The 72,089-nt window shown below is 39.3% G+C and overlaps 1 protein-coding gene across 1 annotated transcript; it reads right to left on the reverse strand.

Moving 5' to 3' along the window:
• Positions 1-385: 385 nt before the first annotated feature.
• CLVS2 (clavesin 2) lies at positions 386-55,181 on the reverse strand. The gene is made up of 5 exons (XM_014055285.2): positions 53,436-55,181; positions 42,726-42,900; positions 11,103-11,213; positions 9,089-9,309; positions 386-6,054 (listed from the first exon to the last, which is right to left on the reverse strand). The coding sequence occupies exons 1-5, from the start codon at positions 53,822-53,824 to the stop codon at positions 5,967-5,969; spliced, it is 984 nt and encodes a 327-aa protein (XP_013910760.1). The 5' UTR covers positions 53,825-55,181; the 3' UTR covers positions 386-5,966.
• Positions 55,182-72,089: the final 16,908 nt, after the last annotated feature.

Below are 72,089 nucleotides of genomic sequence, written 5' to 3' on the forward strand. Positions count from 1 at the left end.
GGATTTCAGCTCTCCTCTTGTCTGCCCGCCATGATGAAAATGTAAAAAATTAAATAAAAGGCAACTTAGGCAAGAGTTGCTGCTGCCAGATCAGGAGGCAGAGAACCACGTGCCTCCTTTGCATAAGGAATTTTTTGCCTTTTAACCCTTGCTTAACTCTGAGCAAGGGTTAAAAGGCAAAAAATTCCTTATGCAAAGGAGGCCCGTAGTTCTCTCACCTCCCCCTGCAGTTAGCACTAAGCAGTCTCAGAGTCATCCACTGTGACTTTGGAGTCTGGCAGCAACTACCTTAGCCTTTTTCCTTTTAATTATTCTTTTCTTTTCCTCATGACACTGGTGAGGCCCCGCCTCCCCTGCCTCCCCTGACTGCACGTCCCTGCCGGTTCGTCTGAACTCGTAGCATTTTTTACTACCAGTTCTGGCGAACCAGTCCAAACCGGTAACATTTCACCCCTGCTTACGACCATTTCTTCACAGTTCAAAGTTACGACAGCCTCAGAAAAAAATGACTTACAACCCATCCTCAAAGTTATAATCATTGTATCACTGCCTTAGTCACATGATTGCAATTCAGGCACTTGGCAACCCAACACATAGTTTTGATCGTTGCAGTGTCTAGTCATGTGATTGGAATTTGTGATCTTCCCTGCTGGCTTCAGACAAGCAAAGTCATTCGAGGAAGCCAGGTTTATTTAATGACCATGTGATTCACTTTACAAGGTGTGGTTTGCTTAATGGTCACAGTAAAAATGGTCATAAAATCGGTTCTGGTCTTAATGATTCACTTTATAAATGCACTGGCTTCTGACAAAAATTCCAATCACAATTGTGGTTATACACTAAGGGCTACCCGTATATCTGGGAGAAAGAATCATGAAAAAAACCCTTGAAATACAAAATATTTACCAGCAATTAGAATACTGGCAATTTTTTCCCCATGAAAATCTTGTTTCTAGCAAGTAGAAGTTGAATTCTTTTTAAGAGAAAAGAGAAGATGAATTAATACAGTCTTATAGACAGAGAGCATATCTTTCTACAATGCTTCTTGGAGGTCCTCCCTCATGGCTTATAACCAAGGAAGGCAAGCAGAGAGAAACTCTACTGAATTATTGTAATTATCATCATCTTTTAATGACCTCATAATCCTTTACAGGGTGGTGTCTTGGGAACTGAATGGAGCTGAGTGATTACTGGCCAGATGCCCTTCCTATCACCAAGGCAGAGTTGTATTCAGCAGATATATTCTCATCATGCCCAGAAATGGAGCTCAACATTTCCCCCTAGAATCAGGGACAAGTGGACAGGGGAAACCTTTAGCTTTACCTATTAATGATCAGTTAGTGGTACAGCGGGGATTGACTTGTTCTCAGTATTTGAAGAACATGGTTCAAGTGAAGATTATAGAGTATTCCTTTTCAAATCATTTGAGAGAGACTTGGATCGAATCCCTCTATCCCAAACCATCTTTGGAATTAAAAGGCAATTTAATCACATTTTCACTTCAGCCCAATGATCCACAGAAGCATCATTCATTGCACTCCTTTCTGGATTAATCTTCACAACTGGCTTTTGAGTGGCATTATTCCCAAAAATTGGGCAGAGCCAGAATACTAAATTTGATTTAATTAATCTAGATGAAATGGATAAATTAAGGTGTAATTAAAATTAAATAGAGTTAATGAACTACATCAAATATAACTCTCTACATATTAAACATTTTCTGCCTTCTGTTACATGAACATTATGATGTAATTTGTAAAGGTATTTTGATGGCTGCCTTCAAAATCTTGCAAAGTCACAGGTAGTACATTGACAAGCTGAGCAGTTTTGTTCTGTTCTTATATTACAGGAGGGAAATGCATTTGTATAATTATCACTTGTCTTGCTGAGCATTATATCCCAAAAGAAATTTTTTCCACCATCCTAATTCTACCAGGTTATAGGACAGGTAGCCCTTGTTTTAGCGACTGTTCAAAATTACAATAGCACAAAATTTGTATTTGTATTTGTATTTCCCTTTATTTGTATGCCGCCCTTTTCCCTGGGGGGACTCAGGGCGGCTCACAGTTCAAAAAAAGGGGGGGGGAGGACAAACAATTTCTAACATACAGACAATACATCATTATTAAAAACACAACAGTCACACAATTCGAGTGGGGTTAGAATCTTAACCCCAGGCCAGCCGGGACAGCCAGATCTTTAGAGCGGCGCGGAAGGACTGGAGGGTGGTGAGGGTCCGAATCTCCATGGGGAGTTCGTTCCAGAGGGTCAGAGCAGCCACCGAGAAGGCTCTCCTCCGGGTAGTTGCCAGTCTACACTGGCTAGATGATGGAATTCGGAGGAGGCCTAATCTATGCGATCGTATCGGTCTAGTGGAGGTAATTGGCAGTAGGCGGTCTCTCAAGTACCCAGGTCCAATACCATGAAGGGCTTTATAGGTGATAAGTAGCACCTTGAATCGCACCCGGAGATCAACAGGCAGCCAGTGCAGCTCGCGGAGGATAGGTGTTACGTGGGTGAAGCGAGGTGCACCCACGATCGCTTGCGCGGCCGCATTCTGGACTAGCTGAAGTCGCCGAATGCTCTTCAAGGGCAGCCCCATGTAGAGCACATTGCAGTATTCCAGCCTAGAGGTCACAAGGGCACGAGTGACTGTTGTGAGGGCCTCCCGGTTCAGGTAGGGACGCAACTGGTGCACCAGGCGAACCTGGGCAAATGCCCCCCTGGTCACAGCTGACGAGTGATGTTCAAAGGTCAGCTGTGGGTCCAGGAGGACTCCCAAGTTGCGAACCCTGTCTGGGGGGCGTACAGTTTGACCCCACCAGCCTGAGAGATGGAACACTTGGCCAATTCGAGGGAGGGAAACACAACAGCCACTCGGTCTTTTCTGGATTGAGCACAAGTTTGTTGACCCCCATCCAGTCTTTAACAGCCTCAAGACCCTGGCTCATCACATCCATCGCTTCGTTGAGTTGGCATGACTTATGACCATTTTTTTACACGTACAACTATTGCAGTATCCTCATGTCATGTGATTAAAATTCAGATGCTCGGCAACTGACGGTTGTAGTGTCCCAGGGTCAAACGATCACTTTCTGACAAGCAAAGTCAATGGAGAAGCCAGATTCACTTAACAACTGGCCTACTAACTTAGCAACTGTCGTGACTCACTTAATAACTGTGCCAAGAAAAGTCATTAAGTGGGGCAAAATTCAATAAATGGCTTCCTTTGCAGCAGAAATTTTGGGCTCAATTGCAGTCATAAGTACAGGACTACCTGTACCAAGGTCTAATCATCCATTTTTTAACTCCTATAAAGCCTTATATAGTTGGTGCTCAGAAGATTTTTAAGTTCAAGAATCTTCAAAGGACAAATATAAACTGACCTATTGGCATGAAATTACACTGGGAAAGAACAGGCATGTGAAGTTTTTCCTTCTGATGGTAAAGATACAAAAAGATAGGTTAAAGCCAAAACTAGATGCCAAGAAACTGGCCATTTTCTTTTTCTCTAAAACAGTAAAGTATGAATGTGACAAATATGCTTCAAAACATGATTTATATAAGTACCTGACTAAAGAAAGTAGACTGGTTGCTATTGCCAGTTCAATCTCTTCTTAGCAGTAATTCTGAATGCATTGACACGTTCTCTAATGCCTCAGCAAGCGACCACACATAGCAATACATGGCTGACCACAGAAATGAAGTAAGAGTAAATCTGGTTAATATTTGGATGAGAGACCCTCAAAATATCTAAACTAGGAAACAAAAATAAAGAAATGAAAAAGAAGGCAGTAGCAGTGATTTTTCAGGAAAAAGTCATGGATAATCACCATGAGTCAAGCTCAATGTGAAGGAGACATAACTTTTTGCTTACTTTATGTAATCCTTCCAAGGACGCTGAAGCAGATCCTAAGAGAGGCAAGTGCTGTTTGGGAAACATGCCTTGAACTCTGATGTGATCAGCATCAGTCTTGCTAAATCATTTTTACAGTAGCGATCATTTCTGATCCACTGATTCCAACATTCTTCCACTGAGAATTTTCTGCTTAATACAGTATATAGGACATTTTGGATGTAGAAGGTATACATTCCTAGTGCAACTTTCCCACTGTAGCCTTATGCTCACCCCTACAAGGATCCTCCTGGTCACAAGAGAGATGGAAGTTTATACTGCAACTTTGTATGTAGCCCTATACCACCAAAATGTTATTAAATCATATCACAATTAAATTAATGTCTGTGAATATGAAGAACACAAATATCAAAATGTACCCAGGGTAAAGAGAAATTAAGGCAAATGTGCCTTTCGTATCTTAGCATTCAACTGCACACAAAATGGTCTAGTGTGTACTACAGCCTCACATTATATTAACAGTAATTTGTAATGGGAAATGGCCAGAAAACATGTTTCTATTGAAAAGACTAAGCATCTGAATCAAACAACAATGGTAGAGCCAACATGAGATGTAATAGTCCATCCATCAACTATTACCTGCAGAGGTAATCTCTAAATGGAGCAGAGTGCTTACAATATACTCATGCTTTTTTTTCCCAATCAAAGATCTTTAAAACTAGGATTACAATGAATCCCAACATGGTCAAGGATCTCAAGTATTTGAAACTGATTAATAAGTCCTTGAAAGCTTATTCATAACATTTTTTTTGCAAACAAGAGATCTTGTCATTCCTGTTCAACTGTACTGTAATATTAAATCTTTCTGAAGGAAAGATAGTTGAAGGGTGCAATTCTTGTTTTGATGTACAGCAGAAATACACATGCATATCAGCACAATCAAAGATGAAGATACACTCCTAAACTACAGTCCACTTCAGGTACTGTTTGATCTTCTGAGGTAAAAATGTTATTTCAGTCTAATATGGCACATATCTCATCTACACAATTACATCACAAACAAAAGATGGCCTTAGCATGGCATTGCAGCACACCATTCTTCTAACAATTAGGTTTTGCTCCAAGTAGGATGATGTACTTAATATTTTACTAAGTTAACAATGACATTGCCTTAATATACAATATATAATAAACTCTAAACACACCAAATAGGTATGATTTTGTTTTTATAAATCCTTGATTAAATATACTTATCTACCAATGACACTTTATATGTATAGAGACTGGTAAAAATATATCGATATGTATCCAGACTTTTGTTTCGAACAGTTTAGAAATCATCCATCCATCTGCGAAGTCGAAGGAGCAGAGGATAAAGTTCTCAGCACGGAACCAAATGAGGCTTCTTTCATGTTCAGGAACCAAACAGCTCTCAAAATCCAGACTGTGAAAATCAGACATCTCCAAAAATATACCAGCGAATGGTATTTAGCTCCTTGTCTCTATAACTATTTCTTTTCTTTCTTTCTTCTTTTTCTCCTTCCCCACAGTGAATTATTTTATAATCCCTGTGATCAGCTCTGGCAAGGTTTGTGGCAATCTTTTAAACCAGCAAATCTGAGTTACAATGCCTACGGATCTTATCTTGCTAAATGGAATCTGTGAGAAATGAATGAAGCCGTGTGGCAGCTGAAATATGGCTTTGTATAAAAAGGATGACATCTATGTAGGGTCTGATTTTCTGTTTTTTGTCTGAGTTCATTCTGTTCTTTTACAGTGCCTTCATCTGACACATTAATGGCCACTTTATTTATTTTTCCTGTACTATATAATTCCTATCATTACTTACAAATGCACAGAGAAGGAAATGACTATTTACAAACAGGTTGGCACTTAAGAGAATATATTATTGATATTTTCTCCTGTTTATTTTCCCCCCCACCCTGTTTTCCAGCTCAGTGGTAGCTAGGATGCCTGGCAAAACCTGCTGCCTCATTAGAATATGTTACGTTAACATGAAAAATAGGATTCTGACTTGTACATTCTTTCTCAATGGATGGCTCTGAAAAGCAATACCTTCCACCCTAATTCATATTTGATGCTCAGACGGCTAGTCAAGCGAAAGCAAGGGCTGCATGTTTTCTTCTTCGTTTTTATCCATGCGCTTGAGCACTCCGGGGTCTACCACAGATTGAGACCTAGAAAAACATTAAGCAGAGACCTATTGTGATTCATTTTAGCAACAACAAAAAGGCAAGCTCCTTCGCATTATTTTAAAAAAAAAGCAAGACTGCAACCAGAAAATATGCTTGGGGAATATATGGATGATGCAAGATCCTCCTGAAAAGAAATCCAGCCATGTTTCGTAAAACAGCGATGAAAAAAAAAGTGATTTAAAGGTCAGATTTGGCCAGCAGGCCTCTCCTTTCAGTCTATTGTGGCTTTTGCTGACATACATTCCCCACCTAAATGCCAACCTTCTTTAAAAAAAAAAAAAAAAAAGCTGCCACTTCCAGATGGGTGGGAGTGATTTTCTTCCTAATTACCTCCCTCCTACCTTGCCTTTGCCATTAGAGGAGGCAAAGGCTGAATGAAGTTTGATTCCATGTTGCCAAGGAGCACTTTTCTGCCTCTCATTTTGTATGGCTCCTGCTCTTCATTCCCAGGAGCCCTTCGCTCAAAAGTCTTCATTATAGCTGGGAAGACAAGCTGATGAACTAGAAAAAAGTGTATCTGAAAGTTTACAGCTGAAAGTCTTCAGAGGAATGGGCAAAGGTTGGTTAGGGGGCAGCCTTTTACATATACCATCCATCTGAAAGAGGGTTCTGGGGAGGATAGGGAGGGGTTCCGTCAAAAGGTGACAGGCAATTGACAGCTTGCGCAGAATGACGTTCTTATGAGCGACAGTCCACAGCTTACTGTGCATGAAATTGCACATGAATACTGTACGTGAAAAGGGCGGCAAGGGCTCTGTTACAAAATAAGATCTAAAAGAGGGCATTGCAGCACTTGCCCGAAGGGGTGTGGGCAGTTCAAATAGGATTAGGCATGGATGCTATCCTTCAGCAAAGTTCAGCTCTGCAAACTTGGAATCTTTCACAGTTTAGCAGCTCAGCAACAAACTGCAATCGTTGTGGACCCATAATATATATGCAGATCTCAACATAGAAGTGCATAGGGAAAGGGAAAGGTTCCCTTCGCACATATGTGCTAGTTGTTCCCTACTCTAGGGGGTGGTGCTCATCTCCTTTCAAAGCCGAAGAGCCAGGGCTATATGAAGACGTCTCCGTGGTCATGTGGCCGGCATGACTAAATGGCAAAGGCACACGGAATACTGTTACCTTCCCACCAAAGGTGGTTCCTATTTTTCTATTTGCATTTTTACGTGCTTTCGAATTGCTAGATTGGCAGAAACTGGAACAAGTAATGGGAGCTCACTCTGTTACACAGTGCTAGGATTTGAACTGCCGAACTGCTGACCTTTCTGATCAACAAGCTCAGCATCTTAGCCACTGAGCTACCACGTTCCTATAGAAGTGCATATCAATGTGCAATTCCTTCCCCAGTAATCCTACCTAACTTGGTATTGAAAGAATTGTACGGCATCTGTATAAATGGTGCGGGAGATGCCAGTTGGTATGATGAATGCATGCTAACTATACCCTTGTGCATGCTAAGCACAGGATTTCCTTGCTTTGTGCTAAGGTCATGTTCCTGCCTAAAGTAAATTCACCTAGTGAAAAGCGAGGAAAATCTGTGTATGCATGAGAAAACTTGTCTGTTTGTTTACGTGGGTTTCAAGCTAACACTCAGCTTCAAAGCTGACCTTTAAAATCAACTGGTTTTCCCACTCCCCCTCATCCTTAAATGGTCTCCTTTGTCCATTTTATTTTCATTGTTTAAATGTTTCTCAACCTCGGCCCCTTTAAGACATGTGGACGTCAACTCCTAGAATTCCCCAGCCAGCTTTGCTGGTCTAACTCTGGTCTAAATGGATGATAGTGGTATTCTAACAATTGGAAACCAATTGGTGGGTGTTTTGGCCTCCACATTCAGAAGCTAGAGATTATGAAGTGAGAAATGAATGACAGCTGTCAGCAAATGCAGAGGGATTACTAATCCACAATGAGGGGGTGGGGAAAGGGAAAGGATAAGCAACAAGGACAATTGAGAGGGCTCAGTCCAAGGCCCTGGAGAGCATATGATTCACTAAAGTTTTTAGTTTCTTTAGTTTCTAGGGAAGACAAGCAGTGTGGTTTGTATAGGTATAGCAAATTTCCCAGGTCTGATAAATTTGCAAAAATAGTTTTTTGCCCTCTTTCCTTTTTTTGGTGAAACTGTCTGAAGAATGAAAAGTTGGTCTTCTCTCTGATTATCCACAAGTATAATGGTGCATAGATGCCTTGTAAATGTATCTCTGGAATAGTATAAAGGTAAAAGTAAAGGTTCCCCCGCACAGACGTGCTAGTCATTTCCAGCTCTAGGGGATGGTGCTCATCTCTGTTTCTAAGCCAAAGAGCCAGTGCTGACCGAAGCTGTCTCTTTGGTCATATGGCCAGCATGACTAAACACCGAAGGCGCACAGAGCGCTGTTACCTTCCCACCAAACGTGGTCCTTATTTTTCTACTTGCATTTTTTTACATGCTTTCGAACTGCTAGGTTGGCAGAAGCTGGGACAAGTAACGGGAGCTCACTCCATTATACAGTGCTAGGGATTTGAACCGCCAAACTGCCAACTTTCTGATCAATAAGCTCAGCGTGTTAGCCCCTGAGTCACCTCGTCCCTTGAGCCCTTGAGAGTAGTATACAGTATCCCTATATCCAGAGAATGAGCATCTTCAACCATAATACTGTTTTATTTCCTCCGCTATGCCCTCTTTCTCCTCCTATATAGAGAAAGGGAGTTTTATGCTTACAAATGGGAGCTGAAAGCAACTGTTCTGATCTGAGCAAGACTGGAAGCCATTCTTTAGTCCTCCATTAGAGAAGGACTGGAAGGAGAGTTGAGTTGCCTTCCAAGCAAATGAAAGAATACCAGAGGATTCAAGGAGGAGAGAAGGAGTTCCAGACTGCCATGTGAGCAATTTAATTCAAAGGCTTACTTAGTTCCCCATCTCTAATTATTTGGAATGGCCCCATAATGTAAGAGAGAGGCATCAGTATTTAAGAACTGGTAAATGGAAGATCACCTAGTCATTTCCTGTTTCAGAAGAAAGACATCATTAACTTACCTCTTCATGGATTTGGGCGAGAGTTCCTTTTCAACTTCTTTTGCAGACGTGTTATAGGAGTCCACACTATATTCACTGTCATCATCATACTCATGGTCGAGCAGCGTTCTTGCCCATGTGCCCATGTCATAAGGTGGAAGCATTCCTCCGAATTCAGAAGGGAGAATTTCAGGATGAATCAATTGGTGCAGACTGTTTAGGTTGTTTCCATGGAGAAATATCTAGGGGAAAGAGGAATATAATACATTGTAAAATTATCAGAATCTATAATAATAAATGTAGCTATCTGAATAAGCTGGGCAGCTCAAAGATGTGGTTTTTAACCACAGAAGAGTTGCCAAATGTTTCAGAATTTTTTAAAAAATTCTATTGGTTACCTAAAGATGAGAGATTACTCCTGTGTCTACTTCCAAATAGCATCTGGAATCCATTGAAAATGAATCTGGTTCTATCATCCAAATAGCTTTAAGCACACTCCTTCTCAAATGTACAAGGCAAATTATGGGGAACATTCAAGCGGTTTTGGGCGATGAGGTGTCAGGGTGCCTGATGCTCAAAGGGGAAAATAGTACGTACCTAACTTGTCATTGCTATGTAGGAAGTTTTTAAATGGATTCTTAAGGCTTTCAGCCCCCTTCAAGGATTACTAACATATTTGTAAAGAGGCTTATGCACCCAATGATTTAGAAGAGTTAGGATCACCCAAGTTCACAATACAGTGAAAAGGGCAGAATGATAAAAATATATTACATTGGCACAATACAAGATCCACCCCACTGGCAGTGCACCATGAAGTTACACACATATCCAACAGGGACAGAGTTTGAGACCCAAGGGTGCAATGCATCTCTCCCCATTTTGATCTGAAACCTTCAGATGCCCATGATCCGCTGAATAACAAAAAGATTACTAACTATGCTTTATTAATTATCCAAAAGGTTTTGTCCAGGTAGACCACAACAAATTTTGGTTAGCCCTTAAAAGCATGAGTATACCCAGGCCTTTCCTTCTGCTTTATTGAAGAATGTGTACGGGGATCAGGAAGTAACAATTGGAATGGAAGACTAAGCAACAATTTTAAAAAAAGAGATCAGTGGAAGACAAGGTGATTGGATAACATCACTGATGATAGAAGCAACAGCGTACAAGAATTCAAAGAGGTTCCTGACAGACAATCCTGTTAGTAGAAGGGTACCCATTAGGTCACAAATAGAAGCAACTGGAAACCGAAGAACATAACTGCCTTCAGCTTCTATAGAATTTGGTATTATGCTTCCAAAGAGCAAGCTTATTAAATTATCCATTTCAAGATGCTTTTGAAACTGAGCCACAGCTAAAAGAAAGAGACCTTGGGATTTTAGTAAGAGGCATGGTTTTTGGGTGAATGTATGCAGGTCACTCTGTCTATGGGTTTCCTGGTGTTTTCACCTTCTGCTTAGGATCTAATTCAAAATGGAATAATGTTTTTTAAAGCTATTTTTACATGTTGCATTGATAATCATCAGACAACAAATACAGAAACAAAGTGAATCTCTAGAGTGCAACCATCGCTTATCTTTAAGCTGCTGAATGAGATTCCAATGAACACATCTGTCATGGACTGAGTAAATATATAGCAATAATACTTTTTACCAAGATTACATAGCTTAATTCTCCCATTTCAGAACAGTGTTTTTAAGATCAACCAAGTCTGCTTAGGCAGCTGTGTAAATAACTATTCAGCTTTTAATAAATGGGTCGTTCACAGAAAATCCATTTTTATCCTTTGCTGTGTTCTAAAATGTGTTAGTATTTGTATGTACATGGGGAGCTTATGCATCAGAGACAAATTCCTTGTGTCTCCAATCATGCTTGACAATAAAGAATATTCTAATACTATTAATGCTTTATTTAATGTTATAATTAAGTCACAAAACAAGACACTAGAAACATCTATTTGTTCTTTAGTTTTCAAGGCCGTCAGTCCTTTGATAAAGTTATGAAATAAGATGGAAACAAAGATAAATAAAATTACCCTCTTCCTTGTCTTCTCCTTTAAAAATGGGCGTATGACAGTATAAAGGGCATGGATGTACCATGGCTGATTGACAAAATGAATTCCTCCAAATCGTGCTGGGAAACTGTCCTAGAAGAGAACATAAAACAAACATAAATATTTTATCTTATTTGTCACTTTCTCTATATCTTTAGCACTGCTGTGAAAACAGGTAGTGCTCCACTTACGACCGCAATTGAGTCCAACATTTCTGTTGCTAAGCAAGACAGTTGTTAAGTGAGTTTTGGCCCATTTTATGATCTTTCTTGCCATAGTTGTTAAGTGAATTACTTAAGTTGTTAAGTCAGTAAAGCGACTGTAAAGTGAATCTGTCTTTTCCATTGAAGTTGCTTCTCAAAAGATCAGAAAAGGGGATTCCATCATCCCGGGAAACTGCAACTGCTATAAATATGAGACAGTTGCCAAACATCAGAATTTTGATCACATGGCCATGGAGATGCTGCAATGTTTGCATGAAAAATGGTTATAAGTCACTTTTTTAGTGCTGTTGTAACTTTGGTAAGTAAATGAACTATTGTAAGTTGAGGACTACCTGTATAGGATCATATAAATTCATCCTCACAATAAACTTGTAGCCAGGTTTCACTATAACAATTAGGATACAAACCATTACAGATAAGCTTTTTGCTTAAGATCATGTCTTCAGACTTTTGCAAGCTCATCAAACAAAAGTTGTTTTCCACTCCAGGACAGTAATTCTGTATCCACCTCAGATGTGGGTTCCTGCCAGTTCCTGCCAGTTCGGTGCATGCAAAAAATTTGCGTACATGCACTCACTTACATACACGCCAGATGCACGCATGTACATTTGCAAATAAAAAGGTCTGCGCATGAGCAAAACCTTAAAAAATGGGGGAGGGGGGAATTGCAATGAAAATTGTTCTGCACATGTGCAGAACTGAAAAACAAGATGGTACCACCATAGGAGAACCGGTTCGGGGGCATAGCAGGCCTGGGTTGCTACCAGTTCCAGTGATCCAGGCTACCAAGTTACTACCTATTCGGCCGAACAGGTCTGAACCAGTAGGAACCCACCTCTGATCAAGCTAGTAATTTGGGGAAAGAATTCTAATAAAGAGAGAGGAGGTTTTCTACCAAGCAATAATGCACTTATTTTCAGTCTATATTACTTGCCGCCATATAAACTTTCTATTTTATATGCACAAATCTACATGCATTTATTTTTATTTGAAATAACGACAATGTTTTTACATACAGTATGTTCTTAACCATCTTAGGAATCATTTATTAAAAATTGGAGGATAGAAGAGGATTTAAATGCTCCAATAAATTAAAACAGCAATTTGATTATTCCATGTTAAATTATGTATGCATATAACTGTTGGGTTTCAGTTGACTAACCGAAGTGTAAATGCACTGCATGCTTATTTGTCATTATCTTTCTTAGTTCTTAGCTGAACACCTCCAGTTTTTCATAGTGTGTTCTGTTGTTCAATGGCTCCTGGTGTCAAGAAATTAATCTAAATATTTGTCCTAAACGTCCTTCATTTTCATTTCAGTCCTCCTCCTTCAATCATTTCAATCCTCTAGTCTTCTTTCACTCCGAATTTAAGAATAGAGCTGTCCTTTATTGTAAGTAGAACCTTTTAGTTTGTTGAAAATTGTGACCACATCTTACCTCTGTCATCTGTTTTATAAATTAAAAATTAAAGCTTTTCAAAACCCACAATAATCAGCTTGATAGTTAGCCTCCTTATCTTGACATACCTCTTCCATTCCACTTCAACTTCTTCATCTCTCTTTTAAACAAATATCCTACCAAGAACTGGGCACAGTACTCCAAATGCAGATTAATCAGTAGAGTAAAGATGGCACAGTCAGGAGTGGTATTCACTTACTTTTTCTATCGGTTTGCAAATATGAGTGCTCACTTTGCTTGCACACGCCCCATCGATGCATGCGCATGACTATCCACACATGCACTTTGTTCACATGCGTGGCTTGCACACATGCGCGGGCTTTAAAATCTGCCTACATAGGACAGTGTAGAGCCATTTCGGGTGGGCGGACCCACCCACTACTGGTTCGGGTGAACCAGTCCGAACCGGCTGAATACTATCTCTGGGCAATCCTAGAATCAATAGGCCCCAAGATCAGAGGTGCAATTCAGGCAGTTCCATCCAGTTCGGGCGGACCACTAGCGATGGTGACGGGAGGCTCCACCCAGCCACCGGACATAATCACATTCCGTTTTTGATGCTCTGCCCATGTGTGGAAGATCCTGTGCATGCGTGCGCTCACATTTGTGAACCGGTAGCGAAGGCAAGTTGATTTCACTCCTGCCCAAGATCAGAGCCACTCAGTTTTTCCAGGATTCAGTTGATACCTGTTGTTTCGCATCCAGATTCTTACAGTCCCCATATACCAAATAAGATGTTCATGGTATTGTTTAATTCACCAAAGGCTGAGATAGAGAGTTGGGTATCATCAACATATTGACGATGAACTAACAAGCCGGTCTCATGTAAATGTTGAAAAGAAGAGAGAGCACTGAACTCTGTGGCCTACCTCTCCTTCCTAATATATAATCATGTCTAATATTAGATTATCAGTTTGCATCACAGGAAATTCTCCCCAGTTTAGTGAGTTCCATCAGTATTCTTGATTCAGCTATGTTGATAAGTTGTCTTTCTTCAAAACTCTTAAAAGTGCTAACCTAAACTCTCAGAATATCTCGCAGCATATATAGCTATTCTGAAGTTCAAAGAAACTACACTTAACATTCACTAAATTTTACAATCAATTCTTTTGCCCTGGAGATCTTTAGTTGTCTTTACATTTTCAATCTAAAATTGTTGAATAGAAATTATAGAAAAAGTCTTTTCCAATTCTCTCAATTCCACTGGTATTTTCCATTCCATGAATATTTTGGACCGGTTCTGTGGGCGTTGCTTGGTGGGCGTGGCATTGCTTGGTGGGCGTGACTTGGTGGGCATGGCAAGGGAAGGATACTGTAAAATCCCCATTTCCTCACAATCAGCTGGGACTCGGGAGGCAGAGAATAAATGGTCAGAACCTCCTGAATACCACTTCTGGTATGTATGTATGTATGTATGTATGTATGTATGTATGTATGTATGTATGTATGTATGTATGTATGTGGCTATTATAAGGCAGGAGCGACTTGGATGATCTCCAAATTTCTTCCAATCCTTACATTCCATGAAATTGTTATATGCGACATTTCGCAACATTCCAGGGAACGTCTACCCTTTTCATTTTGACAGAAGTTAGGATATATCAAGAATGACCTTTCTGATGTTTCTGAATTAACTATTCATAAAAAAGCTATGGAATAGCTGTAGGATATAAGCTCAGCAAAAACAGAAAAAGCCAACCAATAAGGATATAAAAGAACAAGTTTAGCAAGAAAGTAATCTAGCAACATCTATTGAATTTCATCTCTATATTTTTCTCCATGATCCTAGATGAAATCTGGACCCCTTAGGCCTTTTTATACCAGGCTAATGGCTAGCTCATTTATTTCTATTCCATGCTACCATTTGAAAATGATGCTCGATGGGGCTGCAGGTAGTCCTCAGCTTACAACCATTTGCTTAACAATCTTTCAAAGTTACAATGGTACTGAAAAAAAGTGACTTGGGACTGGTTCTTCACGCTTAATGACCATTGTAGCATCCTCAGTTGCATGATCAAAATTTAATAGATTTCAGAAATCTACTAAAGGTATTATGGATACAACAAGAACAAAGGTAGCTGGCAAGTATTATTATTTTGAAGCTTTTAAAAGTATCAGCTTCACAGAGGTATCAGTTGATAGCACAATGATATCAAGCATTGATATTGTGACATCATTTTGAAAATATGATGAATTACATCATTTAGTTGCCCCCAAAAACTATGCAACACCATTATTTTCACATGCAATATTACTTATGCTATAACAAATTGTGTGTTGTTATCAGCCTATTTTACAATTTATATTTAATATATAGTGATTGACATAATACTGATCAAACCAAATTAATAAATGCCACACCCTTAAAAGAAATCTAGGAAGATATAATCTAGAAGGGTTGGATGAAACCCAACATAATGTGAACAATCCTATTTTCCATAGCTTCTGTCCCACCATCTGTTCCAAAGAGCCCTTCAATCTTGGCAGCTGATTGTGATATCCCACCAGTCCTCCCATTTAAATGAGGACAGGGATTCCCTTAGCAGGAGGACTTAATTGGATATCATCTATATCTAAGGTCATTAGGTCTGCTACCAGTTCAAAATTGCCTCCAGCAAACAGCTGTTGTTGTACATTTTATTAGCTTTTGAACAAATGAAATGTATAATACATTTAATTACCTATGAAACAGAAGCTTGGAAAGATGAGTTAAATGAGATTGTGACAGTGACAAGCCTGTAAGAAATAGGTATTTTTGAGACTTTCATTCATTTCCTAAAACTGTGGGGTGTGTGGGTATTACAACAGTAAAATCTAATACAAAGAAAAGAACAAAAGAACAGAAAGAGTAAAAAATGGAAAAAAGAAAGAAAAAGAAAAATATAATAAAAAGGAATGTATGACTTCCAGCATCCAGTTATCACAAGTATAAAAAATTTAGTAACTCTTCAACTGTCTAGTTACAAATATGTATCCCTTCATCCCATATCCCATCTCTTATAAATAAATTCATAAATCATAATCTTTTCAGTCCTCGTTACAGCAAAAAGAATTACTAGAAGGAACAACATATCTTATTTTAACCTTTAACCCATTTGGTTTATTGGAAAATCAAGCTTTCCAAATAAACGAATTCCCTGATTTTTCTATGGGTATGCCTATATATTTTGTTAAATTTCTGTTATTTGGGGAGTTTGGCCTTCTGAGAATAATTTTGAATGAAAAAGAACAGACAGTACAAGAAGTATGATTGCAGTTAAGGAGTCCATTAAGGACTGGCCAGTGAGAAAAATCCCCTCAAAGGAAGCTAAAAGAAAACCTCCTTGGTAATTTTCCCAAATCATAGCAACCTGTTCCCTATGAAAGAAATAATTATTGATTGGCAAGGGGCCAGACTAACACTTACTGTAGCAAAATATAAGAATAAAAATGGAGGGGAAAAACATTCTTCCTTAGGGAGAGTAAGATAAGGATGGAAGATTTTCTTATCATAAATGAAACACTATTTCAGGTAATCTTCAACTTACAAGCATTCATTTACTGACTATTCGAAGTTAAAATGGAACTGAAAATGTGATCTACAACCATTGCAGGATCCCCATGGTCACCTGATCAAAATTTGGACTCTTGGCAACTGGCACTTACAACAGTTGCAGCATCCCAGGGTCATGTGATCACCATTTGAAACCTTCCTAGACACCTTCTGACAAGCAAAATCAAATGGCAGAAGCTGGATTCGCTTAACAATTTGCACAATTCACTTAACATCTGTAGTCATTTCCTTAACAACCATGGCAAAAAGGTCATAAAATCAGAGGCAACTCACTTAACAACTGCCTTCCATACCAAATCAGTTATGGTACCAGTTTTGGATATAAGTTGAGGACTACCTGTATGGAAGCAGTATAGTATAGAACAGTGTTGGCGAACCTTTTGGCACCGAGTTTAGAGGAGCGTTGGAAACCGGAAAAGCAGCTCCTTGGCGCTCATGCGCAGGAGCACCAGAAACTAGAAGAGCAGCTCCCCGGTGCGCATGCATATGCTGGGAAGCTGAGCTTCTAATTTCTGGAATGCACATGCACGCCATTCAGCTGTCTTCCGGTTTCCGACGCATGCAAATACCAGCTAGCCGGTACGCATGTGCACATTGGAACCCAGAAGAGCAACGGGCAAAGCTGGCATACCTGGAGAGATCGCTCTGTGTGCTACTTCTGGCACGTGTGCCATAGGTTCGCCATCACAGGTATAGAAGTATAGAAGAAATAAAAAAAAAATCTCCCTACCAAACCACAGAACAGGTTGCTTGGAAAGAGAACGAACAGATGAGAGAGGTAAGCAGGAAAGGTCAAATGACAAAAAGAATAGTATCATGAGCTGACAACAAGTGATGTATACATATTAAAGAGAGAAAGAGACAGCAAATGTGAAGGAATTTTATGAGATTTGTGAAATGAGGGAGACATTTTTCACTCGTTCAGCAAGTTTTAGTTCAGGATTTGCTACAGGCTTTTTATTACAGTATGGAAGGAAAGTCAGATAAGGGTTAATTTCTATCACTAAGAAAACAGGTGGAAATAATGAAGAAAATGAAGGCAGAAAGGGCACCTGATGGAAAGTTTATAGCAATGAAATATTAGATTTCAAAGAGAATAAACATGGATATAGCAAAAGTAGAGAACAAGATAGAGTAACTTTCTTTCAGAAGCAGTAACGCAAGATAAGAACAAATGCTACAGAGTCTGTGTGTTGGCAACTCACTGAACAATCAGAAACCAATGTCTCAAAGGTGCTTTTTCAGGAGGCAACTGGACTTTTTTGTTTTTTCTTTGAAGACGTTTCGCTTCTCATCCAAGGAGCTTCTTCAGCTCTGACAGGATAGTGGGGAATGGAAGGATTTACATTCCTTGCAGAAGAGCTGAAGAAGCTTCTTGGATGAGAAGCGAAACGTCTTCAAAGAAAAAACAAGAAAGTCCAGTTGCCTCCGGAAAAAGCACTTTTGGGACAACCATGACCTGGATGACTGAGAATCTCTATAGACTTTGGAAACCAATGGGTTTCTTTAGGATTCAAAGACAATAAGGTTAGATCAGAGTAAAATGCCAAAGAGGATTTTACTGAATAAATGTTCAGAGAGTTAACAGAGAAAAATATACCAATTTTCATACCTTTAGCATGGCAGAAACCCCCAAAACAGCAACAGAACACCCTGAAGTTCATATTTGTGCAGGAGTCTCCCCAGACTTTGGATCTATCTACATGGCGATAGTCAACATTGAACAACTCTTTTCTTAATAGACAGAGTACATGCAAGGCTTCCAGTGAGGCAAGGCAAACTAATGCCTGCATTTTTCTCCAATCTGGATTGTCAAAGTGTTAAGGCTGACAAGACAGCTGGATGCAAGAGCCAGACTGCCAAAATTCTCTCTAGTACAGAGAGAGATCTGGAGATTGTTGATATGTACTCCGAACAGCTGATTTTTGTGAGTATAAATCAGGACAGCACCACAATCCCCCTTGCTTTTGAATTCATAATGTATCATGGAAGGTACAGTGAGCCATCTTAACACCTGGGCAAAACCACATGAAGATAAGCTATTTGGCCTTTAATTTAATGGGGTAAAGAAAGGAGAGCTGGGAGATTGAATGGTGAGCTCTGGAAAGGAAATCCTATCCACTGCATAGGAAATTTTCCATTTACCAGTTGTGGAATCATGCTGGAAATCCTGTGCAACCTTACTGAGAAGTAACTACCATCAAGTAGTGGATTTAAGTAGTGGAGTAAATCATGCTGAACATCCATCAACTGCAATCTGGCCTATCCATAATGTGACTATATTTGCATCTGGTGAATCTGACTATCATTTTCAATTATTTTCACCTTATTGTTTTGTAGCCACTATGACAGGAGATTACTATAAACCCTTTCTTATGACCTGTGCTCAAATCTAGGAAGGGATATCAATGTGTGAAAAGATGGCCTCTGGCATACAAATAGAAACATATTCTGTTATCCATCTGTCACTGCTCTTCAGAAATATATAACAATGTACATGTATCTTCTCTCAGAGTTACCATCTGTTTATATGCCTCATTTAATAAAACTGTGTGTGTGTGTGATGGTCTACTGTTCCTGGGTGTGCATTTAATTGTTTTTTTCTCCATTCTTGTCTGATGCTTCTTCCATGGGAGCATCACTTCTACAGCCTGACATGTTTGCTCTCTCAGTTGCTTTCTCAACATTTGCAGTTTTATTTGAATATTTTTTTTAATCAAGGTCTGTTTTTAGTGCATTTGGCAAAAAAAAAATCTGGAATGTTTTAACGATAAAGTACTTCCTGCCTTTCATTACAAAGCACGAGTAGGCTTTAATTTATTCTTGTAATAATAAATAAATTTGTGGAATGGGAGGGGGGAGAATAGGTTTGGGAAATGGGAGAAAATGCTTCCTGAAAAAAAGTCAGATAAGAGTGGCCATAGCTCAAAACTGCATAATGGGTAGAGGAAGAAGCTCAGAAGGGACTCATCCCCAGGTTCTCAGAGTATAAAGGAAATGGTAGGAGATTTGTACTTTCAGACTTTGAAGATTATTAAATATTAATTAATTAATTAAATTTATATAGCCAGCCATCCCATGAGAAATGATTCTAGGCAGCGTACAACAGCCATCTGGGGATGACTAATATGGCTTTACAATAAAGTAGAATTCATTCCCCTAGTTGTGTTTCCTGTCTGGTCTATCAGGGAAGGCTGACAGAGGCATACATAATGCTCCCTCCTATTTTCCCCATGACACCCAAGTTGGTAAGTTGGGCTAAGAGAGTGTGACTACAGGGCGGGGCATAACCTTTTCCTAGGGGGTCACAGCAACACTTGTAATAACAACACAAATAATTCATACACCATTCGAAAGCCCATCAAAAACTGAGTTTATTGACACGATTTAATAGTCAGTATGACCACCATTAGCCCTTCGAACAGCATTCAAACGAGGTGGATAAGAATACAACAAATCTTCAAACAGTTCCGTTCGATTTTCCAGATTTTTCAGCACAGTTTCCAAATTCATTCTCAAAGTTTCAACCGAATATCGATTTTGACCTTGCTCCTGAATCATCAGAGCTTCCACTTCATCCTTAATCCTTAATTATGGCCCCAATGTTCTCTGCCGGATTGAGATCTGGCGAATTTCCCGGCCAGACGTCATTGCCCCAAAATTCGACATTGTTTTCCTTTAACAATTGCTGAGTCGCATTTGCATTTCCGAATCGAATTTTCCAGCCATTCTTAAAGCAAATTTAACATTTAATAGCTCATTCAATTCAGTTTTTTATGGGCTTTAAAATGAGGTGTCGCGGAAGTTGTAAACTGCTGTTGATCTTGCTGTGACCCCCTAGGAAAAGATTATGCCCCACCCTGTAGTTCAAGGTTACCTACTGAAATTTTATGTCTGAGAATGGACAGGAGTCGGGGTCTCCTCACTCTTAGCCTAACACCTTAGTCCAAGGGTGTCAGATTTGATTTAATTGAGGGCCACATCAGCGTTGTGTTTGACCTTTGGGGCTGGGGTAGGCGTGGCCAGATTGACATCACTTGTGTCAGGGTGCCTATGGTGACCCGAGTGCTCTGCCAGTGAAAACAGGCTGCCGAGCTCTGTTTTCAGCTCTAATGGCCTCCTGCAACCCTCTGCCAGCGAAAATGGAGTTTGGGAGTGCTGCCCATGACCCTTGTGAGCTCCATTTTTGGCTGCTATAGCTTCCTGCAACCCTCTGCCAGTGAAGACAGAGCTCAGGAGGGCTGCATACAGCCCTCCCAAGCTCCATTTTCACTGGCGGAGGCACTGTGGGCCAGTCCTTCACTGTTTTCCAGGGCAGCCCCACAGGCCAAATCTAAGTACCTTGTGGGCCGGATCTGGCCCCTGGCCTTGAGTTTGACACTCTTTAGTCAGTACACCACACAGGCCTCATGATAAGCACATTGGCAAGTGAGTGAGATGTAATAGCAACGTTAGTTCTCAGCCATGGAAGCTCAGTGGATGCCTTTGGACCAGACATTATTTCTCAGCCTATCCTTCCTCACAAAGTGGTTATGGTGAAAAAATAAAAATGAAATGAAATGAAAAGAGGGAATGTATGTATTCTCCCTTGAGCACTAGCACAGAAATTAGAATAACATCTAAAAAAATAAAGGCAAGACCTTAAAATGTTCCTTAAAGTCTCAGGAAAACCTATGGCACTTAACGTTGGTATAATATATTTTGGGGAAATTATTTACTTACAAAACTGTGGGGAGCAGTCTTGTTACATTCTAATCTAATAGATTTCTTTTAACCTTAGTTATGCTATTGCTGTCCAGAGGCCTCTGAGTGCTGAAACACAATAACATGTAGTTCATGTTATTTGTCCCTTTTGACAAAATAGGGCTCTCAAAATTCCAAGAAAATTGCTTTAAAGTTAACTAAATAAATCCAAGCTGAAACCAAACCAAAACTCCATTTTGGGGGTATTTTATGAGAAGTCAAAGTTTAATTCCTGTGCATAGGAAATCTGCTTAGAATTGTAGCCTACATCAAGAGTCAGTGGCATTTCAAGCAATGACATGAATGATCAATGAGAGCCACATATCAACAGAAAAGCAAATGTTCTGCTTGCTGAATATTCAGATGAGTCTCATCTGAAACTCTAAAAAGTGAATGCTGATCAGCATACATAATATGGAGTTGGTAGGACTAAAAACATCTAACTCAGTAAAAGCCGGATTTCTACTATTCATCTGGGTTGTAACTGCTGTGGCACACAAAGCTCAGTTACACAATAAGAGCTGTCTAATCTTTATATTATGCATTCATTGAGGAAATCTGTAGAATATGTGATTTATACAAAGAAAGTCCTAGGCTTAATTCTTGATATTGAGGATCCAATTTAAATGATTTTAGGTATCAAGGCTGGGAAATGATTCTGCCTGAGACTATGAAGAGCCAGTGCATGCTAGATATGACAAACCAGAACCAGATTAAACAAATGTTTACATTGTGTTCCTACTTAAAAAGAAATGTGGACTTCTGTCAATTTTTTTTAGAACCTCTTCTATAGGTGTGGCCTGCTTTGTGGGAGTGGCTTGCCAGTCATGTGACTGAGTGGGAGTGGCTTGGCAGTCATGTGACTGGGTGGGCATGGCCAACTTGTAAAATGTGGTGAAACTCACTTAGCAACACTCTTGCTTAGCAACCAAAATGTTGGCTCAGAAACTATGGCATTTGAAGCACGCAAGTCTTAAAGCTGTCAAGTTACAAGACCCTTGCACCCCTAACCCTTTAGAAAAAAAACCCCAGGTGTGTTCAAACTTGAAAGCTTTAAGACTTGTGGACTTCAACTCCCAGAATTCCTCCTCCAGTCATATTGGCTCAGGATCTCTGGCATTGAAGTGTGCAACTCTTAAAGCTGTCAAGTTACAAGACCCTTGCACCCCTAACCCTTTAGAAAAAAAACCCAGGGATGTTCAAACCTGACAGCTTTAAGAATTTAAGGTTTAGATAGGACTCTTAGAGGTGGGCGGGGCAATTAGTGAGCCAGCCAATCAGTGAGTGTCTGGTGGGGCAATCGTGATATGGCTGGGCGGGGGGAGGGAGCTGGAACCGGTTCTAAATGACATGGTAGATTTGTGGAATCTCTTCTACAGAAGAGGTTAGAACTGGCAGGAACCCACCCCTGACTTCCGTCCATGTGTTATCATGATCAGAATATATTCCTTTGCAAATATCCAATAGATGACTGAAAGAGGCTGTTCTAATGTACAATAGTAGTCTGTGTTTTACAGAGGAGGTCACAGAATATTTGGGAAATCACATCAGAAGGAAAGCCCTTGCATAAATTCCTCTATCTTGATGTGTTGCAGGGAAAGATTGAGCTAAAATCTCAATATAAAATATGGTGGGCATACAAAGGTACACTTAAGTTAATGAATCGTGCTTCACTGACTCTGTTTGTGATGGTGGCTTCTGACCCAAATATTTATCTGTATCATTCTACTACTGGTCTCTTTCTTCCTGCAAAAATATTAGGTGACAGTGTATTATTCTAATCTAGAAGTCCTCAACTAATTTTTGAATAACTTAGGTTCACTCAAAACTGGGCTTCCCAGTTGATGGAAGACTTTAATTTATATACAACTGCATTAAAATGCTCTGAAGATTATCCTTGCTATCATAAATGTTTGGATTTACAATATGAGCTTTATTTCAGTAAATGTTTCAAAGCTTACACAATATTGATTAGACAGCCTTTAATGGCTGTTTTGGAATTATTTTAGCCTGCTGTTTTACATTTGTAATTTTATAGTGTTTGATTGATGTTCTAGTCTACCATGAAAATTCTGATAAATAATAAAAACACATTACATAACAGTATTCAAGATGATTTGTTATCTACTATAAAATATGTATTGAGATTTGCATGACAAGACCTTTGCCTTTTGGAAATCTATGCAGTAGTGCTTTATGTCAACTTCACCAGTGAAATTGTAATGTTTACAATCGGAGCAAATTACTTACCATGGATAGTGTAAGTGTGAATTTAAACTTGATGGTGAACATTCATAATCCTATTTGTCTCTCTGGCACCATTCATGTACAAAATATGCATAATATGCCACTGTGTCATATAAAATGCTTAATTTTGGAAATGTCAAACATAAAACAGCCATGATAAATAAATCTAGGTACATTAATCTAGCACTGTAATGTAATATAAGCAAATTTATCAAGCAATAAACCTATTCATTGAACATAACTGCACAAATAGTAATGCTGAAGACATTCCAGCAGTCAATCAATAAAAAGGATACCCAGCTTTTTAATTAGTTGTTGTCACCCTTTCATTAAGTATGATGAAGTCAAAATATCAGTGGCATATAAGAATTTTATGCTAATATTACACCCTGAATTTTACATATAGTATATTCTCATAACAAGACTGAACTCCATTGTTATAACCTGGGTCTTGAAGAATTTGGATACATATTGTGAAAAGCTATAACCAATGAAGCTTTTCACCTTTGCATACTCCCTATAATTAAGGCATATAATTTCTTACACATATACATGACAGAAGCCCCATTTTAATATAATGCTCATATGCTTGCTGTGTGAAAAAGCTTTGAGGGCAAAGGAGTGGAAATAATTCACTGATGGCCAACTGTTTTAGCATACTCTGTGTCGTGTCTTCTCCTCAGACCTCTCCTCTTAAAGAAAAATTACGAGATTCCTGAATTATAAAATTACGAAGCAACAGTTACTCCCAGAGACTCTGAAGTGGAATGGAAAGACCCTTAGAGGATAGAGGTGTCAAGTCTTGAGAAAGGTCTTCCAGATGAGACAATTCTTGGGAGTATCAGATACGAAGAAATTCCTTCTGGATTACCAATACAACTCATTCATGGCCCACTGTAATAATCTTACATAGAACTGATTTGATTAAGTCTCTGAAGGTCAAAGTTCAAAAGTCCTCATTTCAGAACAATTGTTGGAGCAATGTTTATGTCCACTTTGTTTGTGGGCAATGCCTTACTAGCTACCTTTTCCTTTGGGGACTTTTAAAACTTGTTTCAAATGTGTTACTAGTGACCAGGTGCAGTTTTATCCTAACCAAGACATCTTGATTAGATTGTTGTAAATATGTTCTACCTAATCTTTGAAAATGTTCAGAAGTTATAGATACTCCTGAATGTTACGGCTTTTAACTACTCTAAGTTCTTAAGAGAACATTGATAAATACTCTGTTTTCTGTGTGAGAATTTCCAATTGCTTCTAGGCTTAACTAAAATTTACCCTGTTTTCCCCAAAATAAGATCTCCCTTGATAATAAGCCCAATTGGGCTTTTGTGTGCATGCGCTAAAATAAGCCCTCCCCCCAAAATATTGCAACACAGCAGCAGTCATAAGGTGACCATGTTTGCTGCCTCCTGTACCTCCAAAATAATAAGACCTCCCCGAAAATAAGGCCGATTATGTCGGACCCCCAAAAGAAAATAAGACTGTATCTTATTTTCAAGGAAACATGATATGTTCGTGTTTTTTAAAGCTTTCCCTGACTTAAGACATCCTAAACAGCATATGATCCGTTTTCCTTTTGCATCTCATAAACCTCAGGATGCATTTGATGAGTGTGTGAGGGGTTTTTGCATGGCTATATCTCAATTTAAAATTCCCTTTTGAGAAATAATGTTCTAACAGCCTCTTCAGTGGCATGAATATCTTTTTTTTCACAGTCTATAACTGTTAGGACTGATTGCTTAGTCTTGCTTCTCTCTGGAGCTTAGTTTCATTGGCAGATTTTTAAAACATATTTTAAATATACTTTGGAGACACTTATTTAAATTACTTTGGAATGTGGTTAGATTCCTTTTCCTTACTGTTAGCTGCATTGGTGCTTTGTATGTATATTTCCGTATGCATAAGATACCTCATTTGATTTGGCTAATTTTAAGTTTTGTACTGCATCCCTATCTATTTGGGATGCAGATTATCATGACTGTAGCAGGTATTCCCATACTTTTGTGTCCATCTCTGATACAGAAAAACTAGGATATGTCGAGTGTGAGGTGCCCAAAATATGTGCTGGATAATGCAGGATACTGTAATGGTAATGTTGAGACACACAATAAGATTAACAGAAAGTATCAATTAAAATTACTGATAAATACTCATTATAAAATCTCTAGTAGCAACAAGGTGGTCTTGTCATAGCAGTCTGACTTATGGCAAAAATGTTCCTTGCTAAAAGAGATTGTTGAGCAGAGACTCTATATCACAAAACTGTGAGGTTTGTGTGTGTAAGAGAGAGAGAGAGGGAGAGAGGGAGGGAGAGGGAGATGGAGGGACGGAGGGAGGGAGAGGAAGAGGGAGAGGGAGAGGGAGGGGGGGAGGGAGGGAGGGAGAGAGAGAGAGAGAGAGAGAGAGAGAGATCACTGACAACATTACCTAGCTGGGTAATAAAACATCTGCAAGAAAACCACCGAGCTTAGAGAGCACCAAGGACCCCACAATTCAACTCTGAGTTACAAATATTCTCTTTTATCAGTGCACAGATGGAAGCCACTGACCAAAAGAAGTATTCTACTTCTCTTTATACTTAATGAAAACCTGGTCTGCTAAATCAATCACTCAATGGCTGGAACAATCAGGCTTTGCAGGTGGTTCCATTTTTATTTTCATGCTTTTTATTACATTTTAAAATTCATACCTACTGCTCTTCAAAATCATTACAGGTTAGAAGAAATCTTCGTGGCACAGTCTAAGTTTGCCTCACACATAAATATCTAAGATCTGTCTGTCTTTATACAGTTTAATGCATGCTTGAATATTAACTGAACCAGGTTTGCCAGGGTAATTGTCAAATTACTAGGGAGCTGGTTTGCATTCAAGTACATAGAAAATTACATTGATAACTCATCATTTTCCAGGGATGTCTCCGATGTAATTTTTATCTCTGCCTCTCTAGTATCTAAAAGTAGCATTATTAAATGTTCTGCCTTGAATTGCAGATGTGAATGCCTTTAGCATGGTCCCTCATGCTGTGAGTGAAGAACAAGCACCAACAGTGAATTCTTCACAAACAAGAGCAGTGATTATTTATTTTTCCATCTGGTAGACATGCAATATGTGTGAAACCTGAGGAGGTATATGTTTGATGACAGCTTGTCATTTGGACAAAAGTGAAGAGGCAGCAAGGCTTTTCAAAATTATGTATTTTAGAGATTTTTAAAAAAAAAAATCTAGCAAGTAAAAATCAAACATGAATATAAAGTACAAAATATATCTCCCCATTGATTTATTCTTTCCAACACATTGTCTTTGCTGTCTTTTCTAATAAGCTACTGTATTTTCAGCCTGACTAGCAGTTTAATGACCAAGAGCAGGGAGAGTTGTGTTGCATTGGCAGCACTTTTCTCAATATGAAAAACTCCAACTCCACCTGTCAATTTATATGTCACATACGTCATATTAACAGTATCAATGTTTTCTCCAAAACAAGCTACGTAGCCAGAGTATATTGGCCTCACCTATTTGTATACTCCAGGTGAAAGGACTGTGACTCCTTTCTTCCCCAGCCAAGAGTAAAGATTTAGTAATCCATCCAAGAGAGAGTATGTTTGGTGTAGTGGTTAAGCACCAGACTAGAAACTGGGAGATTGGAGTTCTAGTCCTGCCTTAGCCAGGAAAGCAGCTGGGTGACCCTGGACCAATCTCTTTCTCTCGATCCTAGGAAGCAAACAAGGCAGTGGTGGCATTAATTTTTTTTTACTACCAGTTCTGTGGGCGTGGTTTGATGGGCATGGCAGGGGAAGGATACTGTAAAATCTCCATTCTCTCCCGATCAGCTGGGACGCGGGAGCCAGAGAATAGATTGGGGTGGGGCCAGTGAGAGGGGGTGTTCACCAGTTCTCTGAACTATGCAAAATTTCCACTATCGGTTCTCTAGAACTGGTCAGAACCTGCTAAATACCACCTCTGAAACAAGGCAAACCATTTCTGAAAAAGCTAGCTGAGAAAATTACAGGGACTAAGTCAGGCAATCACCATGAATCATGGCTGACTTGAAAGCATCCCCCTCCCCTCCAAAAAAAAAATCTCCAAAATAATGAGTACCAAAACTGTAATAGATGAACATCATTTTCTCCCATCTGTTTAGTCTTTTGGTATGTGATATTAAATTTATCCTTTGCTGAAAACATTGATGCTTTACTTTGATAGATGTGTTGATTTTGCTGTCACTAGCTCAGTGTATTCAAATCATGTTTCATCCAACCAAACAAAATAAATAAAATTATGTTCCCTCAGAAGAAACAGATCATTTTTTTACAAGTGGTTGTTCCGCACAGTTCATCTCTCTATCCTTCAATGGGTTTACATGGAGCAAAAACTGACGGCACATTAAGGAGTACTGTATTGTACATGTAGTTATTAGAAAAGGCAGCTGTTTTTATCTGAGGAATTAAGCTCTCAAAAGTTGTTATTGATTTGCTATAATGCATTGTTGACAGCAGGCTAAGTGGAACTTTGTATTAGTGGAACTCAGCCTACCAAACTAGCATAGAAAGCAAGCTTGAGGGCCTCTATTTCCCCCCCCCTTTAAGTTAAAAATCTGAAAACCAATTTTATCATGTACCTTCTAAGTTACATGTGTTCCTGGGGAGGAAAGCTATGGCAAATCTAGACAGCATACTAAAAAGCAGAGACATCACCCTGGCAACAAAAGTGCAGATAGTCAAGGCTATGGTTTTCCCAGTTGCAATGTATGGCTGTGAAAGCATAAGAAAGGCTGAGCGCCGAGGAAGAAAGCGGGGCTTAGCAGTGAGAAGACGGAGTTTCAGGCTATTCCTGAAATTCCCCTATTCCGAAGGAAATTGGATGGTTTGTTTCGGACCCAAGCTGTCCCGGAGAGACAGTGAAAGGTTGGAGGAGATCCAGTGACCTCAGAGACGTTCGCAAAGTCTCTGGGGGGCTTGGAATTTAACCTCCTTTGCCAGTTCCTTCTGGATTAGCTGTAAGCTAACCGAAACTGCAGGTTGCCCCTAAGAATGGTGTGAGTGTTTTCAACTGGTAAGCTGATTTTATTACTCAAAGAGACACGGTCCGCATAAAAATTTAAGCTAATTGAAACCAAAGAACAGAAGAATCTAGCGGCGAATTGGTTTTTTTAAAATGGGTTTATGGCCGGTGGTGACCCTATTTCTTAAATGTTTTAAATGCTACTTACATGGATAAAGGAAAGATTACTTCAACATCTCCTCTGATTCTCCTTAAGTGGGCTGTAAACCAATTTACTATAATTTGGCTCCTTACAATTTGACACTTTTATTGCTTGGCTGTGTTGGTCTAAGATCAGATAAGATTGCACAGCTCCCAGCGTGTTCTTACTTGCAAATTTTAGATTTTTTAGATTTTATTTAGCATTTATAGGCCACCCTTTTCCCTGAGGGGACTCAGGGCGGCTTACAATAGTAAGGGAAGGGGGGTGAAAGACAAAATACAAAAGAAAATGTGAAATAACTAAAAAATACTAAAACACAACATTCACTCAGCATTCGGGAGGGGCAAGAAAATTTATCCCCAGGCCTGACGGGCTAGCCAGATCTTGAGGGCTGTACGGAAGGCCTGGACTGTGGTCAGGGTACGAATCTCCAATTGTTAAGATTGAGGGCAAAAGAAGAAGGGAATGAGAGAATGAGGTGGCTGGATGGAGTCACCGAAGCAGTAGGCGTGAGCTTAAATGGACTCCAGAGGATGGTGGATGACAGGAAGGCCTGGAGGAACGTTGTCCATGGGGTTGCGATGGGTCAGACATGATTTCACAACTAACAACAACTACCAATAATATTCTAAACGTGCTATGGATGAATTTTGAGCTCTTTGGAACTTAGTTTGGTCAAAGGTGTAACCCTTTTGAATGGCTTCTCCCAAGCATGACGTTCTCTGCCAGAGGTAACAAAAATTTTCTTATATAAATTTTCCAGCAGCGGCATTTTAAAATAGGCAGCCCTTTGGTATATAAGCTGGTTTGTTGCTGAGTTTGATGTATGCTATGACTTTCATGGATGAATTTTAACTTTTTTTTTAAAAAACTGTACTCATTTCTCAACCCTGGCAAAAGACATATAAATAGCAGTAGACTTCCCAAAGCACTATTTGAGACAGGGAAGTCTTTGAAATTACTGATGAAGGGGATATGTCAAGTTAAAGATCTACTGTCAAAGATTAGTTTGGAAGGAGAAGCAAAGATTCTGCCTCTCCACCCCATTAAATATTTCATTCAACATTCCATCCATTGAACAGTTACAGAAAGTTCAAAGGCCATATGTAGAGATTCTTCTCCTTCTATCAAAAATAAACAGCACTGACAGTTTGGAGGTAGGATGAGTGGAAGTATGCAAGACAGAAGAGAGTGCAGGAGGAAGACAATAAGTTAGACACTTTTCAGAAGTTTCAGCATGGGTGGAGTCTTTTAAAATTTTTATCTTGCCGTGTCTAACCTTGGTTGCTAATATTTAGCTTCAAAAAATTCAGCATGACTGAAAGAGATCTATAAGGTATTGAAATAATTTGGGGAAACATTACGAAAAAAGGCTGACTGCAGATAATATAAGAAGTGGAGAAACATGTTCATCTCACAATCATACTTCCTTATTCTACATACAAGCATGTAAGCATATATAGCTATTAGCCGCCCTGAGTTTTCCGAGAGTGGGCGGCATACAAATTAATTAAATAAATAAATTAGGCCAAACCTGTGTATCACACAAACACACACACAAATACACACACACAGAGTGTGATGCAAAGGTTGATCAAAAGTTGATCACTAATCACAGTGAACAAAAGATGATCACATAAAATAAAGCCTAGTATAATATAATATGGATTGAATAATTCCAGAAGAAATTAATGAGTAAAACCAACACAGTTCTAGGCTGCATAAACAGAGGGATAGAATCAAGATCCCGTGAAGTGTTAATACCACTTTATAATGCCTTGGTAAGGCCACATGTGGAATACTGCAGTCAGCTTTGGTCGCCACAATGTTAAAAAGATGTGGAGACTCTAGAAAGAGTGCAGAGAAGAGCAACAAAGATGATTAGGGGCCTGGAGGCTCAAACATATGAAGAACGGTTGCAGGAACTGGGGATGTCTAGTTTAATGAAAAGAAGGACTAGGGAAGACATGATAGCAGTATTCCAATATCTCAGGGGTTGCCACAAAGAAGAGGGAGTCAAACTATTCTCCAAGGCACCTGAGGGTAGAACAAGAAGCAATGGGTGGAAACTAATCAAGTAGAGAAGCAACTTAGAACTGAGGAGAAATTTCCTGACAGTTAGAACAATTAATCAGTGGAACAACTTTCCTCCAGGAGTTGTGACTGTTTCAACACTGGAAGTTTTTAAGAAGATGTTGGATAACCATTTGTCTGAAGCAGTGGTGGGTTCCGGATCCTGGTGCAACCGGTATGTTGCAATGGGGCTGGATTTCCACCACATACATGGGAGCAGCACATGCACAACGCATGCATGCATACTTACCACCCGTGACACTCCAGCTGCTCAGCGGAGCATCGCACAGGTACCATATGCTCCATGCGCGTAAGCCCCAATCTGCTCAAATACAGGTAAGGAGGCAGGTGGGCCCTCTGGAGTACTGTACTGGAACGGTACCTGGTGCTCCTAGCAGGTACCAGTATGCTCATACTGGGGCGTACCAGTCGTATCCCACCACTGGTCTGAAGTGGTGTAGGGTTTTCTGCCTAAGCAGAGGGTTGGACTAGAAGACCTCCCAAGGTCCCTTCCAACTCTTATTCTATTCTATTATTCTATTCTATTCTAAAGTACCTCACATAGTTTTCAATTCTTTAGTAGCAAGTGGGTTACTTCGGTCAACTTGGTTTTTTTAAGTACATAATAGATGAACGAACGACTTGTAAGAATTATGCATGCATGAAAACTGCATTCCCAATTATAGCATCTGAGACTCAGAGGTGTAGATTTAATTTCTTCAGCCAATTTAATTTCTTTCAAAATGAAAATATGGCACTGACCTATACAGTACTTTTGGCATCTGAAATATCAATTCATGGCAAGGGCAGATCCTTTAAAAAAAGTCTTCATATATGGACAATTATCTGTAGAAATAACTGAATCAGATGGGTTGAAATTTAAAACTTAAAACAAAAATCTGCCAAATATAAATGAGTATTTTATGGGAGAGAAGGAAAATATATTTAAAATGTAGCCATCCAAAGAAGTAAAAGAACATGATAGCTTTTCCTCCCCTTATAACTGAGAAATAGTTGCACAAAAAACCAACAACACAAAATACTGCACTATCTTGAGTAGGGTGCAGTATATGATCAGATTATTCTGGTAGGAAAGCAATCATAAGCTCTTAACCACAAATTGCAAGATGCATGAATTTGGAGTATACATATCAGGGTAAGATCTTTCCTACACTATATTGACTTTCCTAGTGAGGATTCAGGATGCAAATGTTTATCCAAGTTACTTCGCTTTATAGTACAGGTAGTCCTCAACTTATGATCATAGTTGAGTCCTATTCTTTTGTTGCTAAGTGAGACATCTTTTAATGAATTTTGGTCCATTTTATGACCTTTCTTCGAGATTTGTTAAATGAATCAGTGCAGTTGTTAAATTAGTAACACGACTGTTAAGAGAATCTGGGTTCCCCATTGACTTTGCTTGTCAGACCAAAGGAGATCAAAAGGTGATCATGTGACCCCCAGAATACTGCAACTGTCATAAATATAAGTCAATTTCAAACATCTGAATTTTGATCACATGATCATGGGGTTGCCACAATGGTTGTAAGTGTGAAAAATAGTCACTTTTTTCAGTTTTGTAACTTCAAATGGTCACTAAATAAACTATTATAAATTGAGGACCACCTGTATTGAGATGAATCTGTGTTTTTTTTTCTTTTGCTGGGGTGAGGTAAAATAATTTTAATCTCCTCTTAAAGGGCCAAAGAAAATTCTACTATCCTGAGTGACATCTATTCCTTCATAGAATGTTAAGTTTACTGCTTCAATTGGCAGAAATGGAAGTAAATTACAAATACTTTTATTTAATTTTCATTCCACAGGTGGCCATGTTTTTTCTCCACACTGCTACTGTCACCAAAGCTGCCCTACAGGCTGATTGATGATTCTGTTCCAAACTCTGACATGACAACATATGTCTAGCCCCAAGGAAAGAGCTCATCAAAATGAGTCAAAATCTGGGGAGCTGCACCGGCTGTTCTATCCCCTGTCCCATCTTTGCTTCTTTATGCTAAAGCTCCAAAATACTGCAGCACTTGAGCATGTTCAAATCTCTACACTGCTTTGGCTATCAATGTGGAAAGAGTATAGATGGCCATTTTAAAGAACAGAACTTTCTGGGAATAAAAAAACCAACGCTGTCTTTACCTGATAGGAGCATGAAGTCCCCATCTCCCCCTCCGAATTAAGTGTGAGTAGGCAGGAAGGAAAGATTAATCTTACCTTCACTAAATAGAAGCTGTTGTAAACAAAGAAGTCAGCAGGGCATGGAAATGATTTGCGCATATTGCTTATGAAAAGCATAGAGGTTTTTGGTGTTAATAGAGAGGTAGATTGCGTGTTGAATTTAGCTTTCTTATTTTATTCTTTCTTGGTCCAATTCCATTCTTCTCACCACATCTTTACCCTTGTTTGATTCCTTCCTTTCTCTTTCTTTCTCCCTCCCCCTGCCCCCAATGCAGCTACTCCTTCTCCTCTCCTTCTCATTTCAGTCCCGTTTTCTTTTCTTTCTCATCATTTTTTTTTCAGGGAAAAAGGAATGGTGTGCATGTGTGCTTGAGAGAAAACGGTTTCTCTATCTGTACTGAAAGAGAAGGGCTTGAGCAGGCAGATAAAGAATTAATGTTATAAACGGAATCCATTATTTTATTAGCAATTAGTTTTAATTAGTAATGAATTAAATAATATACATTTATTTCATTTTTTTCTTGGTTTGCTCTTTTTTGCAGTGTGGCTTCTTGGCATATACTCAGGATATAGGAATATAAATATGAGAATAGATATAAGAGTATACCTACGTAAAAGCCCACCATGCACATCTCTAGGGTTGGCTTCAGATGGGGATGACAAGGTAAAGATGTGTTTTGTCTATATTATATTTTTTTATTTATTCTTCCTTTAGAAGAAATTACCTTAAATTGATATAGAAAGCGTGCCATACACACACCCATGATTCATTGCACATTAAGTTCTAATTGTCTGGAAACTCAGACTGTATAAGCAATAAAAGATGATTTAAAATAACAGGTTGAAATAGTGGGAGACAAATTGCCTCTACCTACGCAACTAAACAAACTAATGCCTATGGCAAGGAGGTTTCAAAGGGAGAATAAATAAAATTGGAAAATGGATAAAAATTATTTAGAAGGACTGGCATATTATAATTATAAGAAGGGTTACGATAAGGATTGGAGTAAGAAAGAATTGATGGCATACAAAAAGAAATCTTTCTCTATCTAATCATAATTTTTTAATATTTTTTCCTGCACGGATGATGTTACATAGTTTGGTAAAGAAATGTCTGCAAGAAAACCACCATGCCCAGAGAGCATTAAGGACCTACCTACTCTTTTCTGCACATTTCTGCTTGATGAATCAATCTAGCAAAGAGCAGAGGGAACAGTAAATCTCTCTCAAGAGTCAAGCCTCTGATCTGGAAGCCTAGAGAAAATGTTCTCTGTCACTTCCACTCTCTTCATCTGCTTCTCTCCCAATCTGGCCTTGTATATATGGCAAATCAAACCTAAAGCAATGAAGCTAAGCTATGACTTTCCCAGCTCTTAATACACACTGCACCATTCCCAATGCTTCTGGGAGGTTTTGGATTCAGTTTTAGTTGTCTGTAGTGGGGAAATCCTGTTTCACACAGAAAAACCTTGTAATCCCTTGAAGTAGCTGGATTTGACCTGAGATTTCTGGTGTGTTGCTTTTCTTCTTCTTGAAGAGAGAAACAAAGAAGCTGGTCCCGAGCTGTTCTACCCCAACCCCCCTTTCTGTCTGATGTATTTGCTCTCAATGGCAGTTTGAAGAAGAATCGCACAGTGTTCCATTGTAACTTTGTCTTCATTAGTAGAACAGTGTCAGCAAGAGACTTTTGACATCCCTATTTACCTCTACAAAGTCTTTCGTGCTACCCACAGAGCCAAATTATAATACCAGCCACTTTAACTTGTACTCAAAATAAATGTAACAAGGGGAACTTCCATCGATCACCTGAATATTTGTTCTCTTAACATGTTCTCAACAGTCTGGTGTTATGAAAAGTGTTAAACATCTGCTCTGGAGAACTTATTTTCCTAGTTCGTCTATCGACTCAGCTTAGTCCAATAACAAAAGCAAAGTTTATTTGAGCTATTGACTAATAAAAATTAGTAACCAGAAATCACTATTTTATCATCAAAGATTCTTTTATTACATTTTCCTTTTCCTTTATACAATCACTTAAATACTGTGCAGTTAAAAAAAAAGAAACAATAAACAACTCATAACACTTCTATCCTACATACACCCTTCCTTCTACCCCTCCAACTTTCATTTCCCCCTTCCAACAATCCCCTCTTCTACTTCCCCTCCCCCTCAGCCATTCCTTTCTCCCCTTCCCACCATCTCACCCTCCTTACATTCCCTTCTCACTCCCTCTTAATTCCCCCCTCTTCTTTCCCTCTACACCTCGCTTCGGTGTATTTCTAGTATTCATTGGTCTATTTGTTTTGCACTAAAACAAAAGGAAAATAAAAGGAAAAGAACAAAGAAAAGAAAAGAAAGGGAAAAAAAGCAACAGTATCCAAGTGCATTCATTGTTCTGAAAATTGAGTCTATATTTCCACCCTCCCCACCCACCCACCCCCTGAACCCCCCTACCTGACCCCCTTCCGACTTCCCAGGTCCCATTCCCGGCATCGTTCTTTATCAAGCAAAGTCTGGAGTATATTGAAACCAAATAGATTAGAAGTTACAAAATAAAAAAAAATAAAAAAAATAAAGAACAAAAAAGAAAAGAATAATAAAAAGAAAAAAAGAGGGGGGAACCCCCCCCCAAGAAAGAGAAGTCAATATACTCTCTAACATTAACCTCAGCTTCTCATTATTTTTAAAATCTTAAACAATATCTTTACCTGCTTCCGCATATAAATTCTATACCTCCCATCCTGCCTTTACCCGTCTCCGCATATATATTTTATCCTCATCCATTGCTCCTCTCATATTTACTCCACCCTCGTGTAGACTCTCCAGATAATCTTTCTTAACCTTGTATTCAAATAACAATTTATACAAAAATCAGCTTACATTCTGGATCAAGGTAATCTAATTGAACTTTCACTACCCTTCCATCTACCCCACGCCACCCGACTCCATTCATCCCAAACCACAATCCAAGAAAACTACGATCTCCGCTCTCCTCGCCCCAAAGAATAGATCATGCGCAGTTTAAATTAAGATTCAAACAAGTCTTATATAAGTCCCATACAATATATGTCCAAATTCAGCACCGCTTCTTTCAGTTTCAATATCTCTTCATCGGTATACAGCTTTGTCATTTTATACCAGACAGGAGTCCTGAAATTTTATTCAAATTAAAAATTTAAGAAGTATTTTAAAGGCATAGCTGGATCTTTATTCTTTACTCTTCTGCCCTTCCGGAAGGGGAAAGCAACACCCTCCGCCTTGTAGCCACATGTCCCGCTACTTATCTTCTCCTTCTCCTTGTCTTTCTCCAAGTCCGGGTGAGTCAGGAAGTCCCGCCTTCAGAGTTTTGTTGTAAAAATCTCGGGCTTCGCAAACAGAATTGAGACGATATTTTTGGTTCTCAAATGTGACTGTGATACCAGATGGCACTTCCCATTTATATTGTATCTGAGAATCTCTGAGTTTTTCAGTTAAGAAAGTGTAGTCTCTCCTTGCTCTTAATATTTGAGATGGTATTTCTTTAAAAACAATCAAGTCCTGTCCATCAATTCGCAGCCTGTTATTGTAGAACTTCTGTATTATCGCATTTCTGGATTCTCTTGTGGTGAAATATATAATTATGTCCCTCGGAAGCTGTCGTTGTTTTGCTACACACGAGTTCTGGCGATAAATTTTTTGAATCTGCCAATCAAAGTTAAATCCCGGACTTCCCACCGAACGTCTGAAAGCCTCAAAAAAGGTCTGTTTCAAGTTCTCCTGTTCCTTTTCACGCAATCCTCTGACTCTTATTGCAAACGCAGTCTTATTGTAATTCATCATAACGAGTTGTTTTTGAGCATTTTCAACTTCCTGTTGTAACGTTTGAATTTTAGATGTCAAATTAGAATTAGTTTTTTCCAAAAGTTCCAATTTGTCCTCCATTTCAGAAACATAATCTGTCATAACAGTCATAACTCTGATCGTATCTTCCCTTGTTTGAGCAATCTTGGCGTCCAGTTTATCATATAAGTCCGATAAAAGTTGTTTAATTTCCTGTCTGAACTCTTTAAGGGTTTCAAAAAGAAATTCTTGCGTTAAGAGATCTCCAGTAGAGGGCGTGGGAGGCAAGGGCAGCGATTTTGTAACAATTTCTTGAGATGTATTATTAAGGAAACGCTTAGACTGCTTCGATTTGGGAGCCATTATAAAAAACGCACAAACAAACAAAGTCTCTGCTCCCCTCGGTTTTAAATGGGATACTATTTATAGACTTTTAACAGTTAATAAGGAGAAGTCTTCAGGAGAATAGAGCTGATTGAGTATGTCATATATCAAACGCAGAAGCTATAAAATCGCCATCTTGTAACGCAGCTGGATAAGAAAGCCTTTTACAAAATTGAAGCTGGTATTTTGAATAGTAATAAGAAAAAAATTTACAACTTCAAGTTAATATTTGGTTTTAAAGCCATTTCAAAATTTATCTGCCTGCAGTTAATAAAACTCTATTGCCTGAATATGCAGCTTTAAGTAAAGAGGCTTTTATTTTGAAGTTTAAGGCTTGGCAGAACTTTCAGTGAGTAAACATTGTAACAAGATCGTTCAGCAGATTCATCACCATTTAACTTCCAGATAAGCAAAGTTAATGAAGGAGTAGAAATGAAACTAATTAAAAAGCTTCTGCTTGCCTATTGTGAAACCAAAACATATGATAAGCAATCTCTTTTGTTTTGAATTCTTGTGAATTCTTGTGAGGATTAACAAAAAGTGTTCATTATTACCGGAGAAACCAGCCTGCTCGGCGCCATTTTAAAAGCCTCTAAGTAAATAATTTTTCGGAGGAGAAAAAGAAAAGAAGCTAAAATGTTGATAAATAATTATTGTCCACGGAAATGGATTCAGCTCGTGATAAGATTAAATCAAACAAAACTTGGAACTGAGTGGGGGAGACCTACTTTGTCCTGCACAAGGCAGTTTGAAATTCCCAGCACGGACAGCCGTTCTGCCTTGGGCTAGCCCCCCTTTCCCTGCAAGCACAAAGCTGCAAAAATCGAAGAGCATTTGCCAGCAAAACAATTTCTTCTTTCCTTCTTGCCTGAAGGATAAGAAAACCTGATAAGACGTCAAATGTAAGATCCTCTAAACAGGTACGTAGCCAGGAATTCGGAGGCAGCTGATTTTTTTGCTGCCACCACCAGCAGGCTCCTCCTAGGAAGTCAGAAATCACTATTTTATGTTGTGATTAAAAATGACTAACTCTTCAGCAGGAGTACTGAAAAGGGCTTTTGTGGTCACATGCCGAATAGCTTAGTATGATGGCAGGTGTAGTCCCTTATCTGTCTATCTCCTGTGTCCATCCACCACTCCACATCTTGCATCTGTCTTTCATATTCATTCTACTCATCCCTCACTTCCCCCCCCCCCATCTCTGCCTTCTTGATATAGGGAGGCCATCCAAGAACTTGGGAGGTTCAAGTTATGTGATCATCCATATTTTCAGTCTCGAACAGTAAAACCTATGATACAGCTTTTTGATCCCTGGAAAAACTAACTAAGAGAAGGGAGGGCTTAAGACTTCTTCCTGTCTCAGGGAAAACTCCTCTCTTCAAGTTTCATGCCCCAAGCTCTGAAACAGGAATGAATAAAATAAGGAACCAGATGTATGTGATGACCAGGCAGAGCCTGAGGAAAGGGTTAAGTGCATCATCCACCTCAAATCCCTTTGCACCCACAAGAGAAGTCCAGCCCACCTTGAATTCCTTTGACTCTTACCTACCACCAATTTGCTTTAAGCATTAGTAGTTCAGATTCTTATAGATGGTATATGGTAGAGGCAGCAAGCAGACTGCTCCAGTTTGGCAAGATTCTGTCTGAAGGCATGCAATAATAAAGAGCTTGAAAGAATCAACACATGTCTTTCTTGGTTTTTGAGTCTGGCGGTTACTTACAGGATCTATATAGTCACCTATCTTAAATGCTGATTCTAGGCAGTTCACAATATTTCATAAAAACATTGCAATATCCTCCTTGAGATTTTTTGGTACCAATTTTTGAACAGTCTGAATTATTCTGCAGGCACTGCAATTTCTCTGGAGACAGCTATCTTTCCCTCCTTCTGATAATCCTGAGGCAGTTACAATTTCTATTTCCTTTTTCTTTTCCTATAAAAGCAATTAATTTCCGGGAATGGTAGTATTTTGTATGCAGCCAGCCATTTTGAGCTTTGCAATGCAAAGTCTTGTGAGGCAAATCAAATTCAAATTAACTGATGAAAGAGTATTTCAGTTTATCAAGGTAACATTATGCTTTATGCAGCAATATTTATCTAGCATGCCTTGGTATAGAGATAGACAAGATTCTGGTGTACACATTGAACATTGTGTCAAAGAAACAACATAAAATGTTTCCTCTGCTTTCTGCCTGTCATCAGCATTTTGGTCAGATCTGGCAAGTGGTTTTTAAGATATAAGGCCATAGCTTCACAATACGCTAGTGAATGAGAAGACATCATAAATGAAAAATCAGTTGGATTCACCTGATCAGCAGGTATCAGTACAAAAAATAATTTTGAAAGGATTCATTGATATTTAATAGTGGAAATTATTTCTTTTTTAAATTATAGGAAATGAAAGGACACATAATTATCTTTGGGGGTATTTTTGAGGCAGGACTTTAAACATAACTAATGGATAATGAAATAGAAGGGTTCAGTATCTTAATTATTCTTAATGTTTTGTCAATGATAGTGCATCAATGTCTTAGAGATAGTTTATTTCAGTTCAATATTTGATGGGAAATGTTTGATATTATTACGTCTAGAATCCTTGTGCATTTATAAATATTTGTGTTTTTGTTTTATTTATGTATTCTGTTTTTCCTTTAAAGCTTTAAAGGCAGTGTGTGAGAGGTCACTCTTCATGTTTACTCTTTCAATAGCAACCTTGTTAGGTTGAGAGTGTGACAGCTGGTGGACTACTTGACCTTAGATCTGTCTGGCCTCAGTCATATCACCACCTCATAATAGCTAATAGCTAATGTGTCCATGAAATAGAAAACCTATTTTGCTGAAAATTCAAACCAAAATTTTGCACATCCAAAGTTCCAATCACCCATTCAAGACTGGCCTTCGCCTGGATGAAACAAAACCATATTCAGTCAGAACAAAAGAAAATCCAGAGCAGTTTTGGATGTTCCATGAGATTAGAAACAAGCTGCAAAAGTCTGTTTGTTTATTACATGGTGACAATGGTGGCATTAAATTCTGAATCTTTTCATCCATCCATCTAGTGACCAAACAGAATTTCGTAACCCAGATCTGTTGCTTTAACCCTAATCATTGAATTAAAGCAACAATTTGCCCGAGTATATAACTATTCAAGCTGAATCACTCTGTTTTTGATTCCTCACACAAGATGTAAACTCTTTCCATTGATTATCTCCCCTGGAGTAAGAGGTCAACCTGACAGGAAATGTTGAAATAACTCTAGTCAGCCCATTAAAGGGTTAGTTTTCTTTTTAAAAACAGTTTTGTAATAAGTCTCTTCTTCTAATTCAATGTTGCCTTTACCTACACCTAAATTTGCAGTCAGAAAGCCCTTTCCCTCCTAATATTTAAATATTCCAGGAATGTGGAGTGGGGTGGGTGGGCAGAAAAGATGTTCCACCCTAGAAAGTAGAAAAAATATCCCTCCCAATCAGAAGCTTTCATTTACCTCCATGGCACATAGAACAAAAGAATAATCATGAATCATGTACACACCCTTGCTCAGCAAAACAATTATTTTTATACTTTAAGAGAAATTGCATCAAACACATTTGTGCACTTCTATGACTGCAAAGGGCAAAACTGATCTCCTTGCAAAAGAAGACACCATCAACAGAATCCACTAACTTTCTGCTGGGTACTGTGTCCACAAAACATGTTTGTGAAAGGGCTTTTTATATCAGGGCTCTGTAGAAGTGACAAGCAACATTTTGGCAAATTCTCTTGAGGTGGTCAGTATTAGAATACATAAATGCTCATCCAGATGTTTTTTTAATTTGCTTCATAGAAGTTTGAAAAGATTTCATTACTTCAAGTATGAAGGGAACATTTTCTTCCTTACAATCAGTTTGCAGTAAAAGAACAATATTTGGACAGTGCATGACGGATGCAGTTTCACCATGGGGATTTTTCTTCTGCCAGTGGTATTCTGTCAAAGAACTATAATTCCCATCATCCCACTGGTGTGTGGGAATAATACAAACATAATGCAACACTTCTAGAGAATGCCAAGTTGAGGAAATCTGGTTTTTCATACTATATGATGCCAAAGTAAAATGTGTCATCTGCCATTATTATATTTTAGTTTTTAAATAACATGTTAAACCTTCACCATATAGAACCATATTTTCCAGAGCCATTTTAAAAACTGAAACATATTTCATCAAAGGGCAACCACACTCTACTTATGAACAACTAAACCTCCTCCCCCTTTACCATTGCCAAGAGATCAGACTTTCAACAACAAGGAAACATATTTATGGCCTCAGCTATCCATGGACTGAAGACCTGTCATCCCTTCAGGGTAGATCAGACTAGGAATCCAATATCATGTAGTACAACTTTTATTGTAAAGCCATAGTAACAAATCTTGCAATAATGCTTCCTTTCTCCTTTCCTTTATCTTCATGAGAACTAGGGAAGGACTTTTCTGAGACATTTTCTCAGGTTACATTCATTATCCTGAACAAACATGGTTTTTTTACCTGGAGGTTGTCTTGAGAGTGGGTTTTACTTAAGGTCATTCCAGCTCTTCTCTACATCAATCAATGTCGCAAGTTTCCCTCAGACATTCATCATGCATGTAAAGTTGCTATGAAAAATAGTTAACAAACATCTGAAGGGTGCTTGGTGCTCTCGGAACTTGATTGCATTCTTGCAGACATTTCATTAACTAGGTAACATCAGTGCTAGTAAGAAATGGGATTTGTGCTCAATTTATATTCTAGTGGCTTGCCTTGTCAGTGTTGGTAGAAGTGGTCCTGTTCTTTTTTTATTTGATGGGTTAATCCTTACTAGCACTGATGATGTTACCTAGTTTGTGTAATGAAAATCTGCAAGAAAACAACCAAGCTCCTATAGCACCAAGGACCCCTCATTTCAATCCTAAAATACAAATATTCTCCATTATTGGTAACAACTGTCTGTTAATTGCTTAAGAAATGTACAGGTGCCCTTATATTTTTTAAAATAACTAAATATTTATAGTTATTTTTTATTGAAACTATTATAGAAAAATGTGTTCATATGTAAATATATACTGTATGTATATATAATTACATATATACATGTGTCTGTGTGTACATACAGTTTATCTTGTAGTTATACTATTCTGACTATTTTTTTTATTTTGTATTTTTTCTCATTTTTTTTCTTCTATACAAAAAGAAAAAGAAAAAGAAAAAAGAGGAAAGGCTGATCATTGCTCCTTGTATTTCTACATCTATACATGAATGTATTGCCTGAATAGGACTACTAGCAATGTATAAATATCTTCACTGTTCCATAATGTATAGCACTTGATGGTAGCTCTTACTGTACAAAGAACCTTGCTTCAGAATAATAATGTAAGATATATAACCCGGTAGTATATCTGCTTTCTTGGCTTGTTTTGTTATAGTCCAACTCTTAATAACAATTTAAAGCTCCTAAATTTGAGAAATCAAATAAAACCTTTAAACCTTGAGCATTGTAAGTTTGAAGAACCACTTGGATAGCAAATTGATTCTTCACAGTTCACTCTCAAATTCTACAATATACATACCGGTAGTCATCTAAAATCCCAATTGTTAAACTGCAAAAAAAACATTGTTAGATTGATATGAAACAGGAAGAACTGAGGAGAGATGCTTGGAGTGAGAAGCGTAAAATATGAATAACGATTAAAACCATTTTACCTGAAGGCCTTCTATGGCTAATCGAAGCATACTTGGTGTCAGCTTAGAAGCCTGTTTGAAAGTGAAATTACTCCAGTCTATAATCAAAACAAATCCATTTACTTGAAGTTCTGGGTCCTCGATCATAGCTTCTAATGAAAGAAGGATGGCACGTAAAATATCCACCAGTGTGTATCTGTCAACAGATAAAAGCAAAGATGGCCTTAAGCTAACCAATAATGTTCAGATGATAGAATATAAGCCATTATTTTGCTATTACTAGGCAACATTTCAAGATTTCTAGTGATAAAGAGTTCATGAAATATGATTACTGTAGCTATTGTAATTACACACATATGATGTTTCTTTAGGTTTAATAGAGTTAAGATTGGGAAAGTTAAACAGCAGCTATTCAGATGAGACCATATCATAATAGTAATTGTTCCAGATGGTCCAGCTCTAATATCATTTGAACAACTCAATACTTCTTTCTTTCAAACTGCATTACATTCTGTTCAATAAACAGAATCAATATTCATCCAGAATATCTTTATTTTACCTTCAGCATCACTGAACATGCTAACACAAAAACCTGTGGAATCTCCAAAATGTGACAAACCACATTTTCAATGGATGTATGAATCAGCCTTTGAATAATCAGTTCAGTCATTGCTGGGAGGAAGATGGAGAGAGAGAGAAAGTGTTCTTAAAAAATAAACAAGATTTCTCTATGCATTCAAAAAAGTAATCCACATCAGAATTTGTCAAAAAATAGTTGATCCACTGTAAAATCAGAAATGTTGGTACCAATTGTATTGGTTAACAATGGTTTTTCCTCCCCAATAGTTTTACTTTCCCCAAAAAATTGGTGATTATGGTAGACACCTTGAAACTGAACACAAATATAATGTCAGAATAACTGTATCATGTAGGACTCTAGAAATATGAAATTAATTTTGGATGACAATGCTGTATTTAATCCCATACCATTTCGACACGAGTTCAACAGAGCTAAAAGGGTTTTGCTGCTAATTTGGTTTATACTCAGTGTTTGAAGTTACTTAGTAAAAGAATTTTAAAATGGAAATCAGCATACAATCTGATTTACAAGACACTTTATAGTGTCATTGATCCCACAGTAAAAATATGTTCTGCTTACAGAATAAGAGAGATGGAAGGGGCCTTGGAAGTCTTCTAGTCCAAGCATACCATGAGTGTCCAAGCATACCATGAGTGTCAAACTTGATTGCTTCATGTGATGAATCACAACGTATCGCAACATTTTTTACCTTTGTGGAGCCGGGGTGGGTGTGACCCGTGCATGACACATCCGGCCTACGGGCCACCAGTTTGACACCCCTGCTATACCATTCCAGATAAGTGGCTGTCCAGTCTCTTTTTTAAAGCCTCCAGTGATGAAGCATGCACAACGTCTGAGGACAAGCTGTTCCACTGGTTAATTGTTCTCACTGTTAGGAAGTTTCTAGGTTGCTTCTCTCGATTAGTTTTCATCCATTGCTTCTTGCCCTGCCTTTAGATGCTTTGGAGAACAGCTTGACTCCCTCTTCTTTGTGGCAGACCCTCAAATATTGGAAAACTGCTATCATGTCTCCACTAGTTCTTCTTTTCATTAGACTAGCCATATGATATACATATGTGGTATTCTCTAGACTAGCCATACATACATATACATGTACATGTACACAACATAATTTTGAAGTAGACCTTAAGGACTTGAAATCCATGTCTGTTATGGAGTTTTCATAACAAAGCTTTCCATGTATTTAAGTTTAACAAAATTCTAGCGCTTCAATTTTAAGAAACACCTCATTTTGCTTTCAATGTTTCTAAGTCTGAATTTGAAAACCCTGTGGTCTGGTTTTCAAAGCGGCTAAAACCAATATACTAAATGAAATGCTTTTAAATAAAGTAAATTAAAGAGCTCTTCATGTTGATTTTGTATGATTACATTTTGGGGCAATATTATGGAAGTGGTTTGTCACTACATTCTTCCAAGGTATTTTTTTAACCTCCCAGTTAAATTTATATCCCCAGAATTTCTTGTCCACTCACATCTAAGGGTTAATACAATCCAGGGGTGGGTTCCTGCCAGTTCTAACCTCTTCTATAGAAGAGATTCCACAAATCTACAGTGCCATTTAGAACCGGTTTAAGCTCCCTCCCACTGCCCATCCGCACATCATCAAGATGAAGAGCGAGAAGAGGAATTCTGGGAGTTGAAGTTCACAAGTCTTAAAGCTGTCAAGTTTGAACACCCCTGGGGTTTTTTTTCCTAAAGGGATAGGGGTGCAAGGGTCTTGTAACTTGACAGCTTTAAGACTTGCACACTTCAATGCCAGAGTTTCTGAGCCAACATTTTGGTTGCTAAGCGCCAAGCCACTCCCACCCAGTCACATGGCCAGCAAGCCACTCCCACCCAGTCACATGGCCAGCAAGCCACTCCCACAAAGCAGGCCACACCTACAGAAGAGGTTCTAAAAAAATTTGAAACCCACCACTGATTCAATCTGACCCACTAACTTTTGTGAGATCAGTTACAGTAAGCTAGATGTACAGAAGCAGCATACATATGAAACAACCCCCCCCCTCCTATTTAGCATATTGCACACAAACAGGAATTAGGGAAATGTCCTTGAAAATTTTTTCTCCAGAGTTCAGAGCTTTTATTCAGGTCCTTCAACGTAGCTTAATAAAAATGGAGCATTGTTGACAGTTTTACACATCTACAAAAATGTCAATCAATGTATTTATTTTAATGAACAATCAGATTTATAATTTAGTAATATCATGTATCATGTCTAATAAAATAGAATATTGACAAGGAAACTATTAGAAAACTAGCCAGTTTCGCATCCTTAAAACATATTATTTTTACAATAGAGGTTCTTTCCTTGACTAAGAAATAGGTTTGGGTTATTTTCATCTGCATTACTCAATTACATTTCAATGTGTTGAAAACAAGCATCAGAGGTGGCTTCCTACTGGTTTGGACCAGTTCGGCTGAGTAGGTAGTAACTCGGCTGGACCCACGCCCGAATCAGTTCTATTGGTGGTTCCAGTATTTTGTTTCTTGCTTCTGCGTATGCGCAGAAACTTATATTTTTACTTCTGCTTATGCATGCATCAAGCGCATGCACACCTGAAACATGCGTGCACCTGAAGTGCATCCCTGAGCGAATTGGCAGTAAAAGAAGCCAGAACCCACCCCTGATAAGCATTCAGTATTTTTCCATATTAGATCATATAAAAATGTTACCAAAGAAGTTCTCATTAGGTGAGCTCTATAGTGCGCTAAATAAAACACAATGTTCATAGTGTAGAACAGCTATATTCTGTTTTTGCCTCCTTCAAATCTGGTCATAGAAGTGGTAACAGATATCCAGTGGTGAAAAAATAAAATGGGAACCATGACTTTGCAGTAATATGTAGATTAGTATTAACAATCAACAAAATTAATCTCTAAATTAAATCCGGCTGGTTTCAGTGAAATTTAGCTTTCATATAGCGTCTCCTGGGTCACACTGTAAACCGATGGTGTATCACTAATGCCTAAAGAATAATCTAGGATTTCTGGTTTATTTAACAGTGTCTAATGTCCCTATTTATACATGCTGTTAGAAAACCTGTTTATGCCATTTCTAAAAGCCTTTATGCCTTAAGAAAACAGATACAATTACCAAACTGGAAATGTAGTAATAAGCAAAATGTTCCTCTTTTAGCTCCAAAACTCAAAGTGGATTTAAATGAAATTTCATACAATCAAGGGACAATCTTAAAGACATTTCTTACAAGTAAGTCTTATTAAAATTCTCACAGCAGAATTTACTCCAGAAAAGGCATGTAGAGAACTGTGCAACTGTGCTATGAATTATTTATATTGATGGAGTATGAGGTTATGTCAATACAAATGGGAAAAATGAGAACATTTAACAGATAGCCTTTGTTAGATTTCATAGTTCAATTGCAAAAAACAATTCCAAACTGGGATTAAACATAGGATCTAGATGGTTTAGATTGTCATTATTTTACTTCTTTAAATCAATCCCTTTTAGTAGTGTTGGTATTATTTACTCTTGGGAATAAATAACAAGTACTTATTTCTATCAAATCTTAGCCCAACCTACCTCACAGGGTTGGGAAAAAATAGGAGGCCTGAGCATTCTTCCTTTCAACAGCAAGAGGAAAGAACAGCTTTATGGATTTGCACCATGAATCTGAATTGTGTGCTCATCTACAATTTTACGCACACAGAAGCCCCCCTTCATACTTCTCACTCAACGCCTGGCATATGAAAATGGGCTAAAGACAGTTGTTATTATTAAATTTGTTGTTGTTGTTGTTCTTTGAATTTATTATTCATCTTATCAATGAATGAAATGTTTGCATGGAGGGAATAAAATAGCAAGGCTTTTGAGTTAGATACTAAACCACTAAACCTGTGATGGCGAACCAATGGTAAGCATGCCGGAAGTGGCATGTAGAGTCATCTCTCTAGCTGTCGCCTGTTGCTCTTCTAGGTTCTGGCATGCACATGTGCACCAGAAACCAGAAGACCAGGTGACTGGCACGCATGTGCACACTGAAAATTGGAAGCTCAGCTTCCTGGTGCATGAATGCATGCCAGGGAATTGCTCTTTCGGTTTCCAGTGCTCTCCCGCCCGCCCGCCCGCCTGTGCACACTCCCATTTCAGCACTCAGTGCCCAAAAGGTTCGCCAACACTGCACTAAACCATACGATTTATTCCTGTGCTAACTTTTCCATAGAACTTTTAACTGAAGTTGAAGAAGTTAGAAAATGAGTGGAAGACATTCTCCTGAGTAGCAGCACCCATTTTTCTCTTCAGAAATAGAATCAGAACTAAAGCTACCCTGCAGCAGAACCATTCATCTCAAACAACTAATTCTACTTTTTCTGTGTTCTATCTACTGTAGAGAGATGTATATGTATGTATACGTATACGTAGGTATGGTGATTAAAGTGGTACAATAGGAACAAGGGAGATTAATTTCTAGTCCTCCCTTAAATATTGAAGTCAGCTGAGTGATTTTGGGCCAATGATTCCTCCTTGGCCCTTAAATCAGTGTCACTCTCTGCAACAAACCAACTGATAAACAAAATTTACTATGCATGGATAGTTTTGCTTTAAGAACTAAGCAAATATAGGGTAAGCAAGCATAGACTTCCAACCATATGGGGCAAATGCTTAAGAGAAGCATATAGATCAGGGGTGTCAAACTCAAGCCCTGCAGGCTGGATCTGGCCTGCGGGGCTATCCTGGAAACAGTGAAACAACCTGCGGTGCCTCTGCCAGCGAAGGTGGAGCCAAGGCGGGCTAAAAACTCCATTTTTGCTGGCAGAGGGCTGCAGGAGGATCCCTCCAGCCCTGCCCAGGCCACCACAGGTGCCCCTGCCCCCGCCCCCCAAGGTCAAATACAATCCTGATGTAGCCCACAATGAAATCGAGTTTGACACCCCTGATCTAAATGCATCATGTTGTAGGATATTCTGCTCAAGGTTTTGCAATAGGGCTGTGTGAAGAAGGTGTGTTCTATCGTAGGCACATTGCACTGCAGAGACAACACTCATCTGACCACATGAGAAAACTCGAGACAGGGCTGAACTGTCCTGAACTGCCTGCCTAGCTCATGACCATTCCGGCAGTCGAAGCAGTGGGATTGCTCAGGCCTGCTAGTTACAGGGAAGAATGTAATGATAACCTTACAGAATGTCTCGATTAGAGCAAAGCATATCTTCAAAGCTTTGCACAGCACTGCTGTGTGACTATTATACACAAACCTTGGTAAGTGAAGATTTCTACTTAGATTTCTTTAGAAGAAAATATATGTAGCTCACTGTTGAACTATAGGGTTCTTGATGATCTTGATTGTTTGCTTGAAGATATTTTATTACACAACCACATAGAATTATCAGTGATGATGATGTTACCTCATTGGCAGTGGTGGGTTTCTACCGGTTTTACTACCTGTTCGCTTATGCGCACGCTTTCTCTCTCACATGTGCGTGACACTTCTGCACATGCGCAGAAGCATCTAGGCGGGTGGGCAGAGCTTCCTGCCACTGCCACTACCGATCCGGCTGAACCGGTCCGAACCGGGAGCAACCCACCTCTGCTCATTGGGTTATGAAAACATCTAAAAGCAAACAACTGAAGCTCAGAAAGCACCAAGGACTCCACCTTAGAATTCTCTAAGATTTTTGTTTAGCCTAGAAGATTCCCTGCTGTGCTTTTAAAGCATAAATATGTATTGATGAGAGAAACGGAATCTGTTGAATTCTATTTCTCATGTCATTTTTATAGATTTCCATGTCAAAGATACATTCTTTTTCCTACCACTCAACTTGAATTTTAAATGTTTAGCACAAGGACATGGTCTACAATTTATGTATGGATGTGTGAGAGACAGAAGTGTTCTACAAAATCTATTTCCAACTTAATTGGAATAGGAATTTGCTAATTTGACTTATTCAAATGAGAAGCTGATAGTGGCAGCAATAGATTGTCTATATCATAGTTCTTATTCCTTTTACAATCAACTGTCACTTCACTATAATTATGACCCAACAGACAATTATGCATGCATAATAAATTTACTGACAAGCACATTTCTTTTATCTTGGACATGAAAAGACTCAGAAAAGTTAACTGATGGAACAGAAACATCTAAGCTATTCCAGCTTACATGGGGGGGAAAAGAAGAGACATATGTCAGGTAAGATAGGAGGGCAAAGCCCTAACATATGTAGACCTGACTTTTTCTTTGAAAATGCATTGCTAAGGCATATCCATCCACAGCAAAAGAGACATTCCAGAAGAATACGCCAATATGATACATTCTCTAATTTCACCCATCTAATATTCCAAGACAGATATAGGATAAGCATGAGAAAGAAATCTAAATGCTGTAGAAATCAAACTAATCTTGTCAGGACTACAGAAGTATAATGACATTTCTTGGAGTTGATAGTTCAGTTCCCTGCTATAATTTTTTTTATTTGATTTGGTTTTCTTTTTCTTTCTGTTTTTAATCCATCAGCTTTCTCTTGCTCATGACTAAATCACGTTTTAGCAGACTGTTTTATTGAGAATGCATCAATTATTTTAAGATAGTTACAGCTTCAATGTGTACATCATTGGAAGATATGAAAGACAAGGCCAGGGACAGATCATAATGGATGACCTATGTGGTCACTAAGAGTTAACACCAACTTGATGGCACACAATCAGTTTTAAGGTACTTCATTGGCAGACTCTGTGCCTCTGAGACACAGTTCTTGCTTTTTCAAGAAACTAGATCAAAAGTACAAAAGTGAGTGCAAGACTTGTGCAAACTACTATGGTTTCTTGCCCTTTATATAACAGCAGCCCAATCATATTCCCCTGAGCAAAATGATGATTATTAAGAAAAGGCTCAATTCAACAGGTATTTTTATACCATGTGTTTTACCCTGCTATAAAGATCCCATGTAGGAATTGCAGCATCTGAAATAGGGCATTACTCTGGGTAATTAATTCTGATTCCAACATCAGAGGAGGTGGAACCCTATTTTCAAACTCATACACTATTCAGGTCACCCAGAAGCCATAATATGCCAATATAAAGTGAGTCATGGTCAAAAGAAAAGAACTGTTCTATAAAGAGACCTCTGGATTGTGTGCAGATACAATAACATTTTTAATTTGAGCAGAGTAAACACTATAAAATCAGTCTAGAACAGGGGTGTCAAACTCACATTGTCACGGCGTCATCACATGACGTATTGGGACTCCCTCCCCACTTTGCGAAATCAGGCAGGGGCGTCACCAACGTGTGACACATCCGGCCTGTGGTTTTGGAGTTTGACAACCCTAGCCTACAATGTCCTGGTTTTAAATCACTACTCCAATCATAGCCACACCCACTGGAGCTTGATGTTTTCACTAGAATGATGAAACTTTCTTTACTAATATGAGGCCAAGAGGTGTCAGAATGATGAAAGCAACATTGTGGCATTGTGCCATAAGCTCCACCCCTACTGTCTGTGCATGTGACATCACAATATAGTCAAAAAGGGGCGGGTTATATCATGCATTGCAACTTTCCTTGCTTCTCTATCCAATAATGAAACCCCTAAATGAGACATTCGTTTTCTTTCAATCTTCCAAGGCAGACTCTGTGTCTACTGTAAGTACTCCAGGCAATCCTTTCAGGTAATGGCTTTTATGATAGGAAAGACAGGATATTGTTTGTTAGTTACTGCATTTAATTTATTATACAGTATTGTATAATACTGTAATACTGTATTATAAAGTATTGACCTCTCAGAAGAAAGAAACAAGCATTATGGACCACAAATGCTCAATTAATTCAATCATTCTGGCGTATTGTGATCCTTGATGGAGAGCAAGTGAGGGAGAGGGAAAACATGACATTTACCATTTCATTTCAAGTAGCAAGCTACCTTGAACCAACCTCAAGTGCTTACCTACTTCAAGAGACTATTGTAAAAGATAAAAAAAGGAGGAGAACCATGTATACTGCCTTGAGCTCCTTCAAGGAAGTAAAATGTATCAATGAGAAGTGAGGATAGGATGGCATAAAAGTTTTTTTCATGAATCAGAACTCTCTAACTCAAAGTTGGACGGACCTTAGGCTTTGTGACATTCACAAAATGCATCATGTTGCTAGAACAAATTGGATGGACATTAAAATTAACAGATATGTTGTTAAAGCAGGTTTGAGCATATTGTTTTTCTGTTTCATAGGTAAGTCCTTGTATATTAATATTACTGTTTCTGGTAAAGAAGCTGATACTGAATCTGCCAAGAAAGAAAAGACGTAAAATCTGCATTTAAATTTTATAGGTGTTGCTAAACATTGGGAAACCTAGTTCATTTGGAAAAGTAGAAAACAGCAACATGGGTAACAACATTGTCAAGACATTATTTCTCTCACATTATTTTTGCCTCAATGACCAAGGCTTAAATTGAGATGCCTGGAAATTGTGGAGGTCTGGATAGGTAACCAGAGACTTTTGCAGAACCCTGGTGAGATGGAGCGGCTGTGGGTGAGGAACCCCTCTGTACCTAGGAGTTTATCATTTTTGGTCTTAGATGGGACTGCACTACCCAGGCAGATCTGGTGGACAGTCTAGGTGTCCTCCTGGATTCACAGCTCTTGCTTGAAGAGCAGGTGGCAGTTGTGGCTAGGAGGGTCTTTGCTCAACTGCACTTTGTGCATCCATTATGACCTTTCCTCGATAAGCAGGTACTTTGCTCTGTCACTCACACCCTGGTAACTGGTAATTCCCATCTGGAATACTGCAATGTAGTCTACATGGGTCTTCCCTTGAAAATTACCTGGATACTTTAGTTGGTATAGATTACGATCACATGAGCAATATTGGGAGTTCCAAGGATGTTGCATTTAACACCTCAGCTGTCCAAGCTGCATTGGGTGCCAGTTTGCTTCCAGAACCAATTCAAGATGTTGATTATGACTTTTAAAGCCCTACAGGCCAAATCACCTGACAAGTCATCTATTGCCCATTATATTGGATGGTCCCACTCGGTCAGGCAGGACGATAGGCTGCAGATCCCAGCAGTTAAAAATTTTCAACTGGCAGGAAGAAAGCCTTCCCTGCCATTGCCCCTGGCCTTTGGAACATTCTTCCCCCAGAGACACTTTCTTGGCCTTTTGGAAATGCTTGAAGAGTTGGCTCTGCCAACTCACTTGGGGATAACAGAGGAGCACGCAACCATAGTGATGGTTAGCGCTCTGAAGTCCTTCCCTTGCCTTTTGAATTTTAATTATTTCATTCTTATTTTTAACTGTTTTATTGTAATGTTTATTTATAGGTTTTTATGTTTTTGTGATTATTTATACACCACCCAGGGCCACTATGAAGGAGAAGGGCAGTTCTAAGTATGATACATCAAAAAACTAATAATTCAAGAATGAACTTCTCAGAGATACCCAACTGGCACCAGCATTACAACTTTAAATTAGAATTAAGTTTCAAGGATTGTTATCCACTGTCTTAGATTGCTCGCCAACTTTATCCTTGGCTGTCTTTTAATTTGCCATTCCCATTGTTTTTTATACTTGTACTTTTGTTTCAATATTTTGTTATTGTTGTTTATTAGCCTGGAATCAATTGGATCTAGGGCAAGTTATAAAGTTTTTGAATAAATAAATGGTTGGCAAATCAGGTGACAAATTGTTAATTGCATTATTACCTATTCAGGTCCCAGGAAAAAATAACTGAATAATTGAGAATGAACTTCTCATTAGTCACTGATGAGAAACCAAACTCCCCCCCCAAAAAAAGTTATAGATGAAAAAGTCTATTAAAATCAGTTTCCATTCATTGTTTTCACCATCATCTTATGATCGAAGGTCCATGGGCCCACCTGATCTGTGCACATTGTTTTTTGCCATCACAGAATATCAAGTTTGGGATGAACTTTTTAAAAATTAATGTACTCCTTCCCCTAGATTACAAATATATCAGTTTGACTCCTGCACATTAGAATCAAATATAGGTTCCTATTCCTATCATAAGTTTGGAATGGAATATCATTGACATCAAAGGCAATTTGAACCCATTATGATGATGTCAAACATATAGACTGCAGCACTATGGTGGATTCAGGTGAGCATCTTAGCCTACCCTACCTTCCCCCCTCCCCATGAGTTAAAAACCTTTACCTGCTTTGGTCCCAGTTGGCAGCAAACAGCACCAGGATCTTCCTGCCATAATGATCAAGGTTGGCCAACCCTCCTGGGAAGCCATCCTTGAGTGCTTGCTTGATGCCTGGATCAGTGGCTTTGAAGCTCTTGAACATATCAAGGTTCTGCTGACGATATTCAAAGTATTGGGCCAACAAGCGAAACGCTTCAAAATGCTGGAACTTTCTGGCCCGCAAGAAGCGAAGAATAAAGGCATCATCTGTGCGTAGAAAGCCAATGTCCGGTCGGGTAATCACCATGTCCCGAACTTCTTGGATGTCCTGGTGCAGAGTGTCTGGGTTCTCATTCAGTTCCAATCGGGCCTTCTCCAGGGTCTCTGGGGACAGACCTGCCTGCAAATGAGTCATTGTGCCACTTGGTCCAATAGTGGTGGTTCTACTACAGAAGAAGGGGTGGAACCTCCAAACTGCCACGAAGCCTGAAATCCGTTCTATTGTTTTAATTTATGAAACCCTCTCTTCCATTTCTAGTATCTAACAAGTTAGGTAATTCTTTGCTGCCAATCTCTCCAACACTAATGCCTAATATGATTCAATTAATATATGGGCCTCAATCCCAATCTACCCTTTCCATATCCTAATTAACTATACACACACTATACTGTTGCTCTGCTTTCCTTTTTCAGCACCAAATCCCACCCTTCCAACATCTGTCCTCCGCTTGAAGCTGCAGCAAAACTATAACTCACATATAATTGAACCCAATTACTCTCCTTCTGCAGCAATTGCCTGTTGATGGCTAGAAATAATGGCTCTGACAGGGCCCAAGTAGAGAGAATGGAGCTTCCTCCTTCCCATTCAGTAGTGGTTTAAACAACCGGATGAGCAAAAACAACAACACCCCACTAAAATAAAATGCCTTGATCAGCAGATACAGATCAGCATTATGATGCCAGCAAGAACAAGGCCAAACAGCCGTACAGTGACTTTGCCTGGAGTGCAGAAGGGGTTGAGGTAATTAATTCCTCCACCACAGGGACAGGCTAATATTTTCCACCCACTTCTACCTGCAAATTAGAGATCTTCACCTTGCCGCTGCTGAAATAGCTAAACAACTGCAATTTCAATAAATACAATCTAATTCCGAGCTTTCAGCAAAGGTGGTTTTTCCCCCTGCCTCTCTCACTCTCTCTGAGCCATTCCTGTATAGCATTTAAAAATCAATGCGTGGTAGGGTTCAAGAGGCATGTGCTGATCAGCTGGATAAGTTGGATTATTGTATCTAATCAATTAGCTGCTTCTTCAGATACACACCCTCCCCCCAAGCTTTTTAATCTCCGGAGCAGGGGACGGATTTCCACCCCCTTGTCCACTTACACAGTGACCTCATCTAGTACCAGCAAGCTGCCGTCCGTCCCTCTCCTTCGCCTCTAGAAAAAGGGGGACGGGAAAGATCGGGGAGAGGCCGGGGGTGAAATCTGGATCTTTTTCACTCACTGACGGAGCAGGTCTGGTCGCCTCGCAGGGATCCAAGCCATCCGCCGGAAGAAAGGCATTCAGAGACAAAAAGGAACAGCCAAGTAATGCCTACCAGCCAAGCAGCCAACAAACATACACCAGGCAATGCGGCACCTTCCGGCATCCATCAGCCGAGGCAGTAACTCCTTTGGATGGGAGGCAGAAGAGGCAGCGGGAGCAACCGATCGATCAAGGACGGGCCTTTGGGCTCAGGGCTCCCCTCTTCTCTCCCGTCCACTCCCCTTCCCCCCCTTCCGCAATGGTGGTCCAGGCATCAGGGCGTGGAGGCGGCGTGTCCTCCTCGCTGGTCTCTTCGGGGGCGGGCTGGCGGGGGGGGGGAGATGCAGAGCTACTTGCCAGAGGAAAGGTGAAGCTGGGCGGCCGGCGGCAGCCGAGAACCTCCCCGCTACCCGCCCGTCTTTGTGTTCCTGCAGGAGCGGCCGGTGACTTCTGCTGTGGCTCAGCCTGGTGATGGATGCGCCGCTTCCAGCAGGTCTACGTCAATCAAGGCTCCCTGGGCGGCAGCCGCCGGGGCAAGTTACTTCAGATCAAATCCCCCGCCGGAGCCCCTGGCACTGTTGTTACCCAGCCCTATCTTTCCCTCTCTGGCTCCGGAGGCTGGGTTTGTGGTGCGGGGCGGGGGAAGCCTCGGCGGAACAGCGCGGGAGGGAGAAGAGCAGTTTTCCAATAATAGCCCCCGAGTCCCACCACAGCTTGGCCTTCCACCGCATTGCTTTCTCCGGCGCTACATGCACGATCAGCGAAGCGCTTGTCTATCTACCATCAACCCATCCTTCAGAGTCAGCCCACATCCCCCCTCCACGCGCCCTCGCCCCCATCGATTCTCACGCCACCCGCACCCCCGCCGCCCATTTGTTTGCGATGCCCCAACTGCGAGAGAGCTAGTTGCTTAAGGGTGTTTGGGGGCATTGGGTGAAACGAGGCCTGGTTGATTAATCTTATCGTGCCTTTTCTAATAAGAAAAAGCGAGTCTCCCTCCCCCCTCCCCCCATTCAATATTGTGAAGTGGGTGGTATATTGTTTGCCCCGATTCCAACCAGCAACACATGTGGAAATATTACAAGCGAAACTGTCATTGAAAGCATCTTGTTTTTAATCTTTCAGAAATGGTATCTGGGCAAAGCTACACACTGCCACCACAATTGAGTCAAATCTACTTTGCCCTTTGCCCTTCTGCCTCATTATATACATCACTGAAGTTCCAGGCTATCTACTCTCTCTTAGCTCATCCTACCTCACTGGGTTGTTGTAGAGAACAAGATGAGCGAGCATTATGTATGCTGCCTCAAACTCCTGAATGAAGCACAGGATATATTACTAAGAAATAAATATTGTACATTCAAACACTGGGTTTAATGACAAGGTGGGCTTTTTTTGCATTTATCCTCACATTCATCTAACTTTAGCACAAAGATGATTTGTTCTCTTTAGCTCAGCTGTAGGTTTGACTGTGGCCATGCCAGAAATAAAATGAGATGAAATTTGAATTTTCTCCCCAAGACTGTTTAAATACCCCCTCAATCTCCCTATTTTCATAGCTGATTGTTGAATTACAGTAATAAAAGACAGTGGAAGATTTACAGAAGGATATTTGCATGCATTAAATAAGGTATTAAGTAAATATTCATATTTTCTGCCTAAACTTTGTTCATTCCCAGAAGAAATTTTTTAACCAAAACTGATGACACTGGACTCCATTATATATTATGTATATCCCTGCTTCTTCCATCATATGACTTTTAAACATATGCTTTTTTGTTGTGTTTTTGTAATTTTAGATTCAGTTTTAAACTTCTTCTCTCATCCTTCCAATAGTCCTTTAATATTCCCAATCTGTTAGTTTACTTTCTATCTACCCTTAATTACTTTCTTTCTCATTCTTTCCTACAGCAAGAAAAAAATTAAAGAAATAGGAATGGAGACAGTGAATGCCCATAATATTTTAGCCAAACCAATGAGGTCTTGCTGAAAGTTACTTCTTGGGTACAGCATTAGCTCTCTCTGTTGCAGAGGGAAATTTTTAGAAAGAGAATTTGACAGGAAGCTTCCAGATATATTGGGTAAAGATAGACAACAATTTAAAAGAGAGGCTTGCTGGGCAAAAATACAATTCCCAGCCTCTGCCCCCACCTACGTTCCTCAAAGTTTCCCCCCCCCCCACACCCTTTGAGTGATATTTGTCTATTTGAAGATATGATTAAAGGCAGTGGTGGGATTCAAAAATGTTTGCTACCAGTTCTGTGGGTATGGCTTGGTGGGGATGGCAGGGGAAGGATACTGTAAAATCTCCATTTCTTCCCCACTCTAGGGGAAGGTTACTGCAAAATCCCCATTTCCTCCCCATAAGCTGGGACTCGGGAGGCAGCAGGGGGGTGGGGCCAGTCAGAGGTGGTATTTACCAGTTCTCCGAACTACTCAAAATTTACGCTACTGGTTCTCCAGAATTGGTGAGAACCTGCTGAATACCACCTCTGCTTAAAGGGCAAAAACTGTACCACAGGCAATGCTCAACTTACAACCATTTGTTTAGTGATCACTCAAAATGGTACAAAAGGTCAATAAATTGGGCATGACTCACTTAATAACTGCCTTGTTTAACAACAGAAATTCTAGTCCTAATTGAAGCTAAAGGACTACCTTTAGTTACTAAGTAAGATTTGTAACTATCTACATAACTACAAGGTTCTCATGCCAAATATTAAGAAAACAGACATTGGGTCAGGTGTCAAACTCAAGGCCCATGGGCCAGATCCAGCCCACAGGGTGCTTAGATCTGGCCCATCGGGCCGACCTAGAAACAGCAAACACCCAGCCTGTGGCTCTCCTGAGCTCTGTATATGCTGGTAGAAGGTTGCACGAGGCTGTCGTAGCCAAAAATGGAGCTCACAAGGGCTGCGGGCAGCCCTCCCGAGCTCCATTTTCACTGACAGAGGGTTGCAGAAAACTGTCACAGCTGAAAATGGAGCTCGGGAGCCTGTTTTCGATGGCAGAGCATTCAGGCCACCACAGGGGCCCATGATACAAGTGGGATCGAGCTAGCTATGCCCCCTGTCCCCACCAGGTGAAATAGAACCCTGATGCAGCCCTCATGAAATCGAGTTGAACACTCCTGCATTAGAGGATTGATAATTCCATGGTTCAATTTATCTTCTCTAGCTGCTATTGATCAAACGGTTTCTTTTGTATGGGATCATCATGAATAATCTCCTGCCTCTCACCAATCATCATGTTAAAGAATCTCCATCTTTTTCCCTCTTCCTTTCAGCCCAGGAAAAAACATCCCCCCCACTTTCAGCTTGGCATTTAATGTTTCTTTTTTCAAATCCTATGTGAGAATTTGGTTTGGGTTAATTTGCTAATTTCCCCAAGAAAAGTGCAAAAATGTTTCTCAAATTCAGGATGGAGGAGAAATTCTTGTTCAGTTGAACAACTCTTTTTCTTAGTTATATTTCCTCTTTAATCTGAAAGAAGCAAAAGGGTCTTCATCACAAGCCAGCAAATATATTCCAGTGCAGCAAAAGATAAGTATTTTTTCCTGCTTCTTAAACCAGAAATCCTTTCCCACTTTAGTTACCAAGAAGGCAACCTTTTCCCTCTTTGACAAGTTAAGTTGTGTCCCACAACCTCAAAAAAAGGATGTCCATGTGGGTGGGAATGTAAAATATTTTACCTTATTTCAGTGACAATAAATTTGAAACCTTTTCTCCTTAGTTGCTGCAGCAAGGAGCTTTAACATTACATATTTATTTATTTGTTTGCTTGTTTATTGTTTTTTGCAGAACTCTGTGTATGCTTCATTAAAGTTAACCTGCATTTTTTTGAACTCAGTCTTTGTTTTTCTCTCATTGAATTGAATGTATTAAATTATCTGTAGATTATTTACTGCTTCTTACCTGATTGCTTTCCACAAATATTCTTTGTGCTAAATTCACTGTAAGTTGTCATCTGCTTATTGATTGCCTTATATATAATTAGTTTTAAATACCATTTAATAACACATTGATTCGTTATTAATTATTAAGTATAATTTCAGGTTTGGACAGTTTGAACACATAAACACATAAAAATATAACAGTGTTCCAATATCTCAGGGGTTGCCACAAAGAAGAGGGAGTCAAACTATTTTCCAAGGCACCTGAGGGTAGAACAAGAAGCAATGGGTGGAAACTAATCAAGGAGAGAAGCAACTTAGAACTGTGGAGAAATTTCCTGACAGAACAATTAATCAGTGGAACAGCTTGCTTCCAGAAGTTGTGAATGCCCCAACAGTGGAAGTCTTTAAGAAGATGTTGGATAGCCATTTGTCTGAAATGATATAGGGCAGTGATGGCGAACCTATGACACGCGTGTCAGTGCTGACACGCGTAGCCATTTGGGGTGACACGCACAGGATTCATCCCTAAGGTGACCAGACGTTCCGCTGTTGGGACGCGATGGATCTGTAGCGGAGGAGCGGGATCCCGAGGGAGGCTGTTGCAGAAGGGCGAAATCTGAGATTTCTTCGCTTCTGTGGCAGGATAACATTTGTTCTTTAGAGGAAGGGGGGGAGAGACCACTACAGTTGCATTTCTTTTCTTGCTGGGGATTTAGAAGTCTTATGTTCACTTTTATTCCCGGGGAAAAAAACAAACCCGAGCCTCCGCCGTTGTCCAACCCTCGCGTTTCCTGGCAAGAAATCCATCCCCCATTATGACGAGGTACGCCGGCTTTCGATTGGTAAGGCATCCTCGGCATCCCCCGGGTGATCTCCGGGCCCCCGGCTTCCCCATCTCCTCTCCTATGGGGAGACGTGCATCATAATGTTGTAAGCTGCCCGGAGTTACCTGTGTGTGAGGTGGGCTGCCCTATGCATTTGCGTTTGTGTGCTGGAGAGAGAGTGAAAAAGAGAGGGAGAATTATATTAATTAGAAGCGGCGGTGGCGGACGTCGGCAGCGACTGTAACGACTGCTCGGGTGAGGTGCGGAGGAAGAACGGAAGGTCCCTCCCGCCCGCGACGACGGCTCCAGCCATGGACGACCAGGCTGGCCCCAACAACAACAACGCACTGCTCTTGCCGCCACCTCTGGATGGGAAGCAACCACGCCTGTGCGGCCCCTGTGCTGAGGTGGGAAGCGAGTCGGCAAGGCGTGGTTGCTTCCCACCCGGAGGTGGCGGCAAGAGCAGCGCGTTGTTGTTGTTGTTGAAGAAGACGCCGGGGCCAGCCTGCTCGTCCATGGCTGGAGCCGTCGTCGCGGGCGGGAGGGACCTTCTGTTCTTCCTCCACACCTCGCCCGCGCGGTCGTTACAGTCGCTGCTGACGTCCGCCACCGCTGCTTCCCTCGTCCGTCTCGATTGCTGGAAGCAGTAACAAACGGCGCGTCTGCTCCGCTGTCAGCGCCTTGACAGCCACCCCAGCCGGCGGCTACCGGGCCTCGCTGGAGTCAATTGCAAAACCGCGTTCAGCGCTTTGAGGACCTGAGGCATCTTGGGAAATGCAGTTCCCTATCGGAAAGAATGGAGTAGCTGCGAATTTGTAACAACAGAAGATAATAACTTGGTGCTTCGCAGGTTACGAAAATCTCAAGTTTGATTTGCACACTGTTTTTTAAAAGTTAGATAAAGAAATTATGCTGTGAAAGCGACTAGAAAGCCACCCCTCCCCTTCCTGTGTGCGAGAAAGGGAAGGAGAGGAAGGAAGGAGGGAGGGGGGAAGGAAAAGAAGAAGGGAGGGGGGAGAAGATGGAAGGAGAAAAGATGGATGGAAGGAGAAAGAATAGGAGGAGAAGGAGGAAGATGGAAGAAAAAAGAAGAAAAAGAAGAAGGGAGGGAGAAAAGAGGGAAGGAGGTAGGAAGAAAAGGGGAAGAGAGGGAAACAGCAGAAAGACAAAGAGGATGAAGTTGATAGGCAAGAGGAAAGAGGAAGGAAGGAAAAAAGAAAAAGGGAGGGAGAGAGGAAAGAAGAAAAGATGGAACTAGAAAGGAAAGAAGGGAGGGAGGGAGGAAAGGGGAAGACAGGGAAAGAGCAGAAAGACAGAGAAGGTGAAGGTAGATAGGCAGAAGGAAGGAAGAAGGAAGAAATAGGGAAGGAGGGAAGGAGGAAGGAACAGAAGCGAAGAGGAAGAGAGAAATGGAAAGAGCAGAAAGACAGAGAAGGTAGATAGGCAAAAGAAATGAAGCTGAAAGAATGGAAGGAGGAAGGAAGAGGAAAGGAGGAAGGGAGTGAGTGAGGAAAGAAGAGAGGATGGAAGGAGAAAGGAAGGAAGAGAGGGAAAGAGCAGAAGACAGATAAGGTGAAGGTAGATAAGCAAGAGGAATGAAGGAAGAAGTGAGGAGTCTCGAGGAGGGGGAAAACATTTAGTGACCAGAGTTACAATGGCATTGAAAAAAGTGACTGATGAACAAAGAAGTTACTAAGCAGGTATGTTAAATAATTTGTTTTTGGTTTATTAAATACAATTATATTGCAATTATATATTTTTGTAGTTTAAACTATAAATTGCGCAAAATTATGTTTTTGTCGAAGTGACACACAACGCGAGTTATGCTCGATTTTTTGCTGATTTTTGACACACCACGCCAAAAAGGTTGCCCATCACTGATATAGGGTTTCCTGCCTAGGCAGGGGGTTGGACTAGAAGACCTCCAAGGTACCTTCCAACTCTGCTATTGTATTGTATTACCTTTGCATAACCCTTGCTAAGATCCCAACCTAATTGGTATTGTGAAAGGCTCCAGTTGTAGTAATTTTAAACGACATGTCCTTATGAAGTTGCCTTCTTTCTGATACCAATCCATAGCAAAAGAATAGATCTGTTCCAGTTCAAAAATAGTGTTTTTCCTCTTCTCCCTACCCAATTTTTGCCATCGACACAATCTAGAATCTATCATTGACACAAAATGTGCTCAGCTTTTATTGGACATTTTAAGCTGTGTAAGCCCTCCCAACTCCCAACTGGTACAGCTTGCCTTCGGAAGTTGTGGGAGCTTCATCACTGGAGGCTTTCAAGAAGAGATTGGACTGCCATTTGTCAGAAATGGTGTAGGCCAGGATCTCCTGCTTGGATGAGGGGTTGGACTAGATGACCTATAAGGTCCTTTCCAATTCTGTTAATCTAATCTAAATTTTTAAAAACCTAAACTGTACATGGCCATTTTGGCTTAGGCTGCAGAACTGTTTGGCCTACTGCATAAACCAGACTAAGAAATCAACTCCATAGGAAGATTAGAATTACTTGTATTAAGATTGGCCATAGTAAGGGAAGGCAGAACAAGAAACAATGGATGGCAATTAATCAAGAAGAAAACCAACTAGAAATAAGGAGACATTTCCTGACAGTTAGAAAAATTAATTAATGAATCAGCTTGATTTCAGCAGCTGTGGGTGCTCTATCACTGGAGGTTTTAAAGAAGAGATTGGAGAATCATTGGTCTGAAATGGTATAGGGTCTCCTGCTTGAGCAAAGGATTAGACTAGGAGACCTCCAAGGTTCCTTCCAATTCTTGTTATTTTTGCAATTCCGGTTATGCTTTACTCCCCTATACCCCTATACTTATGTGAATTAGAGAGGTCTCCTCCTGAGCTGCTTTCCAATTCCTTCTGCTTTTTTTGGATTTAAGTCATGTTTTCCCCTCATCTCTTTGATAGTGAATTTTGCCAGATCAAGGTCATCTTCCTTATTCTCCACAAGAACTGACCAACACCTGACTACCCCAGAGGCATCTATTCATGTAATGTCTAACACATACTTTCTGACGAGTTCTTCACATCTTACTTTAATGTGTGTGAAAGAGAACTATATTTGTGTTTTTAAAAAAATCAAATGATTGTTCTTTTGAATGATCCAAAAAATGGGCAAGACTGAGAAAGAGAGAGGAAGACAAACAAGATGAGTGAGAGTGAGAGTGAAAGAGTGTGAAAGAAACAAGTGAAATGCAGAGTATACCAGTAAGATGGAACATGATCGAGAGGCCAAGAGTCTACAAGCAAAAAAAACCAGAAAGCAAACCAGAGACAGAAAGTGGGGTAGAGGCATCAATTAATCCAATTAACAGGCTTCAGGTACAAGGGAGGGGCATGGAGTAAAGTGGAACAGAGACACTCAGTGCATCTTCTCCTTTCTCCTACACCCCTCTTCCACACCTGCTAATCTTTTTTTTTATCAAAGATTCTTTTATTACATTTTCATTTTCCTTTATACAATCACTTAAATACTGTGCAGTTAAAAAAAAAAGAAACAATAAACAACTCATAACACTTCTATCCTACATACACCCTTCCTTCTACCCCTCCAACTTTCATTTCCCCCTTCCAACAATCCCCTCTTCTACTTCCCCTCCCCCTCAGCCATTCCTTTCTCCCCTTCCCACCATCTCACCCTCCTTACATTCCCTTCTCACTCCCTCTTAATTCCCCCCTCTTCTTTCCCTCTACACCTCGCTTCGGTGTATTTCTAGTATTCATTGGTCTATTTGTTTTGTACTAAAACAAAAGAAAAAAAAAGAACGAAGAAAAGAAAAAAAAAGGGGGGGGAAAGCAACAGTATCCAAGTGCATTCATTGTTCTGAAAATTGAGTCTATATTTCCACCCTCCCCCCCCCACCCACCCCCTGAACCCCCCTACCTGACCCCCTTCCGACTTCCCAGGTCCCATTCCCGGCATCGTTCTTTATCAAGCAAAGTCTGGAGTATATTGAAACCAAATAGATTAGAAGTTACAAAATAATAATAATAAAAAAAATTAATCTGACCGCCAGCTCACAGAGTACTAAATCTCATCTTTAAAAAAACCCTGCCCTTTCAAAAAAGTGCTAAACCAAAATTTCTAGTTATGTCCAACATTTACATATAGTGGCTATAAGAACTCCAATATTTTCCTGGAATGTTTATTGATGATACATCCATTTTTGAATAGTTCAAAAACTTCAAAAACCAACACCCATTATTGATTGTGAAATTTTATTTATATAATGTACTAAAAAAACCTAGTGTTTTGTTACATAAGAAGATAATTGTTGGTTTCACAAATTTGTCCCACTCCTCAAAACCCTGTTTTGATTGATCAAATGATGAATATGTTTTCAAACATGGACATACATTAATGTAATGTCAAAGGAAAGATCCTGTAATAAATGTATATATTTCTAAATGTCACCAGTTCTTGCTGACCTTTACTTATACATGTTTATAATGTAATTGAGATGCAGCCTGCTGTCATTTTTGTAACTAGTGGCCAGGTTGTTAAATTATTTTTGTGATATTAACCTTGTTGTTTAAAGTCCAAAGCTACAAACAGTCCAACCAATGATTAATTATATAAATGAATTCCATAACTAAAGTTCCATGATGGAATATGTACAATTTTGTCCTCTGAAAAAGAAAATTCCCAATGTATTTTGCATAAACATGACAGGTAAAATATTGTCTCTACACGCACTTCACCACAATGTATATGTATTTTGCCATTTAAATTTCTTATTTACAAGATATCTACAAATGTTTAAAAATACAGGGATTCTGTAGCTGATTCTTGAATATGTTCAACATTTCAGTGTCTTTAGGTTGGACCTTAACAATAAATTGGCTTCCTGTCAAACTCTGAATTATGCATTTTGTTGAACTGTATTCTTCATTCAGAAGTACAATTATGAAATGGAAATTAAAGGAAGGTAAGAATCTCAAAACTTGATTTGACATCAGATAAAGGGAATCTTGCTTATGGAAACATATTTGTAATTAGGCTGCAGTCATTGATTGTCAGGGAATAAATATCACTGCATTCAATAGAAATTAACTCAAGTACATATCAGATAAAAATATGTCTGGATATTCAATTGCTTTCAGATGTTGTAATCTTCAAAGTATCTAATTTTCATTAGATAATAGACAATGGTTTCTCTATAAAATTGAAGCCTGAATCCAAAAGAAAGAAATGTTATTGGGGAATCTCATTATAATAATATCTACAGTAATATCTTTACTGTAGGTATTATAATTAGGTTCCTTAACAACCCTTCTTAAGCTCTATTTCTGATCTGTGTATATTCAAGCCCATGTCATTTTCTTGGCAACAATATAGTATATATTTATTTTGGATGCTGTTATTGGTTTTTTTTACATGTTTTAGTGTCTTAATTATAATCTATTTTTTGAATTGTAAGCCACTTAGTTATTTACTGAGATAGATAGAAACTGAATAAATGAATGAATGAATCCATACGTAAATACAGTAGAAGAGAGTTGTTTTCTGGAATTTTTTTTTTAATTGCAGTTTAGTCTGTAACTCTGAAATTTCTCAGTGGTTTCCCATAGAACAGCATTTTCACTACTTTAGTTTTCTCTGAACAGTCAGCATCATTTAAACATTCCTGCCTGTTGCAACTTTAGTGATTAAGTTGGGGAAAAAGTCTCTGTTTTTATAACATTGCAGATTAATATTGTCAAACTGATAACTAAAATGACTCAAAGATTTTATGAGCTTTATTTCGAGGACAGGAGTTCCACTCATTTTATAATTTTGGATTATAATTTTAACATCTTGAGCCTCTTCCTGAGTCTAGTCAGGCAAATTTCTACACCAGGGATATCAAACTCAAGCCCCAGGGGCCTGATTCGGCCTGTGAGATGCTTAGATCTGGCCCACGGGGCCGCCCTGGAAACAGCAAAGGACTGGCTGCAGTACCTCTGTCTGTGAAAACAGAGCTCAAGAGGGCTGCACGCGGCCCTCCTGACCTCCGTTTTTGCTACCAGAAAGTTGCAGGAGGCTGTCACAGCCATAAATGCAGTTTGCAAGGGCTGCAGGTGGTCCTCCTAGGCTCTATTTTTGCTGGCAGGGAGTTGCAGGAAGCCACTGCAGCTGAAAACAGAGCGTAGGAGCCTGTTTTCGCTGACATAGCACGCAGGTTACCACAGGCACCTCCGACATGAGTGATGTCAAGCTGGCCATGCTCACCCTGGCCATGCCCAGCCTCATGTGTCCTTCAATGAAATCGAGTTTTAACACCTCTGTTCCACACATAATACAAATGCAGCTACACTACTAATTTATATTTGTATTTATTTCCAGTTGTTCTCAGAATGCTTCCTAGCATAGCCTTTCTGTTTTCCATTTCCATTTCCAAATGATGTGACATTTTCAGTAAGCTATGCATCACTATCTCAAAAATACTTTTTCTTTTAGTCCCTACAGTTCAGATTCTATCAGTGCACATAAGGTTTTAGAATTTTTATGCCATTATGCATATCTTATACTTATTTTATAAAGAGCCACCAATATTACAATATAAATCCTCTCGAGATCTTTGTAATCTGTATTACCTTTTGAGTAACTTGCTTCATTTACTGTCCTGGTTACTAAACTGGTCCAAACTTACAAGTAAAACCTATAATTGTTTTTAATGCTAAGGTAGAATAGCAAGACCTCCCTTTGTTGGCAATCAGTTGTCCAACATTTTGTTGTATTTACATTTTTATCAAATATTGCACAATATGATTCCTTAATCTAACTTATTTCCCATCTGCACCTGGCCAGGAAGCCATTGATCCAGTTGTCTCTACCAATATTTTTAATACTCAGTTGTCAAAACTATTTCTGAAAGTATACAGAATAATACAATGCACATGGCATTCTTTAACTGCAAGATCTATATTTCATAAGACAGGACATTTAAACATTGTCAACATGTTTTCATAGGGTCAGGCACATCTTTGTCCATGGGAAAAAAATTGTGTTCACTTGTAGATTTAGAATTTTATTACCTGAGGAAGTCTTAATCTCTACTTTTTGTGCAACATTTTATTATGATTATTAATCCTTCAAGTCCTTGTTGATTCCTGATAGCCTGGACTATAGTCCCTGTAGTTTTCTTGATAAGATTTCAGAAGTGGTTTGTCCTTGTCTCTTTCTTCAGACTGAGAGAGAGTGTGACTGGCCCAAAATTATCCAGCTGGTTTCATCCCTAAGGTGGGAATTCATAGACTTCTGGTTTGTATATTCAGACGTATTATCTATGTAATAAATAAATAAATAAATAAAATCTCTAAGGACCATGGGCAGTTTAGAAATATGAAAAATAAATAAATAAATATTTTAAACTAGATAATTAAAATAATAGCAACATATATCGTTGCATTCGGTCCTAAGAACCATTCAAGACTACTGTTTCCTATATTAAGAACAATTAAGGAAATGATAATGCACAATTTTTACAAAGATTTGGAGTTACAGGGAGAATTCTTTACTGAGAAATATTAGATGCTATTCCTTAGCCCTATTTACTGAATACAGAAAGGTTTGCTTTCTTGTTTAGTGACTAGCTAGAATGTCCATTACCATTGCTTTAAGAGCAGTTCCCTGATGCTGCTTCTTTACTTTCCCATTTATCAGGAAAAGAAATTAGCATTAAGGTGGAAGGAAAGAGAAGAGGATAACCAACAGTGAAAATTGGATGGACTCAGTTACAGCAACAGTGGCAGTAGCTTTGAGAACCTTGAAGGACCAAGTTGCAACAAGCCTTTATCCTGGAGAAAGTCCATTCATGAAATCTCTAACAATCAATACTAACTTGATTGCATATAATCAATAAGTCAACCAATAGACGTGGAAATGCATTTTACAAATACCCATTTGTGTGGATAGTAAGAAAATCCTGGAGCTTGAGAATTTCATATTTGCCTTGAAATATGGAATTAGCTATCTGAAAACAAACTGTGTGTGTGTGTGTGTGTGTGTGTGTGTGTGTGTGTATGTATGTATGTATGTGTGTGTGTATGTGTATATATGTATATGTATATGTATATGTATGTTTGTGCTGATAAATAAATAAAGGGAGCAGTGAACTTCCTCCCATATTTGGGCATACCGGGGTTGTGACTTTAAATAAAATGTAACAAAAATGTAACAAAATATAACAAAAAGGCAACAGTAAAAATATTGGGTTTCTGCCTGGATGGCCTCTTGTGACGAGCCGAAGGACAGAGAGTCGAAGTGTGACCTTCGTCCCATATTTGGGCATACCGGGGGTTGTAAAAGAAATCTAATAGATACCTTTCACCCTGGCTTCGCTGATAACGGATAAGAGCCTGTGGCCTAATGGCTAAGAAGTTTGCCTAGTATGCAATATAGCCCAGGTTCAAATCCCAATAAGGGTATGGCTAGCTGATGAGAGCTAAATAGCTTGAAATAGATCTATACTAGTCTCCCTTTATTTATTTATCAGCACAGATACAACAAAATGTAACAAAAAGGCAACAGTAAAAATATTGGGTTTCTGCCTGGATGGTCTCTTGTGACGAGCCGAAATACAGAAAGTGGAAGTGTGACCTTCCTCCCATATTTGGGCATACCGGGGGTTGTAAAAGAAATCTAATATATATATATATTAGATTTCTTTTACACACACACACACACACACACACACACACACATACATATACATACATATACATATACATATATATATATCGAGCCGATGGACAGAGAATGGAAGCAGTGACTTCCTCCCATATTTGGGCATACCAGGGGTTGTGATATATATATATATTTTCTATGACTATCTGCCTAGATAAGAATATATCTTTTGAGAATGAGGAGCAGATAGTTAAAACAACGACAAATCTTGTAGTAAACAATATCTAAACACAGACATTTCACACACCTTTAAGTTGCCAAAGTTGAGAAACAGTAATCCAAAGTTGCCAAAGTTGAGAAACAGTAATCTAATAGATCTGTAGTCCTTGTCTTTGTTGAGCTCTTAAATCCTGTTGTGAAAGATATCCTTTATTCCTCATTAAAAACAGAAATATAGGAATTGTGAACTTATGGTGAGTATGCTGACCTAGGAATATTTGTTGTGCCAAAATTTCAGTGCAACCATTGCATACCTGTGCCATAGTATTGAACTGAGTGAACAAGGAAAGAATGGAAAGAAGGATGAGTTCAAATATGCAGATATTCACTCAGTCATGATTTCCTACTATCATGAAATCATGGCATATTTATTTTGGATACTAACAAAAACTATGTGTAATCTATATTGTAGTTCTACAAGATACAAAAAGAAAAACAGAAACCAATATTTTAATGTAAAATATGCCTCTTGTCTGGGCATAGCCTGTTAAATGGAACCTGAAAATAATCCATCTCTCTGGGAAGATCCATATTAATTTAGCACTGAAGCAACGGTCCATGTAGTCTGGTGGGTTTTTTTTTAAAGTCATTTTCAGTAATGATTACAAAGTGCAATGTAGAAGAAATTTATCACTTTTCTGAATGTGCTAGCGTAGTATTTTTTTCAAAAAAAAAAGTGGTTATTAGGATCCCAAAAGGAAAATAATAGCAACAATAATGTACAGGACATTATAAAAATTAATGGCTTTGCATTACAATGAAGCTTCTAGATTCTTTGATTTTGCTGCTATCCCAGTTATTTAAAACTTGTCTTTGCCACCGGGCAAATAATGCTGCCCTGATAAATGAATAAATCTTCTCTTCATATAATGGAAGGGTTGGAAAATCATTACATGTTTGATGACAGTTGCAATATCAAACTGATTTAAAAGATGTGCTACTTCCAAGAGTATAAAGCAGAAATGATAAAAAGACATCAATAAAACTATGCTTACATTCATCAAACAAAAGGCAACAGAACATAAATATAACATACATATTGAAAGAAAAATGAGCATTTCAGAATGGCTGGAGGCTTCCCCCCTCCATTTTCTTGAAGCAAAGAGATCATTTTTGAAATGAAGATGCAATCTATGACAACTGTTCCCAATTTGGCATCTTCCATTTGTGATGGGCCTTCAGACATTTTGGATGGGTATTTTGGAACTACAGTCAAAAGACATTTGGAGGGCATCAAGTTTCTGGCCCAATTTCATTTCTATCTTGAAACAGTCCATTAAAAAATATACACCCCTGCTGATCTATTGGCAGCCTAAAATGTGTTCCTTCCCCTGCAAGAGAGAAAGTCTCATGAAATCCTTTTGCTGTAAATTATGTCAGATCGAGCAGAATAACCTAAAATAAATAATTAAATGCAGAATAACCTAGGATAAATAAATACTGAAGAAAATAATTTGATTTTTAAGAGCAAATAAGTATACCTGACAGATTGTTAGCTCTGGACATGGTGCCACCTATAGCTGAAAAGGCAGCTATAGGTATATTGTGAATTAAAATCGCTCATTTCTTGAGTCATGCTAATCAACACAGGTTGACACTATGGGGATTCAAACGTGACACAATTTGGTTTAAATTCAAAATTGAAAGAAAGAAAGATGCAGTTTGAACATATTCAAGATTCTTTTTGATAAAAAATTACATTAGAGACTATAACAGAGAGCATTGGAACACAAAGCTTCTGAACGAGGTATGATGAACTGATGACAACTTTGTGAAAGCGGAGCTGGCCACTGTGGCAAAGAATGAAGAACTCAGAAGAAAACTACTTCCTTGGAACCTTTCCAGATTAGGAGAGGATGGGAGGTGTTCATATGTGCCCTGGACGGCTGTTTCTCACTTGGAGAATATGGGACAGCAGTGTTCCATTATTTTCAGCACTGGGAGATAATGGGATTAGCCATTTTGCTCATAACTGCTGTGAAGCTTTTTTAAAGAAGACTAAGTTCGCAAACCTCACTTTCTAATCTCTTTTGAAGAATTGCTGCATCCTCAGCTTGGACTTCCTAGCAGCTGGAGGATGATGCTTTGTATCCAAGGGTAGGTGATGAAGTGATGACCACCTGCCATATTGAAGACCCCCATGTTTCGAATGCTGATTTATTGGGCATTACAGCATTCCTAGGCCTCCCTGGTCTGATCATGCCCATCAAGTATCATGATACAATTGAGGGATCAGTGGACATCTTCTTTACATCCTCAGAAAACTTAAAGTAAGCCTCTCTTTCTGTGTCTTGTGTGCTGCCTTCAAATCCCATAAGAAAGGAGAATATCCTCTCAGCCCACACTGAGCACTTTGGTGCAGAAATGTGTTAGATGCTGCTAAAGAGCCTGTCTGCGCTTTGTTTCCAATGATGTCAGGAAAAGAAATTGTTGGCAGGTCTTCTGCACAGCAAAAGTGCATCCCTCCACACCTCCCGTCCACTTTCATCTCCCTCTGATGCGAAAATTCCCAGTCCTATCTGCTAGCTATCTGGCGTCCGCATTTTGTCTCTGTTGCAGCTTCCACTTTATGTTCAGCTTAAAGGCAGCTTCATACACAGTACATTGTAGTAACGCCACTGGTGATAAAGGCATGAGTTACTGATATAATGTCCCCTGGTCCATGCAAACCATAAATGGTTGGTGAAGTTGGTGAAAGCCCTCTACCTGCTTCTCCTGTGATTTGTGCCATGATTCTATCAAAAAGCATACAGATACGACTTATCTGCCAGCAACACATTCCTAGCAACCTGGATGTCTATTGGATACAGACCATAAAGAAGAGATCGTTTCTGCCTTTCCAAAGTGATCTAATGTAATGTTATTTATAGGATATGGGTATCAATCCTGCCTCCTCTTTCTTTACACTGCTTGACACTTCAAACCAGAATCTCAGTGGAAGAAGAGAGGCATATTGCTACTACCTTAAGAAAGTATACCTGGAGGGGACTGGATTAGATCTGTCTTTTTCACAAGGGGTCTTTTTATCTCACCATCTCTCCCTGCCTCAATGCCCCAGGACTAATAGCACCTTTGACATTGGCTGTCAACCTTCGAAGCAGACTAGACTAGGAAGCCAAAGTTATGAATAATAATACTCCTTTTATTATAAGGTAACAGAAAAAAAAATCTTGCAACACTGTGTATATGCTTCCCCCTTCCTTCCCTTTAACTTTGTGAGGACTAGGGCGGTCAAGTCAGAGATATTTTCTCAAATTACATTTCTGCTTTGGACTCAAATGTATTTGATCTGACTGTGTGTTGGTTGCACCTCTTTTTCCTCTTCCTTAAGGTCATTCCTACTTTCCATTACAATTGGTATAAGAGAAATGACCAGAGTTCTTCTGGGAGAGCTTTTGGATCTGTCTCAGAGGTGATATTCAGCAGGTTCTGACCAGTTCTGGAGAACTGGTAGCAGAAATTTTGAGTAGTTCGGGGAATTGGTAAATACTACCTCTGACTGCCCCTGTCCCCATCTATTCTCTGCCTC

Source organism: Thamnophis sirtalis, unplaced genomic scaffold (assembly GCF_051295495.1).
Source record: "Thamnophis sirtalis isolate CommonGarterSnake01/CBP01778 unplaced genomic scaffold, rThaSir2_p1.2 scaffold_6, whole genome shotgun sequence".
Classification (NCBI taxonomy): domain Eukaryota; kingdom Metazoa; phylum Chordata; class Lepidosauria; order Squamata; family Natricidae; genus Thamnophis; species Thamnophis sirtalis.

Excerpts from the sequence above, each read along its gene's own strand:
- CLVS2 (XM_014055285.2), bottom strand. The coding sequence starts at position 53,824 with ATGACTCATTTGCAGGCAGGTCTGTCCCCAGAGACCCTGGAGAAGGCC. Across the intron at positions 11,214-42,725 it reads TAGCCATAGAAGGCCTTCAG|GACAGTTTCCCAGCACGATT; the intron begins GTAAAATGGTTT and ends GTTCTCTTCTAG. Across the intron at positions 9,310-11,102 it reads AGGAGAAGACAAGGAAGAGG|ATATTTCTCCATGGAAACAA; the intron begins GTAATTTTATTT and ends TCTTTCCCCTAG.